The sequence below is a fragment of the Henckelia pumila genome, chromosome 4 (genome assembly GCF_033568475.1).
Source record: "Henckelia pumila isolate YLH828 chromosome 4, ASM3356847v2, whole genome shotgun sequence".
In the NCBI taxonomy this organism is placed as follows: Eukaryota; Viridiplantae; Streptophyta; class Magnoliopsida; order Lamiales; family Gesneriaceae; genus Henckelia; species Henckelia pumila.
Window position 1 is genome coordinate 149,262,961 of NC_133123.1, and position 70,451 is coordinate 149,333,411.

At 35.7% G+C, this 70,451-nt stretch overlaps 4 protein-coding genes and 1 long non-coding RNA gene across 5 annotated transcripts; all 5 read left to right on the forward strand.

The window, feature by feature from the left end:
• Positions 1-10,776: 10,776 nt before the first annotated feature.
• LOC140864124 (protein LPA3) lies at positions 10,777-15,201 on the forward strand. Its single transcript, XM_073268069.1, has 13 exons — positions 10,777-11,241; positions 12,164-12,194; positions 12,417-12,509; positions 12,615-12,677; positions 12,923-13,034; positions 13,249-13,334; positions 13,472-13,530; positions 13,619-13,721; positions 13,814-13,874; positions 14,181-14,263; positions 14,368-14,448; positions 14,601-14,669; positions 14,757-15,201. Exons 1-12 carry the CDS (start codon positions 10,913-10,915, stop codon positions 14,658-14,660), a joined length of 1,161 nt encoding a protein of 386 aa, XP_073124170.1. The 5' UTR covers positions 10,777-10,912; the 3' UTR covers positions 14,661-14,669; positions 14,757-15,201.
• A 1,966-nt stretch (positions 15,202-17,167) lies between these two features.
• LOC140866465 (putative receptor-like protein kinase At1g80870) lies at positions 17,168-19,430 on the forward strand. Its single transcript, XM_073271454.1, has one exon. The coding sequence runs from the start codon at positions 17,285-17,287 to the stop codon at positions 19,340-19,342; it is 2,058 nt and encodes a 685-aa protein (XP_073127555.1). The 5' UTR covers positions 17,168-17,284; the 3' UTR covers positions 19,343-19,430.
• Positions 19,431-20,922: 1,492 nt separating this feature from the next.
• Positions 20,923-23,283, forward strand: LOC140866822 (uncharacterized). The gene is made up of 2 exons (XM_073271876.1): positions 20,923-21,145; positions 22,893-23,283. Exons 1-2 carry the CDS (start codon positions 20,971-20,973, stop codon positions 22,982-22,984), a joined length of 267 nt encoding a protein of 88 aa, XP_073127977.1. The 5' UTR covers positions 20,923-20,970; the 3' UTR covers positions 22,985-23,283.
• Positions 23,284-26,137: 2,854 nt separating this feature from the next.
• LOC140860396 (shikimate O-hydroxycinnamoyltransferase-like) lies at positions 26,138-29,075 on the forward strand. The gene is made up of 2 exons (XM_073263412.1): positions 26,138-26,799; positions 28,132-29,075. Exons 1-2 carry the CDS (start codon positions 26,392-26,394, stop codon positions 29,017-29,019), a joined length of 1,296 nt encoding a protein of 431 aa, XP_073119513.1. The 5' UTR covers positions 26,138-26,391; the 3' UTR covers positions 29,020-29,075.
• A 9,096-nt stretch (positions 29,076-38,171) lies between these two features.
• Positions 38,172-40,856, forward strand: LOC140865625 (uncharacterized). Its single transcript, XR_012144658.1, has 2 exons — positions 38,172-38,443; positions 40,611-40,856. It is a non-coding gene; the product is annotated as an uncharacterized lncRNA (long non-coding RNA).
• Positions 40,857-70,451: the final 29,595 nt, after the last annotated feature.

The following is a 70,451-nucleotide window of genomic DNA, read 5'->3' on the forward strand; positions in this document are numbered from 1 at the left end:
TACCATATGGGTGGTTATCCACCATATGATTCGGTAGTTTACTACCATAGGAGGTGATTTATCACCGCCATCGTATGTTGGTTTATGAGACTGATCAGTCGACACATGAGCGCCACACTTATGGATAGGACCATCTGCAGGTTTCAAAAACATTGCTCAATTATGTTATATATGATGAAGAAATAATATGTTTATGATTATGGTTATAATTCAGTTTATGATTCAGCAGTTTTATTATATGATGAAAATATCTCCATGCATGCTCATGTACATGTATATGTATTAGTAATTATGTGATGCATTATTTTTAACCTTGTTATAAAGGATTAGACATGTTGAGCCCCTAGGCTCACTACACTTATATGGTGCAGGTGAGCATGATGACGTTTATGTAGCTCCTACCGGTGGTGAGGACCTATGAGCTCACTGAGCAGTGGATCCCGTGACCGTCGCAGATTTTAGTTGATGTTTAAGAAACATTTATTTTATTATGCTGAGTTTTTTTTTGAACAAGTTCTTCTTTTTATTATGTTAATTATGGGAATGTTGAATTATCAAACTTAGTATTTTTAATTCTTGCATAAGGATATTTTCAGCAATTAATTAAGTTATTTTTATGTAGTAAAATTATTTCTTTTATGTTTATACATATATGAATGGGCGTAAATGTATAGTATTATTTATAGATTATTTTTTAAAAAAAAAAAAAATTTCCGCATTTATTAGCACTAGGCGTTTCAGTAACTAGTTCTCAGATATCTCTGGACACGCACGAACTTCATCGCTGCTCATTGAAAAAAAACAAGATACAACACATTGTATCTCACTGGTCTAACGATAACATCGCATCCCTCGATGTCATCGCAAAGCGCTAAACAATCGATCTAGATTCTACTCTAACCATCTGAAATCCTCAGACTGATTGCGATCAACCTTGATCCAAATCTCTCTATCGTAGATATCATCTACTCGATCACATTAGTTATCCTGCCAATTTCTGGCATCATAGCACGTACCTTCAGTACTTACCCTGCCTGATGCTGAGAATGTTCCCAAGAACACCAACTAAGTAAACAGGTGACAAAATCTCTGTCTACTAACCCTAATTGTGACAAAATCATTGTACACAATTTCTTGTCTTAATGCACTCTTCGAGGTCGTCGCCTCGAAATATACTACCATCCTACTGAAACTCTCGGATGGACTAACACCATCCTCAGCATTAGTAGTCTATATCGAACGCTTACCACTATCTCGTCACTAGAGATAGTATCGACGAAAACGATTCCAGTTATCCTGTCCTAGATAACGAAAAATCCTTGACTCACTAACTGGGATAACCAAACTGGTTCACCTTGATCCCACACAGAATCTATCAAAACTAGCGGCAATCCCGCTATCTCAACCTCTCAATGACACAACATATCAGGACAAACTGGGACATCAGCGACAACACTCTCTCCAGACTCAGAAACACAAGTCTCAGCTGCTGTCTCATCCCATGAAACAACTAATGCTAACTTGCAAATGCTCATTGAAATCCATAAGCACTTGTCGAATCGCCTCTCAAGAACAACTCTTGAGAAATCTGCTGGAAGCACCCAAGCAAAACACTCCGACTAACAGTCCCCAAAATTTGTCCGCTGACAATCTTGGGACAGTCACTGAATCCTATTTTCGCAAACTGGATCAATCATTGGTAACACCAAGCAATGCTTAGATCAAAATCCGTCCATGGTAATCTCAGCAACGCTATCACGAACTATGATCACAAGAGTCAACCTATGACCACTTTCGTGATCCACAGAATCCAAAAGCCCTGATTCCCGCATTCCTGAGGATTCCTAACGACTGAAGAATTTCCTAAATGCACTTGAATCGCTGTATCTAAGCATACCATACTTCTAGTACTATCCCAAGTACTTTCTGATTCACTATATCCCAATATGCACCAATTGGAATAATCTGATCGATCAAGTCGATCTACTGTAGCTCTCGTTCTGCCTGACGATATCAATCATAATTCAAACAATTACTTATCAATGAAAAACTCTCAGGGATCGATCAATATCAATGATCTCACTTCCACACGTCTGCAAATCCCAAATAATTGGAATCAAAATAATCACACCTGATTCAATTCTCTATCTCTGACAGGGTCATACAACAGCTACAAGCAGTCACTAGTGCCAAGCCTGCACCCGTCTAGACGTACTATCCACTGTCTTTACTCATTCAAGATGATCATTAGGACTTGCCAAACCTAAGATGCAATACAAGTCCGAAAGATTCCAACTAACGCTGAACATGCTCCTGATAATTATATCTCTCGCTAAGACTGCAACAAATCAAGACTGAGGTAACCTACTACGATGTCCCACTTGGAATCACCACCAAGTGTACATTGGCATAAGTCATGCTTCCCTCACGCCTCAGATAGTCCTGTACAATCCTTAACATCAGATATAATCCATTACTGAAGAAAACCATCATTGCTGGAAAATACTAATCTCCGAGTCAATGTGCCAGACAGTTTACAACTCATGTCTTAGATAACACCTATCTCAAGAGAACCCAATCACCGACTAGATCCACTAGTCTAGCAGTATTCCACAGACTAAAACTATCTGCTCAAAGTACACACTCGTCAAAGAAATCCCTCCAAGTATGATCCTAACAGCAGAACTCCAAACCAATATCTCCGATGACAGTCAGACGATATCTAAACCACTGATACCTAACTAGGCATCTAATCCAAGGTCATATCTCGTCGTGACTGTTACCAAGACTCTATACTGAGAAGCCTTCCCACCGCCGATCCTGAAGCACAAAGGCTTCCAGGCAACCTCCGAAGTACAAAGACTCCCAGAGTAACACCGGCATAGGGTCGCGTCCCATCACGTCTAGTCATGGTCATAGTCCACAACTCGGCATATACTCGAACTGGTTCCTGATGAAATCCCATCATCGCAATTCCCAACCTTACGAAGGTCAAATAGACTACCGTTCTAAGGAAACAACCTAGAACAAAGCCCAAAGTTCCTAACCGAACAATATTTACATGCCTCCAGATGAATCACCTCATCACTGGCATTAACCCAATCAAATGACTAATTAGGTCAATCCTAGGAAAACACCTAGACTAACCCCATGTCAATCAGTTACAGGTGGCTTACTCAAAACCCATGAACTAGCATAGTTGATCATTAATCAACTAGGACCAAGCCAAACTTAGGAAAATCACCGCAGTCATTCACAAATTCTTGGATAATTAATACATGTATCATTACTTCAAGTTATGTACAACTTCTTTATTACAATCTCATGTAATACATACAGTATTCAAAATACAACGAAATGTACAACCAATAACTTGAAATGATACAACGGGATTCTGATGATTCATTACAACTGAAATACTGTTTACAACTACAACAATACAGTATTTAAAATCATCGTACTCGTCTTCGTTTCTTAATCATGAAGCCTATAATCGACACATACATCAATGCAAGCATACTCCCGTCCAAGTCTCTCTACATGTCCTCCTGCGAAGAACTCCAGAGAAATGGCACGTGATAGCTAACCAGCTATGCTCTGCGTCAGTGAATGTCAGTCGAACTCCTCTGCTCACGATCTACCATCAGCGTTCTTCTTGTATCCATATCATTCCTTTGAACATGAAGTTTCCCGTTTGCCTACCGAAAGCATCGATACAAGCATACCGGCAAAACCATGTTCCGCATGAGTTTAATTACCTTACGCTCAAAACACGGCATGCCTTAAGCACTCGAGGCATTTCCTGGTGAAGGTTTATCTGACAATCTCTCCAATTATGACTGGAGAATCTTTAGAGTAGTGTCAACATGGTATGGACTGTACAGATGCAAACATCAAGTAAGTTCCCACCAATCCTCTGCCACTGTCTCTGACATCCGGTACTCGATCCAAAGTTAGGATCCACAAGAGTAGAAGTCTCGAAAGCTCGGACACGATCCATTGCTCCTGTCCGCACTTGTTGGAATCCTATAAACCAGATCTTCAGAAATCGTGCCAATGATGATAGTCTACGGGCAACCTAATCGCCATGTCATCATCTCTTTCATGGTCTCATCAATCCTACAAGGATAACTCAAAAAGTTTTAATACTATCTCCCAAGCCTCTTGCATGCAGCCCTGATACCATAAATGTAGCGACCCGACCCGGATCCACTACCTAATTAGAGTTAAGAGCATAATTAAGCATGCATTAAATAAATCGCTGCTGAAAACTTAAATAAAAGTAGACCGGCGAAATACAACCGGTTAAACAAATTCGATTATACAACCCAATCGAATAACTTAAATAAAACCTACAGCTAATCTTGTTGTCTTCAAGGGTCACTGGCCTCTCCAAGCTCCTGGTGCTCAATCCTGCACTTAAACCTGTCCCGTCGAATGGGGTGTCCAGATACACAAAAATACTGGACGTGAGCTCTAAGCTCAATACGCAAATACGGATAAACATACAATATGATGCATGAAAATGACAGGGTATCCATATCAGGGATAACTATATGCAAACTGCTCAGACTGGAGTCTGGGGTATGAGCTCGTCACATCGGGGTAGCTAACCACTGTGTGCGACCACTCACTCCCGAATCTCGGACGCGGACCACAGAGTCCTCTAGGTACCAGTACCTGAAGGTACTCGATATCAAATGTCCAAACAGGGCTGAGTAACCCTAACTGGCTCATCTCAAAAGATGTACAGATGTACAGGCACAAGATGATATGTACATGCCATATATCAATAACAATAACATGCAAACACATAAATGCAACATATAAGCATGCATATCCGCTGGCAATATCAGCCAGTACTTACGTACCTTACTACAGGCAGTCCTAGTAGTCCCACTCTAGGTTCCAAGCCTATCATCAACTCTACAATGCAAATACCCATGCATCATTCATTAAGCTTTAAAAGACTTAACTAAGTTATTGCATACTCCTAAATAATTTAAGGAGACCATAGCTATACCTGCATCCGTCGTCAGCCCGCTGATGCCGACTATCCCGCAACTAGGGGCACACCCCTGCTGCAGCTCCACAGCCTCGAGCACGGCTCTACTGCACGAGCACTGCTCCGCTACTTTGTCAGACACTGTCTGACTACGCTAATATATATTCCTTACTCCAACTCTAAAATAAGAGTATCCAAAGCCCTAAAATAGAGCCACGTGGGCGAAGGAGATGAATTAGGAATTCGTACAAATGATTCTCTGCGACCCCATATTTATAGCACACGATCGGGCCATCCGATCCTAAGTTCGGAGTGTCCGATCTGCTTTGGACCGTCCGATCACCTCATCGGATCGTCCGATCTCTGCCACGCGTCCAACCAATCGCATGCAACCATACACCTATCCAATACACTGTTCAGATGGTCCGAACTGGCTCTTCGGATCGTCCAAACTCAATATTGCGTCATCCGTGACGTCAGCCATCCGATGATACCAACACACGTGTCCCTGCTCAAGTTCGGATTGTCCAATCGGACTTCGGATCATCCGAACTCCCCGGGGCCTCCGATCCTTGGCTCCATTTGCGTTCGGATCCTTCGAACTCAGTTCGGATCGTCCGATCCTCCCGAACCTTTCCCACCATTTTTGAGTGTCCTGGATTCATTTCCGGACTCCATTAATCACTTGGGAATTTCTTTAATTATGCTTTAATTAATCTAAACATGATCGTACGATTAAGTACTCATTAATCATTAATTTTGGATACGGGCTACTACATTCTCTGTTGTTCTTCTGTCAAGATTTGAACATCATCTTCTGTTGTCCTCCCTTTGAAATCTGCAAGATCATCAAACACAACATTAACATATTCTATAATAGTTTTTGTTCTCAAGTTATACAATCTGTAGGCTCGGCTATTTGTTGCATATCCTAGAAACATGCACTTTCACTCTTAGAGTCAAACTTAGCCAGGTGATCTATATCATTCAAGGCATAACATACACAACCAAAGACATGAAAATACTTAAGATTTGGCTTTATTCCTATGAGAATTTAATAAGAAGTCACAATTAAGACATTTTTAAATTAAACCCTATTTGAAATATGGCAGGATGTGTGCAGAGCTTCAGCCCAGAAGTGTTTGACCATGTTCTTTGAACTCAGCATTACACGAGCCATTTCTTGCAAGGTTCTATTATCCCTTTTGGTCACCTCATTTTGTTGAGGAGTCTTTGGTGCAGAAAATTCTTGAGAAATTCCCTTCCTGTCAGGCAGTTCTACAAACATTGAATTATCAAATTCTTTACCATGATTAGTTCTGATTCGACTTACTGTCAAATTATGCAGATTTGAAACTTTTGTGAGCCATTTTTTAAAAGCATCATATGTGTCAGATTTTTCTCGAATGAATCTTATCCAAGCAAATCGTGAAAAATTATCTACAATTACAAACGAGTAACTCTTACCACCCAGAATTTCAACTTCCATAGGACCCATAAAATCCATATGTAGAAGCTCCAAACACCATGTTATCCCATGATGTTGCAACATTGGGTGCACAACACATGTCTATTTTCCCTTTTGACATGAACCACATACAAATGGAATTCCAGAAGCTAGATTAGTCTACCTCTTACAGCTTCATACTTACTCAAGTTCCTTAGAGTTTTGAAATTTGCGTGACCAAGCTTCTGGTGCCATATGTCCAACTCATTCACCTTAGATGTTCTGCAGCTAACATTCTCTCCCAACTAGTAGCAGTTGTCTGAAGATCTAGCGCATGTCATAATACACAAATTCGCATTGTTAAACACTTTGCAAGAGTCTTTATCAAACTTAACAAATAAGTTATCATCACACGGTTGGCTAATGCTAATTAAATTCGCATTCAATCCATCCGCATGAAGAACGTTGTGAAGTTCTGGCAATCCTTTGACTTTCAGAGTTCTTTCACCAACAATTCTTCCCTTGGCTCCTCCTCCATAGGTTACACAACCACATTTTTGTCTTGCATAGTCAGTAAAATAATCCCTTGATCCAGTCATGTGGCGTGAACTGTCACTATCAAAGTACCAGGTACCTACAGAGTCAGTTTTCAATGATGTGTCCTGGTTTATGACAATAGTGACAAGTAAAAATAGGCCTATTAACTTTCCGTTTTTGAGTGCGTACATGCTTTGGTGGAAATGTAGTATTTGAACCTGCTTTGGTTGGGGATGAGCTCCTAATTTCCTTCACAAAGACGGTGGGTTTTGAAGTTGTGTGTGAAGATTCACCAATTTCAAATGAGCTTTCATTGAACCCCAATCAGCTTTATCATCTTTCTCAGCAATCAACAATTCAGAGAGTTTTTTTGAGCTGAAATTGAATTTAGTCAAAGTTTGATTTGCTTTCGGCAATTCATCCTTCAAGGTGCAAAGCTCAATGTCCTTCTTTGTTAGCATTCCTTCCAGTTTTACCAGAGAGTTTTTCAACTCTGAATTCTCTTTTGTCAACGCACAATTTTCTTGGTTACTCTTCACCCAGTCCACATAGAGTTCTTCATACATGCTATGGAAACTTTTCGGAGTACGTATATCCACTTTCTCATTGATTTGTTCATTAGTGTCTTCAACTCATTGAGACATACAAACTTTAAATTTACATTTCTGTAACATTGTTCTGAGATTGCTTTTCCAGCAGCCAATCCATGGGGATTAACTTGAAGATGAGTTCTGATTGGTATGGAAGTAGTTAGTACTGTGTGATTTTCATCATCAGAAGCCTCCTGTTCTTCTTCATCTTCATCATCGCTCAAGGTTGCAGTCATCCATTTACTTAATCTTGTGGGATACTCATTTGCATAGTGTCCATATCCAGTGCATTCATGACATCTAACAAACTCGATGTTTATAGGATTGCTTTTGAATTTGGACACTTGTTTCTCTTGAACTGATGGATATTTTTTATTCTTTATAGGAGCAAGAAGTGTTAGTTGCTTTGGCTTTTGCCCAGCTTCCTTATTAACTCTCATTTTTTTCAAATAAGTATTGAATTTCTTGGTAAGCAGTGAGATGGATTCTTCTCCCAGATCCGATTCACACACATATTTAGTGAATTTTACTAGATCGTCATATGATTCATCTGACACTTGTAGAGCAATGGATTTCCCTTTGCCCTTATTTTGAATGTTATTATTCATTTCGAATAATTGAAAGATGCTAATGAGATCAGTCAACTTCATCTTGGATGTGTCTTTTACTTCTTCCAGGGCCCAGATTTTACCATTTAATCTTTCCGAAAGAGAGCGAACAATTTTGTTCACAAGGGCCTCGTTTGCAATAGGGGCACCTAGGCAGAAAGAATCAGTGGCAATCTGTCGAAGATGATGATCATAGGCTGCGATAGTCTCAGTTTCCTCCATCCTGAGATTTTCAAATTTGGAGTTCAGTAGCCTGATCTTTGTCCGTTTAACACTCTCTGATCCTTCACAATGTTCTTGAAGGGCTTCCCATGCATCTTTGGCAGTTGTGCAATCAGCAATGGTTCCATACATTCTCATGCCAACGATGGAAAATATGGTGTTTATAGCTTTGACATTGAAACTTGAAATAAGATTCTCCTCAGTAGTCCAAGTATTCTCTGGTTTGAGAATGAAATCACCCTCAGGTCCTTCAATCTTTGGAGGTGTCCATCCATAAAGAATGTTTTTCCAAGCTCGCTCATTCATAGCTTTTATTGTGAACCGAATTCTAGATTCCCTGAGGGCATAGTTTGTACCGTCCAAAATAGGTGGTTTGAAGAACGAGTTGACTGTTGCCCGTATCCGTAATTAACGATTAATGTGTAATTAATCGTATGATACCACTTGTAATGTTTATTTACGCAGGTTATGGATAAAAACATATAAATAAGAATGCTCTAATGTCGTCCCTTGATGTCAGCAACATCAAGATGCAACATTTTTAAAAAATTAATAAAATAAATTAAGCAGTTAACTCAAACAATTCATAAATACCGAATAATTATTATTAATTAAACAAAATTACGCAACAAAAATAGAAACACAAAATTTAATATGCATAAGTGCATAGGACAAAGTAATAGTTAATTACAAAACCAATCTAGCAACACTATCAAAATGAGATTCTCAACACTTTGAGAAATCTAACAACACTCTAAATTCAATCCAAGATTGAAACAAAAACTCACGAGTGTAAAATAAGAAAAAACAATTTCGAGACTTATTGAGACGATATCACTCCGACCCTAAACGATCATTAAAACTCTAAAGATTAAAGGACGTATGTAGTGATCATGAACAACACCGAAGATCTTCAAGGAATGACTCGGACCTCTCTCCTTTGCAGCAAACGTCCTTGAAGCTTTTTCTCTTTTCTGCTTAATCTCTCGGTATCTCTTTTTGCCCAACACCCTTCTCTCTTATCTTGATCTCTGAAGATACTAGTTTTAATGATCCTGTAAGTATGGAAACATTAGTCTTAGGAAATAAAATCAATATCGTTTAATTCAGGGCATATAATGATCACAGAAAGGCAAAACACATATTATCAATATCATTTTATAACGAAAGAATCCTAGTCTATTCAAGACTTAGTATTCCTTTAAATTTTAAACGATTTACTTGAAACTAAAAAATTATATATTTATAAATATTTACATTTAAAGAGTATGTACAAGTTTCACAACTAATACATGTATGAGAATTAAATACAATATTGTTTGCGTTGAGAATTTCACTAAAAAACATTTCTATTTAAACCAAAAAAAAAAAGATAATATAACGATTTAAAAATTTTTTCAGCAGTTATAGTTTTTAACTTACGAGTTATTTTGAAACTATAAAATTCTATATTCATAATATTTGCATTTAAAGAGTGTGTAGAAATTTCATAACAAACACATTAAAACTAAATACATTTTTTGCACTGAGAATTTGATGGTGCACAAAAAAACATTTCCATTTAAACCAAAAAAACAAATAATATAACCATTTAGATTTTTCATTCGGCAATTATAGTTTTTAATTTTCAAGTGAGATATTTGAAACTATAAAAATTATATATTTATAAATCTTTACATTTAAAGAGTATATATGTAAAAGTTTCATAACCTATACATTAAAATTAATACACCGCCCAAAATGAAAATTTGATGGTGCACCAAAAACATTTCTACAAATGTAAAATAAAATAATTCTAATTAAGAACTTAAAAACTTTATAAATCAAATCAAATCGAATGTAAATATAATTTGTTCTCGCATAAAAATTTCGAGTTTACTGCGAGAGAAAATATTTTATGCTATTTATAAGACATTTCCCCATTATAGATATTAGTATACTAAGCATATGCATTGCATGTGCACATAATATATTTTTATAGAATTGAATTTATTTATATATTTTCTTCCATTAGGTAATGAGATAATGATAATTAAAAATTAAGATAATGGTATGTTGAAAGAGTTATAAGGTTAAAATTGGAAATCTATTAAAATGACTAAAGTTAGTTTTTCTAATGGGTTTATCTATTATAATATACTAAAGATAGTAAAGATAAGGTGTTCAATTAATCAATATATAAGATCTACTAAAATATAAAAGATTATGAATATTAATAAATATCAACCGTTGAATGTATGTCAAAGCATTGCTAGTAGCAAAATAGCATGTTTTCATTATTGGTTACCATAAACATTTGTAATTTATATTTTTGTGACAGAACTGAAGTAGAAATACATCAGAAGATCTAAAATATGAACCAGAGAAAAATCAAAGGACTTTTAGGGAAGAAAACCATCTCTAAATCCCATTACTATGCATAGAATTAAATCACTCAAAAGTGACAATATCAGCCAACCAATTTGCTGACCGTTATCTTTCCTTCCACAACCCAAAGCCGCCCATGGCTGTAAACTCTTCGGCCGTAGTTTCAACAATGGCGAAAATCCCATCTGTTTTGGCCTCTTCTGTTGTTGATATTTCCCATCAGCATCCCTTCTCGTCTCTATCCTCCGTTAGCGCTCCTTCAATCAAACTAGTCAGCTCAATTCGCTGCCGGAAGAGAATGATAATTAGCTGCGCAGAAGCCGCGAAATCTGCTTCGGGAGTGAGGCCAAAGTCCGGCGTTTCGGTTTACAAGCCCAGATCATACGAAGTTCTTGTATCGGATGCCGCCACTTCACTTTTTTATGCTCTGCAAGACGGAAAAATCCGAGTTGAAATTGATTTCCCGTGCGTATTTCTCTGGACTCCTATGCATTCACTGATGCTTTTTCTGTGTTTTTGTTGATCGGTGGGTTGCCCTATGTTTGTAATTCAGATTTAAAAGCATACCCATTGTATGATTTTAGTTTTGGTTGAATTCTGACTGATTTTACGGCTACACTGTGGTGTGGATTTTAGTGATGCAGTAATGACTTTCATATGCATAACTGTGGTGGATTTGTGTTCTGGTGTTTGTTTTTAGTTCTGATGTTTTGTTGATAGTAAATTTAAAATCTTTGTATGATTTGTCACTTGAATGGAAGATGAATATAGAAATATCGGGTGATTCTATGCGACCTCCTGGTGCATTGGTGTAGCATAGAGTCACCCCTCTTTAACTTCCTAAGAGCTTAAAAGGCATTACCAAGTGATATAAACTAAAGTTGTATAATTTGATTCTGACGTTTTGGTGATAGTAAAGTTAAAATCTTTGTGTGACTTCAGTTGAATCGAAGATGTATATAGAACCATTTGACTTCCGATTAGTATAAAAGGTATTATGAAGTGATAAAAATCTGTATAATCTGAAAATTAAGTACGGTTCACGAGCTTGATTTGAAGTCATCGACTCGTGGATAATGCAAAGATTTGAGTTTACCAATATATGATGGAAGAATTTTACTGCATCGATAATTATTCAGTTCTTTATCGTTGGTAGTTCGTGCTTGGTATTTTCAGTTACTTCCTTGAATATTTAATCCACTTTATCTCGATGAGATCTTTTTGCACATCCTTTGCATTGATAGTTTCAGATTTCTTAATTTGACTGCTTCATTTTAGATTATTGCAAAATCTGTGAGATATTTTATGAGTTTCATTTGTTGTACTGACATTTGCCTGCTCTTTTTTTTCTTTCTTCGGCTTGTCTCCTCGTTGATTACTTTACCAGCCCATTGCCTACCAACATTTCTTCTTATAAGGTATTGTTTTAGGCTTTTAGCTCTCGAGTATTTTCCCTGCACAAAGAAGAAAAGAAAAATACAGTGCCAAAGGTTTCCTTCTCCATTTTTCCATCGTTGTTTTGTTTTTTTTTCAAACGAAAGAAGTTGTCTCTTGATTTTGAAAGGAATATAGTAAAAAAGAGTTTTTGACAAATTATTTATCGGATACATTATTTTTTCTGAAATTTCTGAGGTGTATAGGGATCATCTGATGAGTACAGTGATGCCAACATTCAACTTGCGTTAGCAGTTGTTAAAAAGCTACAACAGAAACAAGAAACGAGAGCTTGCATCGTAAGAAAATATTCTTCAGTTTTGGTTTTCATTTTCCATGAAGATGGTATAATTTCAATTTCAGGACGTGGAAGTCAAATATGCTGTATGCCATGATGCTTTCAGGTATTCCCTGATAAACCAGAAAGGCGTAGGGCAACAGATCTTTTTAAAGCAGCTCTAGACTCGGTAACTTAATTACCTTTTTTTTTCATATACTTTTTTTTTTCTGTTTCTGAATGTGCATCGGAACAAGAAACATTGTCCAGCTCATTTGTCATAACCATATTTTTGTTCTGCCTGCTCGTTTGATGCACTCTACTTGGTTAAAATATATATTGCTCTTCTCAGGTGATGACGAGTTAATATGTCAAAATTCATGCGGAGTTATTTTGTAGAACATTTTTCATTCATTTTGATCATTTGTTTTTCAGATTGATGGAATAACCATTGGATCCTTGGATGATGTTCCTAGTGGTGCAGTCACATCGTTCTTCAAGTCCATAATAGACACATTGGATTTCGATTTTGCAGATGAAAATGAAGGTTGTTTTCTTAAATGGCATCAGGAATCCGAAAAATTGTCATTAACTTAGCAAATCTTCCATGAAGTAAAATACGCAAACAGCTATGACTACATTTAGATTTTAATCATGGGACTTTTAAAACTTTATGTTGAAATGCTCATATTTGACATGAGTTACTTTGCAGTGATTTTGCTTAAAATGCTTTTTTTTAACATTCTGATTACTCACTGCAGATCGTTGGAAGTCCGACAAGCCACCATCACTTTATATGTTCATCAATTCCAGCACTCGTGATCTTTCTAGTGTAGAGAAGTATGTGGTATGTTCCCAAGCCATTTCCATGTTAAATGCAAATAGTTGTTCAATAAATCGATCATTTTTAGACTAGTACAATTATTTATCATCTATGATGTGTATGTGAATTGTGAACTAATTAATGTTTTCTTGATGATGTAGGAAACATTTGCTTCTTCCACCCCTACTCTTCTCTTCAACTTGGAACTTGAAACGCTGCGGTACGCTAAAGTTAAATTCATTCTGATGGATTATCCATTTTATCCTTCTCCGTTCAGTGTCTGTGCTGAATATCATCTCTATGTGCAGTGCTGATCTCGGTATTTTAGGATTTCCTAGCAGGGATTTGCATTATCGTTTTCTTTCTCAATTCTCTTCCATTTTTTATATTCGAATAAGAGAATACTCAAAGGTACTGCCTTGAATTTCAAAATTCTATATGCACTCTTTCTTCTGTTTTTGTAATTTTGGGTGGTACAATTATTTTTTCTTGGCTTTCGAAAGACAGTTGCTGTGGCACCTTATGTGGTGAACTACAGTGGAGCATTATTTCGTCAATATCCCGGTGAGCAATACATATGCTTAGCTTTTAAGTCTGGGTACTTCTCTCTTGTTTTCCACATCTTTCGGGCCTGCTGAAAATTTTATGTTTTGTTTCATTGCATTCATTGGTACCACTAGGTAGACTTGAGATGGAAAAAAAGATATTAATAGATCACTTCATGCAATCCCAGATTGGCCTGATTCTTGAATCTTGTTCCAACAAAATTTAGAGAAGTTTAGGAACCCAGAGCAAAAATCAATGGCCGTAAGCAAATTGGAAAAATCAACTTGAAATGCCATATAATAAGTCATTTATGAACTTGTTCAGGGCCTTGGCAGGTGATGTTGAAGCAAGGAGATGGGTCGTATGTGTGTATAGCAGAAAGTGCAACTCGATTCAGTTTGGGAGAAGTAAATATGCATTAATTCCTTCCTGTTTTTTTTCCACATTATTCTAGTCACTTCATGGCTATGATATACAAACCTGCTAACTTGGGAAATTTTCGACTTGCAAGGCTAAGGAAGAATTACTTAGGGTATTGGGACTGCAGGAGGAGGAAGGAAGCTCGCTCGAGTTCCTTCGACGAGGTTACAAGGTTCTCTCCCCTTATCCAAATATGGTTCTAAATTCTCAGCATCATAGAAATGCAGTTTCATCAGAAAAAGTTTTTGAAATACACATTTTTCAAAAATGCTTCCCACAATCCCACCTAATGCTATGGGCTGGTGAATATAACTGATATTGTAGAGCGCCACTTGGTGGGAAGAAGATGTGGACACCGAACTATCTTCTGCATGGCGTAGTTGAGCTGCTAAGGTAATAAATCAGAACACAAAATCATGAAAATCCCAGAAGAACTAAATAACCAGATCGTTACCATCTTGCTTCTTGATTCTGTTGCAGAACTGGAGTACCATCAACGATCATCACATTCCGTATGCGTTAGACGAACAGATCCACCAGAAGCAAGAGGATCAACATCAAAAGAAGATAAAGGTTGTAAAATTTGCAGCCATCGGGAGCCTCAGGTTAATGGTTTTCAACTCTTTCAACTTAGCAGATGTATAGAGTTTGCAGTTGCAATGCCGGTATAGTGTTTTATTTTCCATCAGATTCATGAGGAACCCAAAAAGGAACTAAAATGTTGTGTGATTTCCACTCGAAGTACACGTTTTAGTTTCCGGTTAAACCTGTGTATTTGAACCTACGAAGAACCTCTGTAAAGCAGTATAAAAATTATTTGGCATGAAAGGAACTAGGATAACAGGACAGTAGTGGACAGTTAACATCAAACATATGTTGTCTTAACTAATCGAATGCATGGCGCTGGACCAAAACTCATAGTTGTAATTGATACCGAGCCTGTTACTAGTTAGTACGTTATAAGCTCGGATTATCATTATTAGTATACCAAAACTTATAGATTTTGGAAGCCATATAATCAAATTATATCAAGCTTATCGTGGATAAGCCATGTTAAATGGCAAAAGGAAAAAGATTCAGATAGTGATGTCTCGTGAAAAAATGTGAGCAAATGAAATATAACGTGTGGATTCACGAAGAAAATTACAAAAACCTCCCCCTACCCACTAGTATAGTTAGTACTAGTGGTGCTCCCATGCTCAACTTCGGTGCCCCTTTTCAGCTCACATGTATGGCCCCTACCCACATTGGGGTATTATTGGCTTATTGCTTGTATGTTTGTGTGCGTGTATATGTATATGCATAAAAACTCCTATTATATTGTTTATTGTTCGATTTTCTGAGATGGATTTTGATCGAATCCATTCCATGAAAAAAATTATTTTTTATGTTAAAAGTAGTATTTTTCATCTGAACCGAGTATATTACACAAAAAAAACATATATTTCTCACGTCATAAGATATGGTGACGAGTTGAATTTTTCAGGTCCATGATTTGTTAAACCATCTTTACTAAATTTTTTTATATACAATTATTAATTTTTTTTTAATTAGAAGAAAGTCTACCGTATTTTCATATTAATAATCCTCTAGAAACTTTGGTGTAAAAAATTCATAAACAGAATCAACATACAAATACAAAATTATAAAAAAATCATCAAATTAGAAAATAACAAATAGTAATAAAATCAAGAAATAACCAATCCAACGGATTTAATCAGTGTGGACGAAAGATAACGATTATGAGTTCGCATGTCATTAAAATAAAAAAAATCTTGATAATTTTAATGATGATGATCTTTCTTATTTTCATTACCATCAATCAAATCATAAACGTTTTAAACCCAAAGAAATATAATGTTTTCGATTGACTACGATCAAAGTTCATTTGATATCAAGATATTAAATTTAAAACTGCAACAAATCTCGAACCACCAAAAACAATGATTGCTGAACACCCAATTCGTTATGAAAACTTTGATAAATTAACATTGACTTTGACATGAAACAAGTAAAAATAAAGAGAAATTCTAAAGGACAGAATGAGGAAAGTGAACCGACACCCCACCCCACCCCTGTAAAGCATTAAAAAATTCCGTCCCATTTTCTTCCCCCCATTCCTGCAAAATGAGGCTCTTTAGTCAAAAGCTCCCCAGGATCCATCTCCTTTTCACAAATTTCTACTCAAATCCCATTTATTTAATAAATAAATTAAACAACAATATCTTAAAGTATAATCCTCCATTATCCTCCCCCGCATAAATAAAAAAGTCCAAATTTTATATATATAATAAAATTATATATTTTGTGAATAGAATTAGATTATACTACTATTGGTTATCGTGGAATCCAAACAAACTCCTCCCAAATTCCACGCCACCACTAATTGAAGTCGTTTCATGCCATTTACTTTTTATTTTGTAAAATTTGGTTGATCACTTTAATTTATTCATGCTTGGCCAAATATTTATTCCAAAATCAAGTTCTTTAATTAAGACAAAAACTTATTAGTAAAATGTCAATCCTTGTCGTGAGCTTTTCATCATAGGAGTTTAATCTTGATTTATCATACACAACTAAAATATGTCAAACTAAGCCAAGAACTATTTTCTCCTATGCTACGATGTAGTATCGTCGTAATTTCTCATACTTGTATTATATAAAGAAATGTCGCGTCACGAATTTCGAACTAAAATAATTAAAATATAGATTTGTCTAATATTTCTTGCAAAGTCGTTTTACTGCTGACTGATAATCTATTTGACATGTTAATCTAAATTTAAGATGAATATATATATAAATAAAAGTATTAAAAATAAAATAGCATCGGTAAAGCGCCAATATCGTAAATCTCAATAAAGACAGGACAAACTTCCCCACCCCCACCAACACGAAAAATAAGGAAAAGAAGATTGTAAAAAAAAAAATAGAAATAAATAACACACAGAGAACAGAGAGAGCCATGTATCATAATCATAACCATTTTTGCTCAATTATTTCAATGAAAAATGACTTCAAGCCAGCCATCACCGCTTGATTCGAGGCCAAAAACAAGCATGGCTTTACTTACAATCACAATATCTCTCTCTCTTTTGATTCTCTTAGTTATTCTGTATCTTCTTTACCGTTTCTGGTACTCTCTGGTGCACAGGTCCCGCACCAGCCCGTATGATTCCGCCGCGCCATTGAACAAGCTTCAAAGATTCACTTACAGAGAGCTCAAGAATGCCACCAACAACTTCAGTGTATCCAATACCATAGGCAGAGGAGGTTCCGGCACTGTTTTCAGAGGCATTTTGAAGGATGGTAAATTGGTGGCGGTGAAACTTCTCGACTCAGATTCATTACAGTGTGAGCAAGAATTCCAGAATGAGTTGAGGATTCTTGGTGGGCTCAAGTCTTCTTTTCTTGTTTGTTTGTTGGGTTTTTGCGTTGACAGCGGGAAGAGACTTGTGGTTTACGAGTACATGCCTAATAAGAGTTTGCAAGAATCTTTATTTGTGGAGTCTGATGATAAAGGGAGTGGTAATGTTAATAATTTGTGCTTGAATTGGGCCAGGAGGTTTTCGATCATTCTTGATGTTGCAAAGGCGTTAGCTTTCTTGCATCTTGAGTGTGAACCAGCTGTGATCCATGGTGATGTGAAGCCTAGCAATGTGTTGCTTGATGCTGATTTCAGAGCTAAGCTTTCGGATTTCGGGTTGTCGAAAACGAAGCTCGAGGAGGAATTTGGCGTCGATTTGTTCAGCCAGGACTTGGGGAAAAGTCAGGAGCTTTCAGAGAACTTCAATGCTGGTGGTGTGGCCGGAGAAAAAGGGATTCATGAGAATGAGGAGGTAGATTTTTCTTTGGCTTTGCAAGCATCTTCTTCTTTGCAAACTAGTGGCAAGATTCATCATAGTGATAACAGAGGTTGTAATATGAAGGGGAAAGAGTTGTTAAGTGATGATAATGGTGGGGAGGATTGTGATAAGTTTATGCCTTGTGATTGTGATCACTTAAGTGACATGGATCATAGCAAAGATTTAACTTCATGTAATGATAATTATAACATTCGTGTGGGTGCGAAACAGTGGGGGAAAGACTGGTGGTGGAGACAAGATGGGAGTGGTGAACTATGCAGCAAAGATTATGTGAATGAATGGATTGGGACTCAAATCTGTTCTTCGCCTAGTGCCGTTTGGGACGAAGAAATGGGGGGATCCAAGGAGCAAGCCCACTTGGATAACTGCAAAAGGAAAGATAAATTCGAAGATGCATTTGGGAACTCTGTGAAAAAACATGGGATTGATCATCAGTGTACTAATGCTGTAATTGAGAATGATGAACTGAAGGGACGTGAAATGTCTCAGCCTGTGTGTACTAAGAAGCATCGGAAGATGCACGAATGGTGGAAAGAAGAGCGTTTAGATGAACTTGATAACACGAACAGTAAGAAATGTTTCAGAGTACCACATTTTGGTTTGGGGAAAAGCTTTCACTTCAGGAGGAAGAGAAAGACTAGACACGAAAACCGCGATCTTGTTAACAAGAATGTGGAGTTCAGTTTCAGGGAAGGATGGAGGAAGAAGAAAGCACGTTCGACGGGGAGCGATATGTGGAGTGGCGATCTTTTCAGTCGAGAGTTAAGTAGCACGACGAGCATGAGAGGGACACTATGTTATGTAGCACCAGAATACAACGGCTCATGTGGATACTTGATGGAGAAAGCTGATATATACAGCCTAGGTGTGCTGATTCTAGTCATTGTATCGGGTAGAAGACCGTTGCACGTGCTTTCGTCCCCAATGAAACCGGAGAAAGCAAACTTAGTTAGCTGGTCTCGACTCTTGGCTCGCACAGGAAGCCTACTAGAACTCGTGGATGAGCGGCTGAAACTGAAAGCTGAGTACAACAAGGAACAGGCGAGCTTGTGTGTTAACTTGGCACTTTCTTGCATACAGAAGATGCCGGAGCTGAGACCGGATATCGGGGACGTTGTGAAGATATTGAACGGTGAAATGGAGCTTTTACCACTTCCATTTGAGTTCTCTCCTTCTCCTACTTCAAGAAGAAGGCTCAGGTGAAATGTAGCTAACTAGTTGTTGGAGCTGACTTGGGATGGATCGTGATTAGCTTTATTTTTGTTTGAATTGTGAATACATTTAGTGTAAATTATCGATGATTTTTTAATCTGCAAATTTTTTTTGTTTTTTTTGGTTACAATGGATCCGAATATTTACTTAAAATTTGACCTAACTAAGATAGTATTTTGTAGAGCTTTTAAGTACTTTTTAGATTTTTCTTAACAAAAATTGTTGTTAAGAAAAAGTCGAAAAGTTTTTATATGTCAAAGTTATATGATTTTTCGAGTTTCACATGTATAAATAATGGTCATAAAGTTTGAAATAATTTATATAAAACATAATCAACTTGCATATGTAAGGTAACATTTGATGATTTAATACTTCTATTGTTCTTTACAAAGCAAATATTATTTGTTTGACATTGCATGATTTTTTTATGCAAAATAGTGTGTTTCGTATCTTTTTTAAAGACGAATGTTTCAATCCAAGATTTTCTACATATTAAAGAACTATATATATCCTGTATCATTAATGAGAAAAAAGGATTTATAACAGATGCAATGAATGACAGCTGACTTTTTTATATATGTTATGTATGTACTACTCAGTCATGACTCATGGCTCACGAGTTGTACTATCACAAATATAACATTTTAAATTACCAAAACAAATTCCACAATAAAACCAAAACTCACCTTTTATTTTATTTTTCGTTAAAATGTTCGAATCTAAATTAAGGGTGCAAACAAAGCTCGTATTTCATGAGCCAGACCCAAAAAACTGACGTTGAGCTTGGGGAATTGCAATCACGGGTTCACATTGGATCTACAAACTTTGCATATGAATGCATTTGAGAGCTCAAATTATAAAGAAAATTGATATATGTACATATACGGTAAACACACTTACATATATTGTTTTTAAAATTATAAAATTATCTCAATGAAAAGATTTTTTTATTAGTGCATTAAGAATATTTTTAAATTTCCAATACAAGGTATAACCGTGTGTACCATGTATATATGTATGTATAGCATAACTCAATTACAAAATGAGTATGTGTCATGTGAAATGATATCATAATTTTATATTCATTTTATATCCATTTAAACGAGTCGACTTGATCCATATTTAGAGTGAAATTTGATATTTTGTTATACAATAATAATTTTTCATAGGTAAGTACAAATAAAATATCTATCTCGTAAAATTTATTTCATGAAACGATTTCATAAGAAGTTTTTATTATAAATTTGGCTCAAGAGTTAGAGCATATTTACTGTGTTGTAGGAAGTCTTTTACCAGCTCTTTATATGGGAATAAAAAATATCTGACAATATTTTTTAAATGATATTGAGTTCTTAAATTCACTTTATCACTATGAAAATATAATGTATGTAATATTTAACTCAAATTAAATTTTCTTTTGGGGAAAAGATTAAATAATATTGGATCAACCATGCTCTTCAAATTTGAGAAGCATGTGGCCCAAATTCAACTTCTAAGTTCTTTACTTTATTGGGCCCTGACGGACCTGGCCCAAATCATTTCCGATGCCGGAGGGGTTTTGAGCTGAAAGTGAAGACTAGTAAGCGCAGAACAAGGGTTTAAAGAGAATAGCAGCAAGAATGAGCGCTGATCCGAAGAAACCCGGCAATGGAGCCGGTGCGGCGGCCGGAGGAGGACGGGGATTTGGCGCTAAGTTAAATCACTATCTATATAGCGGTGAGAAGAAGCATGTGGCGGCAGGCATCGCCATCATTGGAGTCCTCTTTGGTGTTCCATGGTACCTCATGAATCAAGGTTTGTTTTTGCTATCAATGATTGTAATTTCCTATTTGATTCTTTTTTCATCCGATGATTGGGAAATGGCTTTGATTTTTGGATCTATGGCGTGTTGATTGAGTAGTTTATAGCTTCTGTCTGTAATGGCACGCTTATCTTCGATGATGAATTCAATTTTTTCCCAGGTGTTTCATGGCTGATTCTATAGTTCTGAGCAAAAATTGTTTGTTTCTTCGTTAAGAGGTTGATTTTTCTAGTTTTTCTCCTTCATATTATGTTAGGTTTTTAAATTTCTGTGATGGTGCCAGTGCTTGAAGGAACCAAAAGTTTTAGACACGAAAGATTTTTTTGAAATTGCTAATAGTTTTTATAAATAGATATTTTGTGAGAGGAGTGAGTGTAGACTGTTGAAAAACTTGATCCTCAAGTATGGTGTGGTTCAGTTGTCCATTGGAAATGACTGGGATCTCTATTGCATTTGGATTTTTGACAATTTGATTTTGCGGAAGGATATGAGCAATAATCAACTTATCAGGTTAAGGCATTTCAAATTCCATTGAAAAACTTTGGTCATTGGGATATAGATAAAACTGGTTTTTGTTATGCTGGAGAACCGGTGATTATAGAGGATTATCCTTTATGTTTACCAGTAACTCATTTAGTAGCGGAACATGCCTCAAATGCAAAACAATAAGTGCAAAGGAAACTGAGAAAAGCGATAGCCTCATGTATGCTTCTAGGATATAATATGTTTTAGTTTTCTAACTATTTGCAATGTATTCAGTTCACGTTCCAAGAAAAAATGGTTGATTTAACTGTTACAGGGCAAGATTTGCTCAAAATGCTGCAAGTTTGAAAGATCTAGATACAAGAGGAGATAACATCTATGTAGCCTCCATATATTAAGGAAATAAAGTGACATTAGCTTGATCGAGCTATTATACTCGCGGAAATGAATTTTCTGGATTAGTCGGAGCCTCAAGTTAAACTGTTTTGGTGTTGGTGAGAATAGAAGTGTCTGGACAATATAGTGGATTTTTTACCTTCGGTTAGAAATCTTTCCGATCCTCTTTACATATATGATTGAAGATGCCGAGAAGGCTAGGCTTTGTTCATCAGGGTTAATATTTTTACGTTATATTTTTTATTTCTACTGATCCAACTTCTACATTTGAGAAATAAACTTCTTTGATCTCTAGTGTATTTATTTCCGATTAAAAGGACAGCTGAATAACAGAAAATTATAGCTAAACAAAAGTTTCATCATTATTATCTTATTGATATTGAACATCATATTAAAATAAAATAGAAAGATGATTCAAGCTTCTGGGGTGGAAGGACGATATAAAACTCAACATTGAACATTGTCAATCATATTATTGGTCTTGAGGCTTCATCAATTTGTTTGATATTGTCTTTGCTGTAACAAAAAACACAATAAGCTGCCTCTAGGTTTTCGATCACGAGTAAAGAAGCAAACAAAAGATACGAGAGGCATTCCCTAAACAAATTCTTTTACTGTGTTTTACTAAATGAAATATTTGATCATGTAGCTCTTATATCTCATCTAGCATCTCAGATTTAGCTGATTCTCCTTTAAAACACATTTGGAATTGAAACAATAAAAATGGAATACTTGATCATGTAGCTCTAATAAGTAATATCTCATCTCTGTCTATGTCTCTGCCATTTTTTTTTTTTGTTTAAATTCGAAATGTGTTTTAAAGGAGCATCAGCTAAATCTGAGATGCTTATATCCTTATAGGCTCGAAGCATCGATCCCATCAAGATTACATGGAAAAGGCCGATAAAGCTAGGAGCGAAAGGCTTTCTGCTGGTTCATCCACAGCCAGGTGAAAACGAGTGGAATCTCTTCCCAGTTCCTTTTTTGCTGTCTCTTTCGAACGACAACATTCTACACCTTGTTTTTCTCCATTCGTGACACTAATCATGATTACAAACAAGAAACTCGCGAAGACCTTTTGCCATGCTTGTAAGTGATAGATCATGAATGCTATATTTTGACACCCTGATTACAACTTTAGCAGGAAAATAGTTGTTAATGGAACATTGCTTTGTGATTTCAATAAATGTGTAATAGACTAATACTCTTCTGGAGTTGTAAAACTTTATAAATGAATATTTATTTTTTTAGAAAAAAAAAATATTCTTGTTCTCTATATAGCTTAATTGAAATATGGTACACCTAATTCAACATCCGATTAAATAGATTCCTTCCCATGAAGAAAAAGCTATAATTAGCCACTTGGCTGGCGCATGCGCCGTATGTTTCATGATCTCAAGAAATCGCCTCGTACAAGCTGGTGTCGTCTTACCTGTCCAAGATTATCCCATCAAATCGAATATAATAAGCAAAACTAGATTTTCTAAAAAATAATGATGTAGATATTTATTTATTTTTATTATATCATTTGGTTTAAAAAACAATCAAAAAAAATATTTGGAGTATCTAGAGTCCCGTCACCCATTCGGTTCAAAGACTCCAAACTCATTTAAAAGATAAGTCAGCGGAAAATGCTGGGTGATTTCACCACATTCAACATCTTCTGTTGACGGTTGACTATTCTTGGAATTTACCTCGTCATCGATTTATTTTATTTTATTTTTCATTTCCTTTTTCCTTGTACAGAAAAACTTCGTCTATACCAGTATTCTGGTACAATCTGTTTTATTTATAACAAAAAAGAGAAAAGGTAAATGATAAAATACAATTGTAAATAGATATCTACCTAGGGAAAAAATGTGATATTTCGGTACTAGTGTTCGTGTGCATATGTTGTGTGGTTTGATAACCGTGATTTTTTAAAAAGAAAAATTAAATTCGTCTGATTTATAGTCATAAAATTGGAGAATATTGTAAATATTAAAATAAATTACATGAATTTACGAAATTGGTAAATACTAGGATGAGGGTTAGAAAGGTGATGATGACATCACATCACCATTCTCTCCCAACAAAGAGAGACTACGAATCTACCATGATAAATTTTATCCGTCAAAACTGAGTGGAGAAATGAATACCCCCTCTTCTTCTTATGTCATTGCATATCTACTAATTAACCAGACCGGAAATGAATCGTTATTATGAACAATAATTCTTTAAAACAAAAACCTCAATTCTATTAGAGATATACACGTTAGATACAAGAACGACTACACGATAGAGATAAAATGGAACGTGGTTATTATGATTAAAAAAAATAAAAATAAAAATAAAAAAACCACCTCAAGATAAGATCTTTCGGAGTCATCCAAGGGGCGAAACTGCTAGGTGACTATATTCCCGATGTAGACGAGGCATCACCTACGGAACACTAATTTTGGCGTTTCCAATTTCCATCATCCATTCGTACAATTGTAGCCCGTGGAGTAGGACCAAATGTTTCTAGTTGAAAGATGCTATAGTTCCACCAAAGGGTTGGTACAATGAAAACCGCATTAAAGTTGGTGAGAAAAATGAGATATATTTGCAATTTAGTAATTTACACATAAAATCAAATGTCACACACATTTGAGTTGGTGAACTGTGGATATGTTTGGAGTGTAGCACAAACCAATGCCACTCACCGTCTCACCAACTTTCTCAACCAAGTCAAATCTTCCCACTTTTCTAAATTTAGTTTCTGCTTAAAATATTATTTTTTTGTCTCATTATTATTATTATTATTATTATTATTATTATTATTATTATCATTTACTAGTGATTGTCTTTGGGTTATCCTCGAACATTTATACATAACAAAGATTCTTGAAAATGATTCTATTGGAATAAATAAATTGCAATATATAATCTTTGTTTTCCCAAGAACCAGATTTTTTGCGTCATGAACTATAATTAAATTCATTTTGTGATTTATTAATATTGATATAATCATAAATGTTGAGTGTCAACTATATGGAAAGCTTTACACACATATGCATACACATATATATGTATATGTTGAATCTAAATATCTAATGATACCAATAAATATTGATGAAAGTCTTGTCAAATGGTCAATGCTATAGTACGTTGGTTAGGTCTGCATTATCTTTGAAAATATTACTAAATCATATTTTATTGCGCTCATTAAATTCTTTTTTATTAAGTAAAAATGAGTTTGCTAGGTCTCACGGACAATATCATAATTCATAGATTTACGAGAGAAATATTTTTTTGTTCATTAAATTTTTTATATTTTGGTTTTGGTTCATAAAATTTTCAAAATTTGATTTTGGTACACTAATGTCACCCGGAAAATGTTGATGTGTGTCAATATCTAGTTGACACGTGTTCAGTTGGACAAAAATCACTAAAAATTAAAATTTAGTATACCAAAACCAAAATTTAAAAAATTTATGGACCAAAACTAAAACATGGACAACTTAATGAACTAAAAAAAATTATTTTTTCTAGATTTATATTTATAAAAGGAGTTGATCTTATTCATGAACTTCATTTTTTTAATATAAAAAGTAATATTTTTTTAGTAAATCGAATCGGAAGAAAAATTCTTATAACAAAATTGACTCGAGATATTGCTTGAATATTGAACTATTTTAATAATCGAATAGAAGAATTAAGTGAAGAAAATTTATATTTGTATTTTGGAAGACAACAAATATTTATATATCAAAATGTTTAATTATGTTACAAATAATAATTCTCCCAATAATTTTCTAAATGGTGATAAAATTAAATTCATAAATAATATATATAGATATATGGAAAGAAATTTGATCATTAATTAATTAAGTAATTATAACGAGATTGTTTCACAGATCTTTATATATGAGACCAATCAATTATAAAACTCATATTTATAATAAAAAAAATTAATACTTTTTACAAAGAACATAATTTTTTTTTTATATAAATGATTTAAATAAGATATCAATCTAATAAATTTATTGACTCATGAAATTGTATCACCGAATATATTTGTGTAATTAAATATTAATAATAACAAGAGTCTTCTTCGTTAGCCTTAGGCGTGGTAGGTAAACCATTCAGTATTATAAAATAAGCTTCATGTTTCATCATTTCTCCTCCTAATATACTACACCGCCGCCGTTATCCTCCTCCTCCGCCACACACCGCCGGTATCTGAATATCTTTTTTACATTTGAACATCAGCTTCGATTAATTTATTCTGAGGCAAAATATGAATGATTCCCAGCTTCTTTAGAAACATCGATCCATACACAACGTTCCATTCGATCATCGTATACGAAACTTGTTCGCCTTGATTCTGTCGATAAACATGAAGATCGACGTGAAGAATTCGACGTTGGTTGCTCCGGCGGCGGCGACGCCGAGCGTCGGCCTGTGGAACTCCAACGTTGATCTGGTGGTGCCCAACTTCCACACCCCCAGCGTCTACTTTTACCGTCCCACGGGGGCGGCGGATTTCTTCGACGCCACCGTGCTCAAGGCGGCGCTGGGCCGCGCGCTGGTGCCGTTCTACCCCATGGCGGGGAGGCTGAAGAGGGATGAAGATGGCCGGATTGAGATCGACTGCAACGCCGAGGGGGTGCTTTTTGTGGAAGCGGAGTGCGACGGAGCTGTGGATGATTTCGGCGACTTCGCTCCGACGCTGGAGCTCCGCCGCCTCATTCCGGCGGTGGATTATTCTCTCGGGATCTCAAGCTACCCACTTTTGGTGCTGCAGGTGATTTCTTGGTTTAGTGTTCGTCACGTCTGGGATTTATTTTGTTCAAAACAAAACCAAATATAATGGATCAAATTTTAAATTATTCAGATAAAAATTTATAGATTATTAGACAAATAGTATGCAAAATCTATTATTTTTTGTATTAAAAAATTCAATTATTCTTCCTTCCAATTGATCCACTAAAAGGACATGCGCACTTATTACATGCACTCCCCACCTCCACCAAAGAGAACTTAAAAAAAAAATATATATATATATATACATGTATATTTATTTGTTAATAATAATAAATACATTTCAATATAAATTTTTATATAATAAATTGAAATTTTTTTATTTCGTTTAATTGTTATTAAGTTAAATTAGTCAATTCATTAATAATCTCAAAAAAAATTCTAAATAAGGTATCTAAGTATTCATTAATAAAATAAATTATAGTTAAATATATATGTTGACGTCCTTAAATTTATAAAATAAACAAAATAAATAAAGGTAAATTTGTCAAAGAATAGATATTATAATTAAATTGGAATGTTATTGACACTCCTTTACGTGTATTTATTTGTTTCACACTATTTTTTTTTGGAGTAGCTTTATTAAATTATCACTTGTTTTTCGATTTATAATACATGCTAATTAAAGGTGGAATGGTCAACATCCCACCAACAAAATTGACTTTTTCTCCCACGATTTTCCGAATTTGAATTGCATTATTGGGTGATTTATTAATTTTTTTAGTCATAAATAATCTGATCCGTTCAATTAAATTACACACACACACACCCTATTACCGATTTTTGACCTAATCAAGAGAACTTTAATGAATCGTGATTTATAGTTAAAAAAAAGTCAATCATGAATATGTCACACTCATTTTGCTTAATATGGGGAACAATTATTTAGAATTAATTGGCTCGTACGTAGTTTAATTAGATGCGAGTTGATAGAATTGTAGTTGGGGGTTAGAAGGTGTCACATATTAATTCTAACATTTGGCCATGTAAGTACTTGTTCACGTGAAATGTCTATTATAATTATAATTATAATTATAATTATAATAAATGCAAGAGAATAATTCATGTAGAAATCAACAGAGGTTGTAGAATTTATTGTGATAGTGAGTATGCTACTATCTATTCCATAATACCAAATCATAGGTTATTTGAAAACGAAAAAATTCGAGTGGTCATCCAACTTGAACTTTTTTAATCTTTGACAATATTATTAGTGAATTTATCGTATTAATTTCGCAGAACGATGATGTAACATCAATATCAGCAATGTTCGATGTCACGTGAACGACGTAAAGGACTTTCATTTTGTTCACAGGTCACATATTTCAAATGTGGTGGAGTTTCCTTAGGCGTCGGAATGCAGCATCACGCAGCCGATGGATTCTCCGGCCTCCATTTCATCAACACCTGGTCGGACATGGCCCGAGGCCTCGACATCACCGTCGAGCCCTTCATCGACCGGACCCTCCTCCGTGCCCGCGACCCGCCCCGACCCCTGTTCAAGCACATCGAGTATCAGCCCCCTCCATCCATGAAACTGGCGACCAAACCCGATACATCCCCTGAAACAGCCGTTTCCATATTCAAGCTAGCCCGGGATCAGCTCAACGCACTCAAGTCGAAGTCGAAAGAGGAAGGGAACACGGTCACATACAGCTCGTACGAGATGCTGGCAGGTCACATTTGGCGATGCGCGTGCAAGGCTCGCGGGTTGCCTCAAGATCAGGACACAAAGCTGTACATAGCGACGGATGGGCGATCCCGGCTCCGGCCCTCGCTCCCATCAGGCTACTTTGGCAATGTGATCTTCACTGCCACTCCGGTTGCTGTATCAGGGGACCTTGAATCCAAGCCAGTCTGGTACTCTGCTAGTAAAATACACGACGCTTTGGCTCGGATGGACGACGACTACTTGCGGTCGGCCCTCGACTACCTGGAACTGCAGCCTGATTTGAAGGCACTTGTACGTGGTGCGCACACGTTCAGGTGCCCCAATCTTGGGATCACAAGTTGGTCTCGGCTGCCTATCCATGACGCGGATTTCGGATGGGGAAGGCCGATCTTCATGGGGCCGGGAGGGATCGCATACGAAGGTTTAAGCTTCATATTGCCAAGTGCGACGAACGATGGGAGCTTATCCGTTGCCATCTCTTTGCAAACAGAGCATATGAAGGTTTTTGAGAAGCTCTTGTATGACATTTGAGTCCATTTTCATTTGTTGCTATATATATATATATATATATAACTTTTCTTTTGGTATGGATTCGCTTCTGCTGTGAATTCAAACAATAGTTTAAGTATATTAATTTGGTCAAATTCACTGTGACTGATCCGAGAATACAAATGTGTGACATGAATGCAACATGGATATTCCTATTGACATTGTATCAGAAAGCATAGTTTGTTTGTTTGTTGTTTTTTTGAGTTAATCTCACAGCGGTGTGAGATTATGAGATCGTCAAAAACTCTTTACGATCGTTAACTTTTCATATTTTCAAATTTTGTGTTTAAAATTTGAAAATTTGTGGGCAGATTTGAATATATAGAGAGTTTAATAAATCATTTTTTTTTCAAAAATTTTTTTAGTAATCTCGATATTTCACAAATACAATATATGCATATTTAAGTTTTATCCATCTATGAAGCAAAACATTAAGGAAGTCTTTTCATCAAATTTCATGTATACCGTGTCCGTTTCTTGGAAAATCTGATTAGACACTTGAGTCAATTTTGTGTTGTTGCTTCAACAGCGTATTCAAATATAGATATTTATCATTATATATATGGTCCGCTTGATACATGTGATGAGATTAATAATGTTAAGATAATTATATGAATAATAATGTCTTGGATGAGAATATTTAATACTAGTTTAAATAGATGTAGGTGTTTGGTTCGTGTGTTTGTAACTCGGATAAAGATTGTTTAAAATTACAATATTCCATGTTACCCCTTCACCAACTTCAATTTACAACTCTCAACCCATTTCCAGAGAGATGATTCAGATCTACATTACAGCGATACCTCCCTCCTCTTCAAAGAGCGCTGAATCTTGGATGCTTTCACCGGTACGAATCTTGACTATACTAAAAGCTTCTTCGAACTTCGTTTTCAGCTTCCTTCATTTTTCTACAACCTTTGTGGAATACATTTTCAAAATTAAAACTTGCGTATGACATCTTTTTCGATTTTCAACAAATTTTTAAACTCCCACGAAATCGCAATACTCAGCAGTTCAAATGGTTCAAATTTCAGAGCAAAAATAGCGTGTAGTTGTCACAAATAAACTTTCTGTAAAATGGGTAACACAATAATTTCACGAATATGGTTATCAAAATATCACCGTTCAGTAGTTGGATTTCAAACAAAACAACGGCGACATCGATTTCTTCACTACAGGCGCCCATTCTCACATTCACAATCGACGACAAAGGAGAACAAAAGATAAGTAGGGCGAAGGGTAGTTTAGGTAAAGAAATGCCTATCCCAATTACTGTTCAAATCAGGATCACTATACATGCTTTTTCGAGAGGATTTATTTCCCATGTTTTTTGGGTTGAACAGTAGGTTAATAACGGGCTTACGGTTATCAAGAGAATCCCAAACACCGAGTCAAACGTGTGACTATTGCGCTTAATCACACTTAATCCCTCCAACCAAACGCAGAGGGTATATCCTAGCATTGTTATAAGGGTAACATCGAATTAAGCAGACTATCTAACCCTCGTTATTTTCCTAGAATCACGTGTGAACTAAGGTCTCAGTCAATAAGATAATCTACAATAACAAAAATTGGTACAGGAAGTGCCGAAGTGCAAATCCTCGGCAATTTTGACCTTTCGAGTTCAAGATAACACCCATAAGGCTCCATTTGGTATGTGTATTATTAATTTATTTAAAATTTATCTTGTTCAATTTTGCATTTTTCTCGTCATATTATTTATCCATATATTAATTATTAATTTTGCATCAATCAAATCATTAACTATTTATCTTACATCAATCAAATCATTGAATTTAAATTACTATATTATCTCTTATAAATAATATTATTTATATTTTATTTATTGTTAAAAAGACAAATGATAATTTATCATTTTTTATAGAAAATTTAATTAATCAAATCAATAAAATATAATTTATCAATCAAATCAAATACTATATTAACTATAATTTCTTATTTATTACATTAAATTACTTATCTATATATTATTTATTTCATCACTCGAACAATACGGTACCTTGTTGTCCAAACCATGGTGATATATGATAAGAAAATTATTGATAGAACAAGCAATCTTTCGAGTTCATCTCATTTTATAATTGGTTGTAATATACTAATATTCATAGATATTGAGTGTTGTCGATTTTGCTGAGTATTTATTTTTATTTTTATTTTTTCTCTGTATAATATTATTATTTTTCTTTAAATCACGTTATTATTAAGGGAAAATGATCGTTTTGATTTTTTTTATTTTTATTTTATAAGTTTTCAAGTTACAATCTTAGTCAAGTAAGTTTGTTTTTTACTTCATTTTTGCTCTTTTTAATCAGAGTACATACAGACGTGTCATGTCAACAATATCTAGTGTTTTTTCAGCAATTTCCCGTATCATGTCATTAATTTCCGAAATCACATCTTCATTTTGGTAAAATAACATTGAAAAAAATGACCAATTTATTGGATTAAAATTACAATTGAAAATTTATCAAACTAAAAATATAAAATTATAGAAGTTATATGACCAAAATTATAATTTAAAGATATTATATATACCATCTCCAACTCATTAATTACTCTATTTGAATGCAACATTAACTTTAAATTATTGTAAGATAGTGATATTTGAAAGCGATCTAATAATGGTAGATTTTTTGTTAAATCTGCCTGGGAGTTTGTGCGGAATAGAAAGACCGATGTTGGTTGGTTTAAAGGCTGCTGGTCCAATATTTTTAGGCCAACGATTTTTGTATTCTGCTGGCGTTGGTTCTTAAAAAAACTTCATATCGATGATATTCTCATGTCTCGAGGAATCTCTTTAGCCTCGGTTTGTCAGTGTTGTCGAGCTCAAGCGTCATTTAATCATTTATTCTTTTCGAGTACTACAACTCAACATGTCTGGCAATCTTTCTTGAATTTTTTGTGTCCAAAATTTCCAGAATTTTTTTAATTGGAAGGTGGGGTTTGATTGGCGAAGAGAAAGACATATCAGGGAGCTTATGCCTTTTCTGATTATTTGGTTTCTTCGGAAGGCCATAAACGATCACTAGCATAGGAGTGTTTGCATCCATCTGGCAAGAATCATAAGGCATAATAATGAATTTATTATTTCTATTGGTCGCGCTGGTGTGTTGAGGGCTGGTAATTGGCGTGGCAATGAGGATGTGGTTGCTTCGTTGGGGATTGCCCATAGAAACACTCGAACTTCGTTAATTCGAGTGGTTGATGGGTTCTTCTTAGGATGGGGCATTTTAAACTTAATTCGGATGGTTGTTCTAAAGGTGGTGGGGAGTTTGGGATTGGCGGTATTATCAGAGATCATTTAGGTATGCCGATTGTGGCTTATCATGACTCTATTGGATATGTGACTAACATGAGAGAAGAGTTGTGTGCTATTCTAAAGGTCCTTCAGGTTTGCAAGCTTTACAATTTGTTTTCGTTGTGGTTGGAAGTGGATTCTATGACAATTTTAGTCATTATTGATGCTGGCAACACGTGTTGAGAGTTGAGCCACATTCTGACAAAAATTTAGGGGATATTAAATTCTTCGACGGTGAAGAAGTCTCATATATATCTACATGAAAGGTAACGCTGCGGCGGATGAACTTGCTAATCAAGGATTAGCTAAGGGTTCGGCCATTTTATGGCCTAGTGATTTTCATGGAAAGCTTAAGGGAATCTGCAGATTAGATAGAATTGATTTGTCTTATATTAGAGTTAACTCGAATTTTTGTTGTTCCCTCCCTTGTAAGTTGTAATTCTTTTTTTGGTTTTTAATAAACGGGTATGGGCTCCAATTTATCAATTCTATAGTCTAAACTCCACATCAATTCTTGGTTATAATTATTTCTATAATGAAATTGATTAAAATAACTAATTAATTCAAATAAATAATTAAATTTATTTAAACTTAACGAATTAATTAATTTATGTATTAGTTTTATTAGTTAAATAATTAAACTTATTACTTGATTTAATGTAATAATAAAATTTACTATTAAATTCAATACACATTACAATAACATTGAGATAAAACAATTAAATATACTTTTCATAGTTATATAACCAAAATATGATAATTTTATTCAAGTAAATATATAATTATAAAACAAAAATGAATTTACTTTTTATTGAATAAATAAAGTTTTTACTTTTTATTCAAGGACAAGAGGGCCTTAAAGATAAATATAAAATAGTGCTGGGTTGGGCCAAGAAATTAGAAGAGAGGGCCTCAAGGATATCTCCAATATTATATTATTTGTTTTACGTTTTTTTTTATTTTAATAAATTATATGTTTAGTTTTTTTTTTCGAAGCTAAAATAGAATATAACCATCAAACGTTTAAAAAAAAAAAAAAAAAAAAGAAGGTTGGGCCTGGGAGAACATCCGCCTTTCAAAATCAGACAAAGAACCAGTCAGGGGCGGCCCTAAGGTAGGGCGGGCTGGGCGACCGCCCAGGGCCCCACCTTGAGATGGACCCCCGATTATTTTTAAAAAATTAGTATTTAAATTAATATTCAAATAAATTTAATTAATAAATAATGATATAACAAAATAAAAAAATCGTGAATAGGTTTTTATAAGAAAAATCTTGCTCCAAATGAGTTAAATCACCATAAACTATCATGGTTCACTAATTCTGTTCAACTTTTATCTTTTTTCATCATACGGCTCTCCAACCAATTTAATCCATGCACAAAAATTTCTCACAGAACTCCGTTGTATTATAGATAGACATATCGTCAAGTTTTTCTTTACTTATTATTCAATTAAACCATGTTGATTACTCAGATTGCAGGTTATGAAATTGAGTAATTTTACAAAATGTAGAATTTTTCTTTTCATTTTTTTTTCATTTACTAATGGATTGTTGCATCGTTATTTTATTAATTTATTTCACACTAATTTATTATCTTTCTCTTATATACATATATATTTTTTGTTCGTATTTGACATTTTACATTGTTTATGAAATTAGCTAAATAGTTACATTCTTGCACAAATATTCATCATAAGATGTCAAAAAATGATGACTTAGTTTTTTAAAATGCAATAAGATTGAATTTTAAATAATATTAGTTGTTGAATAATTTATTTTAAAAAACTATGTGTAAAATTCTTTCTAATGTGTTTGTTCTTTAATATAATATGTATATATATATATTAAGTGGGTCACATTTTTAACTTCGCCCCGGGCCACATTTTTTTTTCAGGACCGTCCCTGGAACCAGTCGACCTAGCTAAGCTATGAGCCGTTTGATTCGCTAATCTTCGTACAAAAGCAAAAGAACAAGAGTGTAGTTCTGAAGCAAGATAACTACAATCTTATAATATATGTTTAGTTAATTGTGTATCAAATGCATTATGTTTTTTAAATTAAATTTTATTATATACATCACCTGGCGTTAAATATTATGCTTTTTTTTACGCTTAAAATATTATGCTTTTTTTTTTTTCCTTTTAATAACTTATATATATGTGTATGTGTAGTATCTCATAACGTAGAATACGAAATAAATATAATACAAATCTATAAGTTTAATTTTTGCTTTAAAAAAAAAAAAGAGATCCATTAGCTTATACAATACGTTTTTTTTTTAAAAAAATTTTGTTTCTATGATTAATTAAGTCAACTAATCAAATTTTTAACATAAAGTAGCATATAATATTAAAATGACATGGAAAATGAAAGAAAAAGTTGACACATACTAGACTTAAAAAAAAAGATATTTATTACTATACAATACAAGTATACATATATTAATTAATAGATGAGGAGCGCCGATGAGACCTTAGCATAATGGCTAATGCTTAAGGTTGATGTCACGCGACCAATTTGTCTCAGGTCTAATTTTCGTTGGTTGTGAGTAATTTTCTAATTTATTTAGTAGATTTAAAAGTTTATTATAATTTATCTGTTTGAGATAAGCAAGTCTCAAGTGCACATTCGAGTCCCGTCTGTAATACGGTCCGTTACTTTTCATCTTTGCAATTTAGATTAAGAAGATAAGTTGAGACATTTTATCAATCGTTTTACTTTTGACTGCATCTCTTAATAATAAATGTACACAACAATGAAATTAGCCATGTCAAAAAATAATAATAAATAATAATAATAAAACCAAAATAAAATGAAAAAATAGAAGTGGGGAAACGAAGATATAAGAAAAACTATTCTTTCTCCGACCATAAATTGGCGTTACAAGGTTGAGTTTGATATTTTGAGTCACCTCCGATCATGTCACCAGCACTCGAGGTAACTTCCTGCACAAAAGTAAATAATCTCTTTCTGGGAGAACAATTTTTGAACACAAATATGTGTCGACAAAAGACACATGGGAGACATGTATTAAATGCATGTTTACATATTCAAATATGGTTGGCCAGACGGCAAGTATGAAGGATGAATTTCCTTTCTCATGTCTATACCGTGTTCAGACGAGAATCCCCTACTATAAATAGGTGTCTTCCCTTCTGTTGAAGAGTATCCCGAACAATTCTTCTGTTCTCGAGTGTATTTTCTTCTCTCCAGTATATTTTTATAATATTTGTGAGATATGTTTTCTCCTGTATTAAGAGAGTGAGTGTCTCTTTGGAAACACAGAGAGAGGTTGTAATTCTCCAAATATTATAGTGAAATATTTTGGTTTTGTCCGTGGTTTTTACCCTAATAATTTTGGGTGTTTTTTCACGTAAATCTTGGTGTCTATTTATTCTTCAATTTCCATAGTTTCTATCTCGTGATGCCCCACCTGGGACCAACAAGTGGTATCAAAGCCTTGACATAAAATTTTGTAAAATTCTGAGTATGCTATGTGGTTGCAGCTGTGACTGATCTTCCACATCAGAAAAGATTTTTTAAAATTTTATAAGGCAGGATTCCTGTAGTCAAGATGACGGCAAAATACGAAATAGAAAAGTTCAATGGGATTAATTTTTTGCTGTGAAAATTGAAGGTGCAAGCAATTCTAACAAAGGAGCGTTGCTTGGAAGCTATTGGAGATAGACCGACGGAGATCACGGATGATCAAAAGTGGAATGAGATGAATCACAATGATGTTGCCAATTTGCACTTGGCCAGATGAAGTATTGTCAAGTATCTCTGAAATAAAAAGCGCAAAAGTTATTTGAGATACTCTGGCAAAACTGTATGAGGTCAAGTCACTACACAACAAAATTTTCCTAAAGAGAAAGCTTTATACTCTTCGGATGGCGGAATCCTCATCGATGACCGACCATATCAACATATTAAATACTCTATTTTCCCGGATCACGTCTATGAGGCATAAAATAGAGGAAAAAGAACGTGCGGAGCTTCTACTTCAGAGTCTACCGGATTCATACGATCAGCTCATCATCAACATTACCAATAATGTTCTTTCAGATAATTTAAATTTTGACGACGTCTTAAATGCGGTTCTTGGAGAAGAAAGTCGTCGAAGGAACAAGGAAGATAGGTTGGCAACGTCGAAGCAAGTAGAGGCTTTACCGATGACGAGAGGAAGATTGACGGAGCGTGACTCCAGTGGGAGCCACAGATATGGTAGATCCAAGTCAAGAAGTAAGAAGAAGAATATTTACTGCTTTAAATATGGTGGTAAAGGGCACTTCAAGAGAGAGTGTACGAAGAACATCGAAAAGGGATCTCAAGAAAATGTGGTCAGTACTTTAGGAAGTGGTGAAATACTATTCAGCGAAGCAGCAACAGTTGCGGAAGGCAGACACAAATTTTGTGATGCATGGATTATGGATTCAGGAGCGACATGACACATGAAGTCATAGAGAGAATGGTTCGATCAGTATGAAACAGTCTCGGGCGGATCTGTATTCATGGGAAATGATCATGCCTTGGAAATCGCTGGGGTCGGTACTATTAAAATCAAAATGTTTGATGGTACTATTCGCACCATACAGGAGGTACGACATGTGAAGGGCCTGACAAAGAATCTTTTGTCTTTGGGGCAATTGGATGATATTGGGTGCAAAACTCGTATCGAGAAAGAGATCATGAAGATTGTGAAAGGCACGCTTGTGGTTATAAAGGTGGAAAAGGTTGCTGCAAATTTGTATATACTGATGGGAGAAACACACAAAGAGGCGGAACTAGCTGTTGCATCAATTGGTTTGGGAGAAGAATCAGCAGTGTTGTAGTATAAAAAGCTCGGGCATATGTCAAAACGAGGAATGAAGATTGTGACGCCTAAATCCAATCTACTAAATGACATGCATTAAATTAAATAAATATTATGATTATTATTATTTTTCGTTTAATTGATTTAAATTCTTTATTTGAAATTATGTGCTAATAAAATATTTTTATTATTTATTCAAATAATTTTTATTGTACTAACTATTTAATTAATGTTTTTAGTTGTTTAGGTTTATTTATTTAAATGATTTTAATTAATTGTTTAGTTTATTCTTTTAAATGATTTTAAATGTTTAGCTTATTTGTTTAAATATTTTCAAGTGTCCAACTTATTTATTTTAAATAGTCTTACTTTAGCGGTTAGTTATTTTAAATTATTTTAAATGTCTACCTTATTTATTTAGATTCTTTTTAATTGTCCAAATCATTTTAAAGATTTTTTTTTGTTTCGCTTGTGTATTTATTTAAATTGCTTTTAAACGTTAGTCTAGTTTGTTTAAATTATTTTAAATCGCTCTGCTTGATAGTTAAATATTTTACTCGTTGTCGTGACATCGAAATATTTAAAGTGTTTAAATTCTTGAATTTTCAAGCTTGTATTTTATTTAGTGCAATTAAATTCATAAATCCTAGTTGTTGAGTTAAATTAACATTTTCTTTTATTATTATTAGTGTGTAGTATTTTATTTATATATATATATATATATATATATATATATTATATATATACAACTCTCACTCACCCAATTTAGGCCCCGTTTGATTTCAAAAGTCAGGCCAAAAAAGCACTTTTTTAAGTACTTTTCAGTTAACAAGGTGTTTGGTTGATCAAAAAAATGTTTAAATAAGCACTTTTTAAAGTCAAAATTAGAACTGTTTCAAAAGGAAAAAATTGTACCTTTTAAAAGCACTTATTTTAAAAAATCTCTATAAAATTCAAACTGGCTCTTAATATATAACCCTAATCCCAAAATTACACTCATTTCTCACGGCCAAACACACATACATACACTCACGACATTTCTACATTTCTCTCCAAGTCCTCCATCGACTTCACCTTCTTCTTCCTTAAGCCGCCGCGGCTCCTCCATCTGCTTCCTCTCCGGCGGGCCTTCTCCATAGGCGAGCTGTTCGCTGCTGCAGCTCCTCCATCGAGCTCGGTTTCAGCAACTCCAGCTCGTGCAGCCCTTCCCAGCTCACATCGGCGCAGCAACTCTTGTTCCTTTCATTTTTATTTTCTTTTCTTCCGTAGCTAGGCAAGAATATGGTTCCTTCTTGGCCCCAAGTAGATTATTACGTCTTGTGTATGAATTTGTGTGTATGCATTTCGTATTTTCAGAAAATTCGTTAGTGCCCTGTTTCGATTATGCCCTGTTATTTTCGAAAATGCTATGTTTTATGCTTGTAAATATCGAACCATGTATGTTGTTTGAATGGGGTTATGCATTTTCATTGTGTTTCGAAAACATTCAGTGTTGTGCCCTGTTTCTTGTGGGATTTCGGCCATGGTGATTTCTCTGCCATGTTCTTATTACGATTAATGTTGAGGATTTAAAATGAGTTATGAGTTTGAGATGGTGATTTCATTGTTGTCTAAGTTGAAATTTCATAAATGCATTTTTTCATTTATTTGGTCGAAAATGGGGTGATATTGTTGTGTTGCTTGGATTGGTGATTTAGAGCTACCATGGATGATATGTAGTTCACATGGTAGCAACTAGGATGACTTGAAGTTAGCTTGGGGATGGAGTTGTAGATCTTTCGAATTTGAAAAAGTAGGGCTCGGTTTTGTGGTTTAGAGGCTGCCATTTTTGGAGCTGAATTCCAGCAGGTTATGGGCAGGTTTTAGGTGCTTATGAAGAAACTAGAGGCTGATCTTGATTCCTAGTCTAGTGGTTTGGGGGACTTGGGAGTGTCATGGTTAAGTTTTTGGTTAAGTGCAAGAGGTGGGCGTGAGCAGAAATTTCTGGAAAGTTTGAGCTGTCCGGGAATATATGGCTAAGGTTGGGTTAAGATCATAATTTGGCTATGGGCTCGGGTCTGGAATTGTTTTAGGATGTTGGGATTACGTTGGTGAAAGCGGGAATTAATTCGGTTAAGTTTCGGTTTAGTTCTAGGCATTCGAAAAGAGAGGTGCAGATTTTTATTTAAAAACAGGGCTGCTGCCCGAAATTCGTTTTTTTGTAAAATGATTGCTTAGGAAATAAATTCCGAGGATGATTTTTCTACCTAGTTATAAGTGTCATGGAGTCGTGGTTTCAAGCGGAATTCTTTTTGAATAAGAATCGAGTAAGTTATAAATTTTACGGGCAAACCGCTCTCATTTTGTCTTAAGTACAAATTTATGGATTTAGTGTTCCCATCTTTTGGTTTAGTTCCTAAATCACCATCCCAATCATCCATGTGTGAGTCATATGCATGATTATCAATATATATTTACATTTACGTCATATTTACATATGCATGCTAAGTTCATGTTCAAGAATGAAAGAAAATATTTTTTGGAACAAAGTGAGATGATTGTGACTATAGAAAGTATGGGTTTGGACGGGCTGGGAGACGTTCTGGCTTCCCTTACCAAATTTATGGGTTTGTACGGGTTGGGAGAAATCCTAGCTTCCCTTACCAAGTATGGGTTTGGACGGGTCGGGAGAAATCCTAGCTTCCCTTACCAAGTATGGGCAAGACGGGTTGAAAGAAATCCTGAAAAGAGGCTAAGGTTGGGTTAAGATCAGAATTTGGCTATGGGCTCAGGTCTGGAATTGTTTTAGGATGTTGGGATTACGTTGGTGAAAGCGAGAATTAATTCGGTTAAGTTTCGGTTTAGTTCTAGGCATTCGAAAAGAGAGGTGCAGATTTTTCTTTAAAAACAGGGCTGCTGCCCGGAATTCGTTTTTTTGTAAAATGATTGCTTAGGAAATAAATTCCGAGGATGATTTTGGACGGGCTGGGAGACGTTCTGGCTTCCCTTACCAAATTTATGGGTTTGTACGGGTTGGGAGAAATCCTAGCTTCCCTTACCAAGTATGGGTTTGGACGGGTCGGGAGAAATCCTAGCTTCCCTTACCAAGTATGGGCAAGACGGGTTGGAAGAAATCCTGACTTCCTTGCGGCATAGTGCAATGCAGCCTTGATCATGATCGAAATCACAGAGTCACAATTCAAGGATCTAAGTTCAAAGTATTTATGTCTATGTTTCAGTACACTTTATGCAGTTACATTGATTTTTATGACTTAGCCATGCATATGTTATATTTATGTTCATTCATTTTAGAAGTCTATTTTGTTTAAAGTAAGGGCACAAAACAAAGGTATTTTTAGTATATGCTACTTTAAATCTGCTTGTGCTTGTATTTACGTAGTACTCGTTATCCCTTCATATTCTTGCTGAGTTTTTAGACTCACTACACTTATTGTTTTCAGGTGAGAAGTATTTCATTTAGATCGAGGGGCAAGACTATCGAGTGGACAACGATTCGGGCACGGCACATCCCTCCGACCTATGCTCGTTTTCCGCATAGTTACTAGAATTTATATGTTATGAAGCATTTATTTGCTTATTTGTCAAATGTATATGAAATGCTTAGTTAGGATTGTTTTGGGCATGTAAACATTAGATTTTTAAACACTTTTAGATATTTGTTATGTCGAATCTCTTTCTTGGGTTCTTGTTATTGTCTCGGTCTAGTTTACTTGTGTCGTTGGTTGTTTATTTCTTCTATTTTATTTTATTTGCTGTCTGAGACAGGCGGGTTTTCACTTAAACAAATAGGTCATGCCGAAATTTTTATAAAATTTTCTGAAAAATCCGCATTTTATTTAATTATTACTTATGTTGAGTCAGGGTCATTTCTAAGATTCTCTCAGAACGGAAGCTGTTGCCGGGGATTACAAAAGTGACTCTACCCTTTTGTGAGCATTGTGCTACCAGTAAAAAACACAGATTAAAGTTTGGCACATCTACTGCCAAGAGCAAAGGAGTATTGGAGCTGATTCATTCTGATGTTTGGCAAGCACCGGTGGTGTCCCTAGGAGAAGCGAGATTTATTTTGTCTCGTTTATTGATGATTTCTCTATGAGATATTGGGTGTATCCAATCAAGAAAAAATTAGATGTTTTCGAAGTCTTCAAAGTTTTCAAAGCGCGGGTTGAACGTGATTTTGACAAGAAAATCAAGTGTTTGAGGACGGACAATGGAGAAGAATATACCAGTGATGAATTTGATGAATTTTGTCAGCACGATGGCATCAAAAGACACTTGACGACGGCTTACACTGCCACTCAGCCAAGTCATTTTGGGCAGAAACTGTAACGCCCCGATTTTATTTTATTTGAATTTATTTGAGATAATCGGAGATTACAGAGTTCAAGAGCCGACTTGATTTTGATCAGGGTCCTTTTTGAAAATTTCGGATTTTTCAGTGACTAAAATGCAAATTTGAGTTTTGTTAGATATTTAAGCATAAGTTGACCCATTCCTTCACTCCATCTCTTCCCCCATCGCCTCTCCCTCTATTGAAGACTCCCCAACGTGTCTTCAAGCTTTTGGATTTCAGTCCGAGCTTGATCCGTCCGTTAGAAATTATTTCTGAAGGCACTTTAACGATCACGACTGCGAGAGCTTCGTTCTATAGTAAGTTTTCTTCGATCGGACACTTTCTATTTTTGGGATGTTGTTAGAATCGATTAAGTTTCGAGTATGTTGTTCTTGGCAGAGTTCTTATCGTTTATTCTCTGTTGGTTTTGAAATAGAGCGTCGTTCGGAATTGCTATGATTTTTGAAAGATTATTCGAGAATATGAGTTTTGAGATTTGTTGGAATCAGATTGTTTTAGTTGATTGTTGGTTGATTTGAGTTTATTGGATTGATATTATGATGTCTGGGATTTCGGTTTGATTAGAATATAGACGTTATGCCGCCGGTTTGAAATTGAGATTTTTGAACCGTTTTGAGTTGATCGTCGTTGTTGATCTTCTCTTGCCTCTGTACAGATTCGTTCGAAGGCCGTTGAGTTTCGAGGTTGCAGGATTGCATCGCTTTGAAGATTTTAGCCGGTATAGTATCGATTTCTTATTATCGATTGAGGTAGTTTGATTGAATCTTGTTTGAGGAATCGTTGTTGTTTCCAGGTTTGGAGCATCGACGTTTGAGAAAAGGTATAAGATGACTTAGACTGGAATGAAACGAGTGACTCGAATCCGACTTGATTCGAGTGTTCCGAAGAAATCACATACTTGCATGTTAATTGAATTACTTGAATTTATTGAACGAGTTATGTTTTGCATTGCATTCATCTTGAGCCAAGAATCCTTGATTTCAGTGGGCAGGACGGCCCTTTTATGTTAGAAGTTTTGGGGGCTTTTAAGTGAGTGGCCTAGGCATAGAGGTTCGCCTAGTGCTAGCATACTCCTTATAGTCGCACCAAAGTCTAGAGGATGGAGATACGTAGCACCACCTCGATCGGGAGAGTCGGTGAGTTGTTTACGTGATCTCATCCTCGGGATCCCAAAAGCAAAAACAGCAATTTCTTAATTATCCGGATTTGATAATCCCAGAGTTTTAAAGACATGCATTTCATTTGATTTCTCTTGGAATTGTATGGTTGATATTTGAATATCTGGAAGTTGATGTATTTCATTTTGATATGCTTATCTGATATTGCATGCTAGTCTCTTTTACTGGGAATATTATTCTCACCGGATTATCCGGCTGTTGTCTTGTCTTTGTATGTGTGTTTGGTAACAGATGGGGCAGGATCGAGTCAGAGATCGCATGGCTAGGTGGTCGAGTTGATAGAGTGAGACCTTGGTGTGTAGAAGTCGATTTTTGTAATCGAACTTAGATTATTTCAAACTCGATTTGTATTTTGGATGGTAAACTTAGATAGAAAGCATATTCTATTAATTTGGATTGGATGTATAACTCTAGAACTACTTTGTATTTGTAATATGCATGTTGGAAGTGTTGATGCATGTTTTAGATTGAAGATTTGAATGAGATTTGAATGGTAGCAAGCTTGCCCTGTTTCTGATTTTTTTTGGGCAGAGGGCTCGCTCGATCCCACGAGTTCGTAGGATCGAGCGCATCCCTTAATTCTGTTGAGGCAGCAACTTTGCAAAAATGGACGTTACTCCGACGCCGATGGAAGCCTTGTTGATGAGGTTCCAGACCTTTCAACCCCCTGCCCTGAGGAGTACAGAGAATGCGGTGGAATGTGTAAATTGGTTAGAAGAAATCGACCAGTTATTTGATTCTCTGGAATACAACGATGACCGTAGAATTCGTATAGTTATGTACCAACTGCAAGGGACTGCCAAAAGTTGGTGGATTTCTAGGAAGAAGGCATTAGAGAATCAAGGTTTGGTTGCTTTGTGGAGTTTGTTTAAAACTGAATTTCTTAGGCAGATTCCGTTCCAAAAATCGACCATGCACAGAGGAAGTACCACTAGGGGTCTTTTGCAACCGAGAGGACAGTCATTCAAGAAGTATGGGAGTAGTTCTTCTAGCTCCAGCGGATCAAAACAGTCTGGTTCCGGACATAGCTCAGGATCTTCCGATTTATCTTGCAATAATTGTGGAGGTCAACACCTCAGCGAGCATAGTCTCGGAATTTCTGGATGCTGCAATATCTGCCATCTACCAGGACACTTTGTTAGGAGATATCCTCAACGTTATACCAGTGGATCTCAGTCGGGGAGTTCTTTTAGACCAATGGTTCAACAGGAGAGACAAGCTCGTGTGGTTCACTCATTTCAGCCGCCGCACCAGAATCGACTTAGAGGCTCTTCGATCATGAATTAAACTCCGATTCATCAGACGTTGAATCTTGCTCTCAACGAGGATCCGCAGACTTGTGTTGCACCCGATGATGACACAGCAGGTAACCGTTGAGTATGATTTTATACTCTTATTCTGATAGTTCTGTTACGCTCCTTATTTCTTAACTGAGGATATTACTAGGATGCATCCTCTGCCTTTTTAGTTTTTGCATTCCGTAGTTTCTTTTGTTCAAATTGAGAAAAGAAATGGCTTTCGGGAGAGTCATTTCAGAATCTCCAAAGTTAGAATTGATGGGAATTGGTCGGGATGGAGCAGCAGTGCACTTTAGTTATCATATTCTTTTTATCTGTTTAGTTGCTTTATCCAGTACGGGGCAACCGTGTTTGAGTTTTGGAAGGTTGTCAGATTTTGATCCGAGTCAATAGACGAGTGGAAATCCTCCGGTAAGAATTTTTGATTCAGGATTCTTTGCTACTGTCTGTTGTACTACCGTTTGAATTGTTAACTAGTCTTCAGTGTTATAGATCCTTTGAACTGAATCTATCAGAAGTATTATATGAATTTAGAATTCTTATTGATCTTATCGTGTCTGTACCGGAGAGTTGTAGATTATGAATTATATAACAGATTCTTTGAGAGATTCTTATCATCGTGGAGCCTATTTCTCAGCTATCTCCAGAGAATGCACTTTTGTCTAAACTGAATCTTATGAGATCAGTTTGTTTAACTGAAAGATTTATTCTTATTTTATCTACTACAATTATTCTCTTTGACCGATGATTTCTTCACTTCTGGTTGGAGTGTAGATCCGTTCTTATTTTATCAACTATCTGTTTATGATTGACTAATGGAGTAAATCTGCTACCGTACTCCGTACATAATGACTTTTAGTCAGGATCAGAGAATTGATATTTTGTCAGAGGTTGTCAGATGTCTTGCTTGCCGAAGCCCGTCAGTTTAGATAGAGATCCTCGTTGCACTCATTCTTTCGGCAAAGACTTCGAAGAGGCTTTTGTTGTTTTGATTACAACTTATTCAGTTCAATACCATCAAAACGACGGACAACCAGATCAGATGAGTCAAACTTCAGAGGCACTTTTCAAGAGTTGTACGAGAAGAAGGAAGATCCCCGTTAATTGAAGATGATCTCTGTGTCACATGAGATTGAAACCAGGGATGATTCGAATTACGACTAAGTAGAGGAGGATTATTCTGGCAAGAATGAGTCGACTTTTGATTGACGAACTTGAGGGAGTATTTGGAGAGACAGAGTTCGTGTTGGAACCATGTTTGATTTCGAGGACGAAATCTTTTCTAAGAGGGGGAGAATTGTAACGCCCCGATTTTATCTTATTTTACTTTATTTGAGATAATCGGAGATTACAGAGTTCAAGAGCCGACTTGATTTTGATTAGGGTCCTTTTTGCAAATTTTGGATTTTTCAGGGACTAAAATGCAAATTTGAGTTTTGTTAGATATTTAAGCATAAGTTGACCCATTCCTTCACTCCATCTCCTCCCCCATCGCCTCTCCCTCCATTGAAGATTCCCCAACGTGTCTTCAAGCTTTTGGATTTCAGTCCGAGCTCGATCCGTCTGTTAGAAATTATTTCTGAAGGCAGTTTAGCGATCACGGTCGCGAGAGCTTTGTTCTATAGTAAGTTTTTCTTCGATCGGACACTTTCTATTTTTCGAATGTTGTTAGAATCGATTAAGTTTCGAGTATGTTGTTCTTGGAAGAGTTCTTATCGTTTATCCTCTGTCGGTTTTGAAATAGAGCGTCGTTCGGAATTGTTATGATTTTTGGAATATTATTCGAGAATTTGGGTTTTGAGATTTGTTGGAATCAGATTGTTTTAGTTGATTGTTGGTTGATTTAAGTTTATTGGATTGATATTATGTTGTCTGCGATTTCGGTTTGATTAAAATATAGCCGTTATGCCGCCGGTTTGAAATTGAGATTTTTGAACCGTTTTGAGTTGATCGTCGCTGTTGATCTTCTCTTGCCTCTGTACAGATTCGTTCGAAGGCCGTTGAGTTTCGAGGTTGCAGGAGTGCATCGCTTTGAATATTTTAGCCGGTATAGTATCGATTTCTTATTATCGATTGAGGTAGTTTGATTGAATCTTGTTTGAGGAATCGTTGTTGTTTCCAGGTTTGGAGCATCAACGTTTGAAAAAAGATATAAGATGACTTATACTGGAATGGAACGAGTGACTCGAATCCGACTTGATTCGAGTGTTCCGAAGAAATCACATACTTGCATGTTAATTGAATTACTTGAATTTATTGAATGAGTTATGTTTTGCATTGCATTCATCTTGAGCCAAGAATCCTTGATTTCAGCGGGCAGGACGACCCTTTTATGTTAGACGTTTTGGGGGCTTTTAAGCGAGTGGCCTAGGCGTAGAGGTTCGCCTAGTGCTAGCATACTCCTTATAGTCGCACCAAAGTTTAGAGGATGGAGATACGTAGCACCACCTCGATCGGGAGAGTCGGTGAGTTGTTAACGTGATCTCATCCTCGGGATCCTAAAAGCAAAAGCAGCAATTTCTTGATTATCCGGACTTGATAATCCCAGAGTTTTAAAGACATGCATTTCATTTGATTTTTCTTGGAATTGCATGGTTGATATTGAATATTTGGAAGCTGATGTATTTCATTTTGAGATGCTTATCTGATATTGCATGCTAGTAACTTTTACTGGGAATATTATTCTCACCGAATTATCCGGCTGTTGTCTTGTCTTTGTATGTGTTCTTGGCGACAGGTGGGGCAGGACCGAGTCAGAGATCGCATGGCTAGGTGGTCGAGTTGATAGAGTGAGGCCTTGGTGTGTAGAAGTCGATTTTTGTAATCGAACTTAGATTATTTCAAACTCGATTTGTATTTTGGATGGTAAACTTAGATAGAAAGCATGTTCTATTAGTTTGGATTGGATGTATAACTCTAGAACTACCTTGTATTGTAATATGCATGTTGGAAGTGCTGATGCATGTTTTAGATTGAAGATATGAATGGGATTTGAATGGTAGCAAGCTTGCCCTGTTTCTGATTTTTTTTTGGGCAGAGGGCGCGATCGATCCCACGATTTCGTAGGATCGAGCCCAACCCTTAATTCTGTTGAGGCAGCAACTTTGCAAAAATTGGTGCGCTCGATCCTACGAGTTCGTAGGATTGAGCGCGGCACTATTCATCTGGAAACACTATTCAAAAAAAAAATTCTTTTATTTCTTTTTCTTTTGGCTTTTGATTAATGATGTTTAATTATTGATTATTTGATATTAGCCAATTAGAACTGACGTCCTCACAGAAACAGTCAAAACCGCTTCTTATATCATCAAGCGTTCCCCTTCAGTGACGATTGATTTGAAGACTCCGATGGAGGTGTGGACTGGCAAGCCAGCTGATTATTCTCGGTTACATACATTTGGTTTGGTGTACGTTATGTACAATGAACAACAAAGATCGAAGTTGGATTCCAAATCTAGAAAGTGTATCTTTTTGGGCTATGCTGATGGAGTAAATGGGTTTTGCTTGTGGGATCCTATTGTCGACAAACTTATCATCAGAAGAGATGTTATCTTCGAGGAAGATAAAGTGAAGGGAGACAAAGGCACAATGAATTCAGAAACTACTATCATTCAGGTGGAAAATAAGACAGACGAAGATCAAGTTTCTTGTGAAGCAGTACCAGACCACGAGGTACAAGAACTAGTTGAGTCAAAAGTTTTCAAAGTAAGACAGTCAACTCGAGAGAGAAGACCACCAAGTTGGCTTTCAGATTATGTCATTGAAAGCAACATTGCATATTGTCTATTAACAGAGGATGGTGAGCCATCGATTTTCCATGAGGCTACTCAAAGCTCGGATGTATCCCTGTGAATAACAGCGATGCAGGAAGAATTGGAAGCATTGGACATGAACAAAACTTTGGATCTTGTTACACTACCACGAGGAAGGAAATCTATCAGTAACAGATGAGTCTATAAGATCATGCATGATGGCAATAACCAAGTTGAGCGGTATCGTGTGAGATTGGTTGTCAAAGGGTACACTCAGAAAGAAGGTATTGACTTCAATGAGATATTTTCTCTTGTGGTTCGACTTTCAACAGTCAGAGTAGTATTGGCATTGTGTGCGGTGTTTGACCTACATCTAGAACAGCTAAATGTGAAAACGGCATTTCTTCATGGCGATCTTGAAGAAGAAATCTATATGCTCCAGCCATAAGGTTTTGCAGAAAAGGAAAAAGAGAACTTGGTTTGCAGGTTGAACAAATCTCTGTACGGTCTCAAACAGGCGCCGAGGTGTTGGTACAAGAGATTTGATTCCTATATCATGAGCCTTGGGTACAGCAGACTCAGTGTAGACCCTTGTACGTATTTCAAGAGGTCTTGTAATGATGATTATATCATTTTGCTGTTGTACGTGGACGACATGTTGGTAGCAGGCCCCAACAAAGATTGGGTCCAAGAATTGAAGGCACAGTTGACTAGGGAATTTGATATGAAGAACTTGGGACCAGCAAACAAGATTCTAGGGATGCAAGTTCATCGAGACAGAAGCAATATGAAGATTTGGCTTTCCTAGAAAAATTATTTGAAGAAAGTCTTGCAGCGCTTCAACATGAAATATAGTAAGCCAGTTTCAACCCTTATTCCTATTAACTTCAAGTTATCTTCTGAGATGTGTCCTAGCAGTGAAGCAGAGAAGATGGAGATGTCTCGAGTACCGTATGCATCAGCAATGGGAAGTTTGATGTTCGCCATGATTTGTACAAGACCAGACATTGCACAAGCAGTGGGAGCAGTCAGTCGGTATATGGCGAATCCTGGACAAGAGCATTGGAGCACGGTTAAGAGGATCATTAGATACATTAAGGGTACCTCGAATGCTGCATTATGTTTTGGAGGATCAGATTTTACACTCAGGGGTTATGTAGATTCAGACCATGCGGGTGATCCGGATAAGAGAAAATCTAATACTGGATATGTGTTTACAGTTGGAGGAGGTGCAGTAAGCTGGGTTTCAAAACTGCAAACGATTGTGGCATTATCTACAACGAAGGCAGAATACATGGCAGCTACTCAAGCTTGCAAGAAGGCAATATGGATTAAAAGGTTATTGGAGGAGCTTGAGCACAAACAAAAAAAGATTTCTCTGTTTTGTGACAGTCAGAGTGCCTTGCACATTGCAAGAAATACAGCCTTACATTCCAGGACTAAACATATTGGAGTTCAATTTCACTTAGTACGAGAAGTAGTAGAGGAAGGAAGTGTGGATATGCAGAAGATCCATACGAAAGATAACTGTAGTAGCCCGCAACCAAAATCAGTAATTAAGGAATTAATCATAATTACTTGGAAAGAGTTCGGAAGCTCCGAAGGTGAGTTCGGAAGCTCCGAACAGGATCGGAAGCTCCGATGCAGGATCGGAAGCTCCGATGGTATTACGTCAGGCATGACGTGTGGTTGGATCGGAAGCTCCGATCACCCCTATCCGAAGTCAACAAATGATATTTTGACACGTGGCAGATCAGGATCTTCGGAAGCTCCGATGGCAGGATCGGACGTTCCGATCGAGGTTCGGAAGTTCCGATCGAGAATCGGAGGCTCCGATCGTTGTCTATAAATAGAAGGCCAAGAATTCATTTTCAATTGCCAATTCCGGATTTCCTCTCTATTCTAGTCATATTCGAGTTGTTCTAGCCTTCCTAGGCTCGACCCGGGAGTCGTCGAGGCGTTCGATAGTCGTAGCGAAGTTGTGCCCAAGTTCTGGAGGCCTCGACATCAAAGGGCTAACGACGAACGAAGGTATAGCTTTTGCTTCCTATAAATATTTAGAAGTATGCAATAGCTTAGTTAAGGCTTTTAGAGCGCTATAATAATAGTAGTATCATTTGGCAGTGTAGCGCGGATTATAGGCATGAACCTAGGGCTGATAGCACTTGACTAGTATTTGAGGTACGGAAGTACTGTTCGAGATATCCTGTCTGAGTATGCATGTATTATGTGACTGCATGGTTTATATGTCATTGATTTATGCTGCATTCATTTGCATACTGAGCTATCTCCTTCGAGATGTCTGTTAGTAGGGTTTTTCCCTATCCTGTTAGTGGTTGGACTTCCATCGATTTGGGTCCGGTATATCCACTGGTATTATGGTATGGGAGCCACCTCCTGAAGCGACGGCACAACGTGCTACATACCAGGGCCCGGTCGGTCTCTGTTATCTGATCCTTGACCTCGAGTTTATAGGGGGTTCACTTTGCATGCATGTATACTCATACTCTCGTATTGAGAGTTTTATGCTCACGTCTCGTACTCTGTGTTCTGGACACCCTATTCCATGGGGCAGGTTTGCGATTGGACGAGGCGGGTAGATCCAAGAGGGGCTAGGCATGTAACACCCGGTATTTTTAAATACGTAAATCCGCATGCATAATTAGGATATTTAATTATTTAAATTTTAGATTTATGGGTTAAATAATTATGTGAATTATTTGTGCATGATTTAATTTATTTTTAAGCATTTAACCCATAATTAGTGATTTTTATGATTTTTAGTATTTTAATTATTTTATCGCGTAGACGGGACCGTGGACGGACGAAATGACAACTTTCTAGCCAATTAATTTCATGAGACTTTTTAGAGCCCTAAAATATTATTTTGAGTTTTATTATCTCAAAATTTTTAGTATTTAATTTTATTTAATTTTAGGAGTCCATTTTTATTCAAAATAAGCCAAAATATTGACTTTTTAGTATTTTTAAAATTCCCTAAATTTATAATTTCGGGATTTTGTATATGATTAACTTAAATTATTAGATTTTAGTTTTTATTTAGAGTTTTAAAATTTTAGGTTTTATATTTAAAACTTTTAATTATCCTAAAACCTATTTTAATTAAAAATAAAACTCTAACCTAATCTACCCCAAACCCACCGATCCCTCACGCTCTCAGCCGCCACCCCCACTATTCATCATCTTCCTCAACCGAGCAACCCTAAGGAAGAACACCATAGCCACGTTTTTGAAGGTCCAAAGCAAGTCGTCGTCGTCCCGTCGTCCCGGAATCGTCTCATGCCCGTTTTTTTCTTCATTTTCGATGAAAGGCATGATTTTCTTCCAAATTTTTCGTACCTATCAGATATTATATTGTGTGGATTGTGTATGCATCAAAAACTTTCAAGTTTTTCAGAAGATGGTTCGGTTGTTTCAGTTTATGCGTAAGGTTCTTTGTTTTCCTTCTTCATGATCACGTTTTCAGGTCCACCATGGATGGTATGGCTGCTGGTCAGAGTCCTAGGTAGGGTGAGGAGGGTCTGGACCGAATGGCTCGAGGGGCTCGAGCCAAACGAGCCAGGAAACCATCTAGAGTCGATCGGGTCCCAAGGAGCCGCAGTCTAGGGTTTCGGGATTAAGGGCTTCGGGTTCGACGAGCAGGCTGCATGGGGGCTGGGGCTGGGTCAAGTCAGGTCCACCCAGACGTGGGCTACGTCTGGGCGGCGGTGCTCTGGTCAGGGGCGGCCGGAGCAGGCCGGCAGCAGCCATGGAGTGGCTGCTGCTCACGGCCGCAGCCGAGAAGGGGCTAGGGATCGGGTTCTAGGGTTTTAGGTGTGGTCCGGGTCAGGTCAGTAGGGTAGTGGGTCGGGTTAAGTGGGTTCGGGTCCGGGTTTGGTGGGCCGGGCTCGAGTATTTTTATTTTTAAAATATTTTATGAATTAATGAGTTTTTGGACCAATTAATTTGAAATAAAATTATTTGGACTCCCAAATAATTTTATTTGGGCTTTTAAAATTTTAATTAAGTTAGTCCATTAATTTTATGGGCTTTTGAGCCCATGAAAGTTATTGGGTCAGTCTTTGAGTTTTTGGGCCCATTGGGCCAGTTTAAGTGGTTATTGGGCCTAGAATGTTTTATGGGCTTTAAATTATTTTAATTGGGCTTAGAACAATTTTATTGGGCTTAAGTATGTTATTGGGCCAGATTTAAGTAATTGGGCTTGAGTGTTAGGGCCAGCAGTCTAGGACCATCCATGAGAAAATTGCATGTGTCCTGATTATATATTTAATTATTTTTATGCATTGAAGTTATTTTAATATTTATATGTTAGTAAGAAATTTAAATTAAATATATATGAAGGACACACATTTTAATTAAGTACATGCATTCATGAAATAATTTTATGCATAATTAAATGTTTAAGGTTGAGCAATAATAAAATATTTTATGTTGGAAGTTGAAGTAGTGTGACAATTTAAGGGGGATTCGTCCCCATATGTGAACTATTGAAGGGCAGTTTACTGCCAATTTAAGAGGTGATTCGTCACTGCCACGTACGTTGGTTTCCACGCTGATCAGTATTTAATGTATGATTTAAGGTTACACTACGGATACAACCATGCGATGTTAGAAAATAAATTGCTCAACAATGTTTATGTATTATGTTATTTAAGTTAAGTTATGTTATGTTATGAAATTTTCAAGCATGCTCATTCATGTATATGTATGTATTAGTATTTAATTGTTTTAAATTATTTTAAACCCTTGTTATGTTAGCATGTTGGGCCTCTAGGCTCACTACACTGGTATGGTGCAGGTGAGTACGTTGAGGATGAGGTTGTACCCACCGGAGGCGAGGATGTATGAGCGGGCATGCAGTGACCCCGTGACCGTGATAGATGTCTGAGTCACATGCATGTTTTTGATTATGTCAGCACGTTACACATTTCATATTATTTTTCAGTGGTTGTGAGTTTTGAATATTTTATTGAATATTGTCAGTGCATGCAAACTTTAATCATTTTTCTTATGCAGTATTTTTAATTAAATGTTTGACTCAGATATTTATTTTATTTAAAGAATGCAATTTTTATTTAAGTTATTTATTTATTTATTTATTTTTAAATCTTTTTATTCTGTGCATATATGTATGGGCATATATGTACATATTTTATTTAGTAAGAAAAAAAAAAATTTCCGCATATTTATTTATTAATTATAGAGTTAGGGTCGTTTCAGTTGGTATCAGAGCACGGTCCTTGGGGGGGTCATTACTGCTATGCGAGCTCAGAAATCTACGCTACCGGTCTGTAAGTTTTAAGTGTTTATAGCATGATTTAATTTTTAGAATTTAAGTTAGCATTAATTTGAAACAACTTAGTTATGCATGGCGATTTACGTAAAGAAATATGTGGTGGTGCAGAATGCCTCCGAGACCAGTTAACAGACGTGGGGGACCTCCACCTCCACCTCCGCAGAACCCTATTGCAGCATTGGAGCAGGCCAATGCAAATATGATGGCAGGGATTACTACTCTGTTAGAGCAGCAGGCTACTCGTCCCAGGTTGTCCCATGAGGAGGACGTTGCTGAGAGGTTCCAGAAGAAGGGACCCAAGGAGTTTGTTGGTACCACCGATCCTTTGGTGGCGGAGGGATGGATTCGCTCTCTGGAGTCCATCTTTGCTTATATGGGGATCACAGACACCGACAAGGTGAACTGTGCGACGTACATGCTGAGAGGTGATGCAGCGCTCTGGTGGGAGGGTGCAGTCAGGGGAGTTCACCTTCCTACACTGACATGGGCAGAGTTTAGGCGTATCTTCTACGCCAAGTACTTCACTGAGGATGTGCGCAGTCGCATGATCCGAGAGTTTATGAGTCTCCGTCAGGGGGACAAGACAGTGGTTGAGTATGTGAGACAGTTCGAGAGGGGCTGTCACTTTGTGCCTCTGATTTCAGATAGTCCACCAGAGAAGTTAAGGCAGTTTGTGGAGGGTTTGAAGGCGGATATCAAGCATGATGTTCGCATGGCAGACGTCCTTACTTATGAGTCTGCAGTCAGTAGAGCCTTGCGTTCCGAGGAGGGTCGGAGAGAGATTCAGAGAGAGCAGCAAGGGAAGAGGCAGTTTCAGGCTGGGTATCAGCGACCTGCGAAGAAGCAATTTACAGGGCCGGCTAAGGGCCCGAATCCACAGCAGAAGCCACAGCAGTAGAGGCCGCAGCAGCAGAGGGGCGGGGCCCCTAATGCCATAGCATATCCTACTTGCCCGAAGTGCCAGAAGATGCATTCGGGACCTTGTCTATTGGGAGCAGGTGTTTGCTACCACTGTAGGGAGCCAGGGCATCAGATAGCTAACTGCCCGAGGAAGAAGAACACCGCTGGTAGGGTGTTTGTGATGCAGGCCGAGGAGGTAGATCCAGACACCTCCTTGATCACCGGTATATCTTATCCCTAGCATTTTAATAATTTTCCTTTGGTTAAAAATTTAGTCTTTAATTTGGAATTATTGTTATTTGGGTTATTTAACTGCATGTTAGAATAGGAAGCATGTTTTACTTGTGATTAGAATTAAGAAGTAGTAGTGACTCGTTGGGGAAAATTTAGTAGTGGTATGAATCTGTTGGGAATTTTTTGCGTGCAGGGAGAATTCTAGTTGGAGGAAACTCCACGTTTGCGTTGCTAGATTCAGGGGCTACGCATTCGTTTATCTCCCTGGAGTTTATCAGGCGGGTAGGCATCACACCTGAGAGTAGTGACAGTGGGTATGATGTTTCTATGCCGTCAGGGCAGATTATTTCTACTTCGAAGGTTATTCGAGGACTGGAGTTGGAGCTGCAGGGACACTCCATTCGAGCAGATGTGGTGGTTTTGCCATTGAGTGGATTCGATTTGATTTTGGGCATGGACTGGTTGACAGTCAATGGAGCTTCGATTGATTTTCGTCGGAGATCAGTGTCAGTGAGACCTACAGTAGGTGACCCGTTCACTTTTCATGCATCTCAGAGCAGTGATATGCCTCATGTGATATCTCTTATTCAGGCGAGGAAGTTGTTGAGACGGGGTTTCCAGGGGTTTCTAGCGAGTATCGTCACGACTTCAGAGCCATCTAGCAGAGCATTATCAGAGATAGAGGTGGTTCGTGACTTTCCGGATGTCTTTCCGGAGGATGTTGCAGGAATTCCACCAGTGAGGGATGTGGAGTTCGGCATCGACTTAGTGCCAGACACCGTGCCTATCTCTAAGGCACCGTACAGACTTGCTCCTACCGAGATGAAAGAGTTGAAGGAGCAGATTCAGGAGTTGTTAGAGAAAGGCTTTGTTCGTCCTAGCTTTTCTCCATGGGGAGCTCCGGTGTTATTTGTGAAGAAGAAGGATGGCAGTATGAGACTGTGTATTGATTACCGAGAGCTCAACAGGGTCACAGTGAAGAACAAGTATCCACTGCCAATGATAGAGGATTTATTTGACCAGTTGCAGGGAGCTTCGGTGTTCTCCAAGATCGACCTGCGATCTGGTTATCATCAGTTGCGTGTTAGAGATGCAGATGTGTCCAAGACTGCTTTCAGGACACGATATGGGCATTACGAGTTCTTAGTGATGCCATTTGGGATGACCAATGCTCCAGCGGTTTTCATGGATCTCATGAACCGAGTCTTTCAGCCGTATCTAGATCAGTTCATCATAGTCTTTATTGATGATATTTTGATCTATTCTAGGAGCATCGAGGAGCATAGACAGCATCTTCAGACAGCCTTGCAGACTTTGAGGGAGCATCGGTTGTATGCCAAGTTCAGCAAGTGCGAGTTTTGGCTTGAGCAGGTGGCATTTCTTGGCCACATTATTTCGAGAGATGGGATTGCAGTTGATCAGTCTAAGGTTGAGGCAGTGCAGAATTGGGGTATTCCGAAGAATGCTTCGGAGATTCGCAGTTTCTTGGGCTTGGCAGGATATTATAGGAAGTTCATCAAGGGTTTTTCCTCTATTGCAGTACCCTTGACTTCCTTGACCAAGAAGAATGCGAAGTTTATCTGGAGTTCAGACTGTCAGAGGAGCTTCGATCAGCTGAAGGAAGCACTCACTACTGCACCAGTGTTAGCGATGACAGTACCACACGAGGAGTTAGTGGTGTACATCGACGCGTCTAAACTAGGTTTAGGCGCAGTGCTTATGCAGTGTGGTAAGGTTATTGCGTATGCGTCGAGGCAGCTGAAGATTCATGAGCAGAATTATCCGACGCATGACTTGGAGTTGGCAGCAGTGGTTTTCGCTTTGAAAATCTGGAGGCACTATCTGTATGGAGAGAAGTGCAAGATTTTCACAGACCACAAGAGTCTCAAGTACTTCTTCACACAGAAGGAGTTGAACATGAGACAGCGCAGATGGTTGGAGTTGGTGAAGGACTATGACTGTGACATTAGCTACCATCCGGGTAAAGCTAATGTAGTGGCCGATGCTTTGAGTCGGAAGTCGTCAGTGGTATCATGTTTGACCGTACAGTTACCACTACAGAGCGAGATTCAGAGATTTGGCTTGGAGTGTTATCCGAGTGGTCATACACCGAGCTTGTCAGTATTGACGGTGCAGCCAGTTCTATGAGATCGGATTAGGGAGGGACAGTCTACTGATGAGGAGTTGCAGCGATGGAGACAGAGAGATGAGGCTAGAGGTAACCTCTTGTATACAGTGGAGGATGGTATCGTTCAGTACCGTGGTAGGATGTGGGTACCGAACGTCGATCAGTTGAGAGCTGAGATTTTAGCAGAGGCTCACACATCTCCGTACTCCATTCACCCCGAAAGTACGAAGATGTACAAAGATTTGCAGCTATTGTATTGGTGGCCCGGGATGAAGAGTGACATCGGGAGAGTGGTGTCAGAGTGCTTGACTTGTCAGCAAGTCAAGGCAGAGCATCAGCGTCCAGCAGGACTTCTTAGACCTCTTCCTATTCCGGAATGGAAATGGGATAACATTACGATGGACTTTGTGGTTGGCTTACCGAGGAGTGCCAGAGGTTGCACAACGATTTGGGTGATTGTAGATAGACTCACCAAGTCAGCTCATTTCTTGCCGGTGAGGACTACTTATACTTTGACACAGTATGCAGAGCTTTACATCAGAGAGATTGTTAGACTGCATGGCATACCAGTGTCTATTGTGTCAGACAGAGATCCGAGATTCACATCTGCGTTTTGGAAGAGTCTGCACACAGCTTTGGGGACGAGGCTTTTGTTCAGTACAGCATTTCATCCCCAGACAGATGGTCAGTCTGAGAGGGTGATCCAGGTTCTCGAGGATCTTCTGAGAGCTTGTGTCATTGATTTTCAGGGCTCTTGGGAGACTAGACTGCCATTAGTGGAGTTTACCTATAACAACAGTTTCCAGTCGTCTATAGGTATGGCTCCTTATGCAGCATTGTATGGGAGGAGATGCAGATCTCCTGTGCATTGGGATGAGGTTGGTGAGCGGATTTTACTGGGTCCTGAGATTGTGCAGCAGACAGCTGACATAGTGACTCAGATTCGAGATCGGATGAGGACTGCTCAGAGTCGGCAGAAGAGTTATGCAGATGCCAGACGACGAGATTTGGAGTTCACTGTAGGTGATCACGTATTCCTGAAGGTGTCACCGATGAAGGGAGTAGTGCGTTTTGGCCGGAGAGGCAAGCTTAATCCGAGGTATATAGGGCCATTCGAGATCTTGGAGAGAGTTGGCACGTTGGCCTACCGTTTAGCTCTACCTCCCGGGCTAGCGGCAGTGCACAACGTTTTCCATGTATCCATGCTTCGGAGGTATGTCTCCAACCCGTCGCATGTGTTGGATTTCGAGCCCTTACAGTTTCCACCAGATCTAGTGTATGAGGAGAGGCCAGTGCGGATCTTGGCAAGGGAGGAGCGGAGGCTTAGGACGCGGGTCATACCGATGGTCAGAGTCCAGTGGCTGAATCACTCAGAGGAGGAAGCTACTTGGGAGACCGAGGCAGACATAAGGACACGCTACCCGGAGTTGTTCGGGTAAGTACTTTAATTTCGAGGACGAAATTCAATTTAAGGGGGGGAGAATTGTAACACCCGGTATTTTTAAATACGTAAATCCGCATGCATAATTAGGATATTTAATTATTTAAATTTTAGATTTATGGGTTAAATAATTATGTGAATTATTTGTGCATGATTTAATTTATTTTTAAGCATTTAACCCATAATTAGTGATTTTTATGATTTTTAGTATTTTAATTATTTTATCGCGTAGACGGGACCGTGGACGGAAGAGATGACAACTTTCTAGCCAATTAATTTCATGAGCCTTTTTAGAGCCCTAAAATATTATTTTGAGTTTTATTATCTCAAAATTTTTAGTATTTAATTTTATTTAATTTTAGGAGTCCATTTTTATTCAAAATAAGCCAAAATATTGACTTTTTAGTATTTTTAAAATTCCCTAAATTTATAATTTCGAGATTTTGTATATGATTAACTTAAATTATCAGATTTTAGTTTTTATTTAGAGTTTTAAAATTTTAGGTTTTATATTTAAAACTTTTAATTATCCTAAAACCTATTTTAATTAAAAATAAAACTCTAACCTAATCTACCCCAAACCCACCGATCCCTCACGCTCTCAGCCGCCACCCCCACTATTCATCATCTTCCTCAACCGAGCAACCCTAAGGAAGAACACCATAGCCACGTTTTTGAAGGTCCAAAGCAAGTCGTCGTCGTCCCGTCGTCCCGGAATCGTCTCACGCCCGTTTTTCTCTTCATTTTCGGTGAAAGGCATGATTTTCTTCCAACTTTTTCGTACCTATCAGATATTATATTGTGTGGATTGTGTATGCATCAAAAACTTTCAAGTTTTTCAGAAGATGGTTCGGTTGTTTCAGTTTATGCGTAAGGTTCTTTGTTTTCCTTCTTCATGATCACGTATTCAGGTCCACCATGGATGGTATGGCTGCTGGTCAGAGTCCTAGGTAGGGTGAGGAGGGTCTGGACCGAATGGCTCGAGGGGCTCGAGCCAAACGAGCCAGGAAACCATCTAGAGTCGATCGGGTCCCAAGGAGCCGCAGTCTAGGGTTTCGGGATTAAGGGCTTCGGGTTCGACGAGCAGGCTGCATGGGGGTTGGGGCTGGGGCTGGTCAGGTCCGCCCAAACGTGGGCTACGTCTGGGCGGCGGCGCTCCGGCCAGGGGCGGCCGGAGCAGGCCGGCAGCAGCCATGGAGTGGCTGCTGCTCACGGCCGCAGCCGAGAAGGGGCTAGGGATCGGGTTCTAGGGTTTTAGGTGTGGTCCGGGTCGGGTCAGTGGTCCGGGTCGGGTCAGTAGGGTAGTGGGTCGGGTTAAGTGGGTTCGGGTCTGGGTTTGGTGGGCCGGGCTTGAGTCTTTTTATTTTTAAAATATTTTATGAATTAATGGGTTTTTGGACCAATTAATTTGAAATAAAATTATTTGGACTCCCAAATAATTTTATTTGGGCTTTTAAAATTTTAATTAAGTTAGTCCATTAATTTTATGGGCTTTTGAGCCCATGAAAGTTATTGGGCCAGTCTTTGGGTTTTTGGGCCCATTGGGCCAGTTTAAGTGGTTATTGGGCCTAGAATGTTTTATGGGCTTTAAATTATTTTAATTGGGCTTAGAACAATTTTATTGGGCTTAAGTATGTTATTGGGCCAGATTTAAGTAATTGGGCTTGAGTGTTAGGGCCAGCAGTCCAGGATCATCCATGAAAAAATTGCATGTGTCCTGATTATATATTTAATTATTTTTATGCATTGAAGTTATTTTAATATTTATATGTTAGTAAGAAATTTAAATTAAATATATATGAAGGACACACATTTTAATTAAGTACATGCATTCATGAAATAATTTTATGCATAATTAAATGTTTAAGGTTGAGCAATAATAAAATATTTTATGTTGGAAGTTGAAGTAGTGTGACAATTTAAGGGGGATTCGTCCCCATATGTGAACTATTGAAGGGCAGTTTACTGCCAATTTAAGAGGTGATTCGTCACCGCCACGTACGTTGGTTTCCACGTTGATCAGTATTTAATGTATGATTTAATGTTACACTACGGATACAACCATGCGATGTTAGAAAATAAATTGCTCAACAATGTTTATGTATTATGTTATTTAAGTTAAGTTATGTTATGTTATGAAATTTTCAAGCATGCTCATTCATGTATATGTATGTATTAGTATTTAATTGTTTTAAATTATTTTAAACCCTTGTTATGTTAGCATGTTGGGCCTCTAGGCTCACTACACTGGTATGGTGCAGGTGAGTACGTTGAGGATGAGGTTTTACCCACCGGAGGCGAGGATGTATGAGCGGGCATGCAGTGACCCCGTGACCGTGATAGATGTCTGAGTCACATGCATGTTTTTTATTATGTCAGCACGTTACACATTTTATATTATTTTTCAGTGGTTGTGAGTTTTGAATATTTTATTGAATATTTTCAGTGCATGCAAACTTTAATCATTTTTCTTATGCAGTATTTTTAATTAAATGTTTGACTCAGATATTTATTTTATTTAAAGAATGCAATTTTTATTTAAGTTATTTATTTATTTATTTATTTTTAAATCTTTTTATTCTGTGCATATATGTATGGGCATATATGTACATATTTTATTTAGTAAGAAAAAAAAAAATTTCCGCATATTTATTTATTAATTATAGAGTTAGGGTCGTTTCAAGGCAGTGGTTGGCCAGCTGGAGCTTCGTCTAGGTTTTATTTCTGTTGTTTTGGGTTGATACAGCTATTCGATTTGGTTGTATAATATTTGGATAAATTACAGATTCTTTTCCTTGGGATTGTATATGTTTATGGTTTCCGCAGTTTTTTTCTGATATCTGTTTAATTAAGTTAATTGCATGCATAAGTTCTGTTTAGTATGTGATCCAGGTAAGGGTCACTACAATAACATAGCTGATATTTTGACCAAGTCAGTGAACATGGAGAAGTTCGAGTGGTGTAGATCCTCAAGTGGCCTAGCAGAAATGTAAGCAGCGGGAATGACAAGATTGAAAGGATGTGTGGAGATGTGCTTGATTCTCAATCAAATCTCCAAGTGGGAGAAATGTCGGCAAAAGACACATGGGAGACATGCATTAAATGCATGTTTACATATTCAAATATGGTTGGCAAAAAATGGACGGCAAGTATGAAGGAAATTCACAATGAATTTCCTTTCTCATGTCTGTACTGTGTTCAGACGAGAATCCCCTACTATAAATAGGTGCCTCCCCTTCAGTTGAAGAGTATCCCAGAGCTCGAGCAATTCTTCTGTTCTCGAGTGTATTTTTTTCTCTCCAGTATATTTCTATAATATTTGTGAGATAAGTTTTTTCCTGTATTAAGAGAGTGAGTGTCTCTTTGAAAACACAGAGAGAGGTTGTAATTCTCCAAATATTATAGTGGTCTTGCCCGTGATTTTTACCCTAATAATTTTTGGGGTTTTTCCACGTAAATCTTTGTGTCTATTTATTCTTCAATTTTCATAGTTTCTATCTCGTGATGACATACCTGGGACCAACAATATGCTGTTTTAGAAAGGAAAAAATGCAATTGAGAGGGAGATATCTATTATTATAATTGTAATACAACATTTTTTATACAATCAAAAAAAAAATCTATCTATTAATACAAAATATGAGTATCACGATCTATTAATTTAATCGTAATACAACATTTTTAATACACACAATAATAATAATACTGCATTGTAAATTAATAATAATTATTATAATTACTAAATATATATTTCATTACGATTATTATTATTTAGCCATTATTAGTATTTTTTATTTTTGTAAGCAAGTAGTGCACAAAAAAATTCATTATAGTACATGTTTTGGACAAATAATGTATAAAAATTTCATTACGCAAGTAGTGCATATAAATATTTTATTTTTATTATTATTATTATTATTATTATTATTATTATTATTATTATTATTATTAATTCGTCATCATCATCAAAGTTGTAGATGTGTTTTATTTTTATGTAAGAATGGATAGTGTGTCGATACTCTTATATGTAGGTGGCCGGTAATGTTGTTATAAGACATAATACAGTACAATATATTGGTATTGCGGTGAGAGCAATATGAGTATCATATTAATTTGTATGAATTGAGGGAAATTGTGTACAAATTGCTGAATATCGACCTCTCAAAATTTAAATTGAAGTCAACTAAATATTCTTACACGGACAAGTCGCGTTGTGTAGAAGTACATCTTCACATCGATGATGACAAAAATTTATAGTTTATGTTGGATGTGAAAGAAAATTGTACGCACACAATAAAATGTAATAAATATACCTGTAAATATATAAATGACTATGCTATTTCTTGTTTTTCTATTGTAGAAGCGGCACACAATCGGTGATAAAGATATACTAGTACATCGCTTGCCCAACTATAACTCTCAACCCCACGAATATCTTGCAGAAAGTGTAGGTACAATAATTTGACAGCACACCCTGCGGAATCAGGTAGCACACAACTAGCAATAATCATCAAAGCAACACATCGAAAATATTGTGTTACTTCTATATCTGTAATATTCTCATCAGTTACTGTTTGTGTGCAAGCAAATGCAAACTCATTAACTTTAAATATTGGCTCTGAAATCTATCTGAAGTGACACAAAACTTAACCAATCAAAATAAAATCTGTCATATAGGTAACTTGACAGATACATCAGTTCCAATGACAATGATAGGGTCATCGTCCCCATTGAGACCCCAAATCAACGCAGCATCTTGTAGCGTCATTGTTTCCTCGCCAACTCCTAGGTGGAAAGTATGGGTTCTGACACCATCTGACACCATCTTTCGACTAGAACAATTATCAAATGATTATCATAAATATAATCATCACAACAGAGGATGTCGTAAAGCCTTACTTTGTGCAAACATTACCAAACACGATTAGTCATCCAAATTATCTGGTGCAATCAAACTAGATATATGTGTTTGCTGTTAATAAAGAACATTAGTATCTGTAGGTCCAATTTATAATAACATCTTATAAATAATAAAATAATTAATTTATTAGAATCAAACCAGTACTATTATTAACAATAACAATATCTAGCTATTAATATATAAAGCACAGTTTTTGCTAAATTTGGAAACTTCCGACCAAAAATTGATAGTTAAAAAAGAAAATATAGCAAATTCCAAGAACAACATTAATTTTTGACTTTGGCTATATTCGAGCTAATAATTCGGAAGTTCCTAATAACTAAATTTAATAAATAAAAATTATATAATTAATATCAACGGTTGTCTGAAGGTAGTTAACTTGTGTCCCTTTCCAATGTTTTTTTAGAATTAAACAAGTCTGAATCGAAATTATTCATTCTCTTTATACACGTAATAAAGATTTGCTACAAATAATTATACAACCAATAATTATGAATGGTAATTGCATAAGAATTTAGAAATATACGACAAAGATTGAAAGACAATCTTTAAAAGGCAAATAAATTAAGTACATATTTAGTATTTATAAATTTAAGTACATATATAATATTTAAAAGTTCTAAAATATACAAGTACTATAAATAATCATACATTCAATAATTATTTATTGAATTGCCTAAGGAAAATTTTAAAGTTTATTCACAATACAATCATAAATGTTTTTTAAAGTTTCAATACATTGAAGCATATAATAAACACACAACCCAACATCTACCATATTTACACAACCCAACCATATTTGCACAACTCAAGCATATTTATACAACTCAACCATAAATTAAGTACATATATAATGATACTTATTTAAAAGTTGGAAAATATACAAGTACTATAAATAATAATCTTATTATGTATTTTAGAGTTTCAAAAACTTCATTAACATTATTCATACATTCAATAAGTATTTATTGAAATCGCGTAAAAATTTTAAAAGATCTTACCTGAAAATTGAAATATAATTGACTAAGGAATTATTTACAAGATAGTTATTAATTTTTTTAGACTTTCAATACATTGAAGTAGAGAATAAACACAACCACACGTCTATCATATTTACACAACTCAACCATATTTTCACAAACAAAGCATATTTACTGTGACGTCCGGGGCTGAGGAGGCGTGGAGTGATCGTCGGTGCCAAGAAGTTGCACGGACAATGAACGGCTCTTGATAGGCTTCTGGTTATGAGAGTTTAAAAGATTTCATATGTACTACTCATATCAAGAAGGTGCATCTTCTTTTCGGGAGCTCATCACATAAGAACTCCAAAGTTAAGTGTGCTTGACTTGGGACAATTATAGGATGGGTGACCCCCTGAGAAGTTTTCCAAGGTGCGTGTGAGTGAGGATATAAGCACGCTGGAAAGAATCGTCTTGATACAGTAGGTCTTTACAAATAGTATCAGAGCCGACCTATTTTAGTATGGTATGGTTTGGGGACGAAACAAGCGGAAGCTGGTGGGCATGTGATGCCAGGGGCTGAGGAGGCGGGGAGTCATGATCGCCGGTGCTAAGAGGTTGCACAGACAATGAGCGGCTCCTGGTAGGTTTCTAGCGGAGGAAGACACTAATGAACCGATTTCGTGCCGGAATGAGAGGAATTCTGAAACTGTGTATGAATGGGACTGCATAGTTGAGGAGGGTTTAAAAGATTTCATATGTACTACTCATATTAAGAAGGTGCATCTTCTTTTCGGGAGCTCATCACATAAGAACTCCAAATTTAAGCGTGATTGACTTGGGAAAATTATAGGATGTTTGATTCTCTGGAAAGCTTCTCAGGATGCGTGTGAGTGAGGACATAAGTACGCTGAAAAGAATCTTCTTAATACAATGGATCATTACATTTACATAACCCAAGAATATTTATACCACACATGCCCGAGCAAATATCTATTATATTTATGGTTTATTGGGCCATTAATTCACATGGAATTGTGTTAAATTCAAATTGGTTTGCGATAATTTTTAGAATGTGATTGAGAGAAAGGACTCAATCCACATGGATTGAACTACTAAATTTTAATTTGTGAAGACATGGCAAATAATTATCTTATTTAAATAAAATTTGATCATGTTTTTAAATTGAAATAATTTTAATATGATTAAATGCTTTCAATCTTTATAATTTTATTATTTAATGATGGTATTTCCTAATGAGTTAGGGTCAATTTTTATGGACTTCTTTTGAAAAAAAAAAAACCATTTTTAGTCATGATCGGTTGTATGTCGCTTTAAGGTTTAAAAATTTTGATATGCAATAGTATAGTAACAACAAAATTTCGACGACCAATGTCGTATTTAAGGGGGTTTTTTCAGAATATGTGAAATAAAAATTTTGTTTGTTGATTGTATGATTTATAATTTTTTTATTTGTATTTTAATATCTATACAATTTTTCATATTAATATTTTTTTTAAATAATAACATCCGGTGCATCGCACGAGTGAAATACTAATTAAATAGTAATAATACAATTAAGATTATTGGTTACTTAAATTTTTGTTCTATAGAATATTAATTATGTCGATGAAGAAAAAATAACAATACGAATAATAATTTGATACTTAATCAAATATAATAATAATGATAATGATAATATTAATATTTCTTACTAATTCGTAAAAAAAATAAAAATATATATTTCATTTTAATCTTATTAAACTACATTTTGATGATAAAATATTAAGAATCATAATAATAAAATTTGATGCTAATTAAAAAAATAAGAATAAAAATAATAATTATTATTATAATAAAATGAATTAGATTATTTGTTTCATATAATAAAAAAAACAAATATTAAAATGCTAATAATAAAATTGATACTTGTCCATAAAAAAATAAATAATTTGCTTACTAGACTAGTTGAGTTTCATGTAAAAAACTAATAATAATAATAATAATAATAATAATAATAATAATAATAATAATAATAATAATAATAATAATAATAATAATAATAATAATAATAATAATTACAACAATAACAATGACAATAAAATTTACAGAATTACCTAAATAATTCCAATCACTTTTGTTATACTAGTTTATTATATTTAATTTTTAATACACAAATTAAATATAATAACATCTTTAAAAATTACAAATCATAAATTTTATATTTCTAACATAATAAACATGAATAATAATTATAATATATTTAAATATTTACTAACTTAATAATACTTATACTAATACTAATACTAAGGCTCCGTTTGGTAGGATTATTATTAATCCATGTATAATTTATCTTGTCTAATCCTACGTTCTTCTCGCCATATTATTTATCCTTCTCTTAAGTATTTATCTTACATCAATCAAATCATTAATTATTTATCTTACATCAATCAAATCATAGAATTTAAATTACTATATTACCCCTTATAAATAATATTATTCATATTTTATTTATTATTAAAAAGGACAAAATTGTAATTTTTTATTTTTATATAAAATTCAACTAATCAAATCAAATAAACTATAATATATCAATCAAATCAATTACTATATTAACTATCATTTCTTATTTATTTTTTATTACACTACATTACTTATCTATATATTATTTATGGGTTAATTGTCAATCACTCCCTAAACCACTTTATAACTTATTTATAAATCCCTACATAAATAAAACTTACTTTCAACTCCCTGGAGAGAGAAACTTTTGTTTCTAAATACCAATTTTACCCTTATCTCTTAAAATTAAAATTAAAAAAAATAAAAAAAATGAGAGAATGGATAATAAAAACAAAACTAATCCAAATAGTATATATATAAAAATTCAAATTAAAATCAAAAGAACATAAACCATATCATATACATGCTTATGTTGATACCGGAGCAAGTATGTGTTTAGGAAGCAAACATATACTTCCAAATCATTATTGGAAGAAATATGATAAATGATTAAAAGTTCGAATAGGAGATGGATCAATAATCATGCTTAATACAGTAGCAGAAAAATTAAAAATAGAAATAGATGAAACAAAATTTGTAATACCCATTATATATCAAATAGAATCAGGAATGGACATTATAATAGGAAATAACTTTTTAAGAGAATATCTTCCCTTTACACAATTTGAAGATCACATAACTTTAAACAAATGATCATCAATGATTTACATTCCCAAAATACGAACAACATTTCGCGTAGGAAATGAAGGATTTACAAAGAATTTTCATAAACAAAATACAAATCCAATAGAACTAAAAATAGAAAATATTTTAACGATTAATCCTGAAAAAAAAATCATGAGAAAATTTCATGATATTTGTTCTGAAAATCCTCAGGACAAAATTAAGAAAAGAAAACAATTCATTGCTTCAATAAAACTCAAAGACCCTAATATCACAATCCGTGAAGCACCAAGAAGATGTAACATGGATGATGTAAAAATATTTGAAAAAGAAGTTCAAGAATTATTAAAACTTAAGATAATCATCCCTTGTAAAAGTCCACACTCTTCACCAGCCTTTTATGTCAGTAAGAAAGATACTGATAAGAAAAAAATGGTAATTGATTATCGAAAGATGAATAAAACAACAATTATGGATGGATATTATATCCCAAATAAGAATGATTTACTATCTTATATAGGAGAAATGAAATATTTTTTCAGTTTAGATTGTAAATCAGGATTCTGGAAAATTCAAATAGAATCACAAACATAATTACTTACAGCATTCAGTTGTCCAAAAGGACAGTATCAATGGACTGTATTACCTTTCGGACTTAAACAAGCACCATGTATCTTTCAAAGATATATGGATGAATCTTTTAAATCATATATAGATTTTTGCTGTGTTTATATAGATGACATATTAATTTATTCAAAAACACTAAATCAACATTATAAAGATCTCATGACAGTATTAGATATTTGTCATAAAGATGGAATTATACTTTCTGAAAAGAAAGCACAATTATTCAAAACAAAAATAAATTATTTAGGATTACAAATAGAAGATGGAAAACATTGTTTACAACCGCATATACTTAAGAAGATTCATGATTTTCCTAGTGAAATCAAGGATAAAGATCAATTAAGAAGATTTTTAAGATTATTAACTTATTCTGAAAATTACATTAAGAAACTTGCATAAATCAGAAAACCTCTTCAGGTAAAACTTAAACAGGACTATAAGTGGAAATGGTCGAAAGAAGATACTAATTACATAGACACTATTAAAAAGAAAATAATTAGTAACCTTTCTGAATTATATTTTTCTTCAAATAAAGATATAAGAATAATTGAAACAGACGCTTCAGATGAATATTGGGGAGCATGTTTAAAAGCTTATACTGGAGAAAGAAATTTAGAAGAACTTACTAAAACAGCTACTAGAAATAATGAAGAATTATGCAACTATACATCATGAACTTTTCAAGGTGCACAATTAAATTATCATTCGAATGAAAAAGAATTATTAGCTTTAATATTCACAATTAAAACTTATAAAATTTATCTTATTTCTAAACCGTTTTTAGTAAGAACAGATAATATGAATTTAACATATTTCAAAACAAGGAAAATATCAAGAAATGCAGGGAGAAATGCAGCAAGGCTAATTAGATGGCAATTGAAATTGAACCATTATCAGTTCGAGATCCAACATTTCAAAGGAACGGATAATTCATTACCGACGCATTAACCAAAGAACTTCATCCAAACTATACTATCCGTAGTAACGAAATAACAAGGAGATCCTAAGTGATCCAGAAAATGACTGTGAGTCATCCGAACATGCCTCAGAAAGCATGGGGAATATAAATTGATGAAATGAGATTTATATTCAGAAACATGAATTATTTTATGACTTTCAGTCATCCGAACATGACTCAGAAATCATGGGAAATATAAATTAATGAAATAAGATTTATATTCAGAAACATAAATTACTCTTTGAGTAAAATAATCAATTTAAGATTGATTCAATTCTTTCAAAAGAATTTATAAATGCAATGATACGCATAATAAAACTATCCGAATTACTCACGAAAAGAGTTATTTTACTAACCATTATATATATAAATATGTTTTCTTATGCAGAGTATAATCAAGATGGAGCAACTAAGTCAATTAAAAGAACAATTGATTGAATTGCAGGAAAAAATTCAAATTCTTCAACTAAAAGAAAGGAATTTGAGTAGAAAAATTCAAAGGACAGAAGAAAAGATGATAACTTCATCAGCATCATCCTCACCAAGAACACCAATCAAAATGGCAACTCCATTTGACAAAATAATGGAGATAAAAGAGATAAAAGCTTATACTGGAGAAAGAAATTTAGAAGAACTTACTAAAACAGCTACTAGAAATAATGAAGAATTATGCAACTATACATCATGAACTTTTCAAGGTGCACAATTAAATTATCATTCGAATGAAAAAGAATTATTAGCTTTAATATTCACAATTAAAACTTATAAAATTTATCTTATTTCTAAACCGTTTTTAGTAAGAACAGATAATATGAATTTAACATATTTCAAAACAAGGAAAATATCAAGAAATGCAGGGAGAAATGCAGCAAGGCTAATTAGATGGCAATTGAAATTGAACCATTATCAGTTCGAGATCCAACATTTCAAAGGAACGGATAATTCATTACCGACGCATTAACCAAAGAACTTCATCCAAACTATACTATCCGTAGTAACGAAATAACAAAGGAGATCCTAAGTGATCCAGAAAATGACTGTGAGTCATCCGAACATGCCTCAGAAAGCATGGGGAATATAAATTGATGAAATGAGATTTATATTCAGAAACATGAATTATTTTATGACTTTCAGTCATCCGAACATGACTCAGAAATCATGGGGAATATAAATTAATGAAATAAGATTTATATTCAGAAACATAAATTACTCTTTGAGTAAAATAATCAATTTAAGATTGATTCAATTCTTTCAAAAGAATTTATAAATGCAATGATACGCATAATAAAACTATCCGAATTACTCACGAAAAGAGTTATTTTACTAACCATTATATATATAAATATGTTTTCTTATGCAGAGTATAATCAAGATGGAGCAACTAAGTCAATTAAAAGAACAATTGATTGAATTGCAGGAAAAAATTCAAATTCTTCAACTAAAAGAAAGGAATTTGAGTAGAAAAATTCAAAGGACAGAAGAAAAGATGATAACTTCATCAGCATCATCCTCACCAAGAACACCAATCAAAATGGCAACTCCATTTGACAAAATAATGGAGATAAAAGAGAAACAGTCAGCGGTCACAGCCAACACTGACAAAGAAAAAGAAAAGAAAAAAGAACCAGTGGACACAGCCAGCACCGAGAAAAATAAAAAAGAAGAAAGGACGTTTAAAAGTGCCTTTGAAAAGAAAGAAAGAAAGATGGTCAATCTGCGACCACAAAAACCAATTTTTGAAAAAACAAATTTTCCAGAAAAACTCAAGACTGAATTCTTTGAAACACTAAACTATTTGAGAATAGCCAAACCATCTGCAGAATCTTGGCTACAAACTTGTGACACACAGAGCATATCAAGAGCAAGAACACTGCAAGGTGCTCCAGCGCATGAAGTCGCAAGATTCTTTTCAAATGGATTATTAAGTGGATTGGAAGTCAGTCCCAACAATCAAGAAATATAACTATTTCCATATCAGTTGAGAAATAGTATCATCCAGTTCAAGAAAGCAGTCTTTAAGGACGATCC

Coding starts and splice junctions, on each gene's coding strand:
- LOC140864124 (XM_073268069.1), top strand. CDS start 10,913: ATGGCTGTAAACTCTTCGGCCGTAGTTTCAACAATGGCGAAAATCCCA. Junction 13,335..13,471: donor CTAGTGTAGAGAAGTATGTG/GTATGTTCCCAA, acceptor TTGATGATGTAG/GAAACATTTGCTTCTTCCAC. Junction 14,264..14,367: donor CTCGATTCAGTTTGGGAGAA/GTAAATATGCAT, acceptor TCGACTTGCAAG/GCTAAGGAAGAATTACTTAG.
- LOC140866465 (XM_073271454.1), top strand. CDS start 17,285: ATGACTTCAAGCCAGCCATCACCGCTTGATTCGAGGCCAAAAACAAGC.
- LOC140866822 (XM_073271876.1), top strand. CDS start 20,971: ATGAGCGCTGATCCGAAGAAACCCGGCAATGGAGCCGGTGCGGCGGCC. Junction 21,146..22,892: donor ATGGTACCTCATGAATCAAG/GTTTGTTTTTGC, acceptor ATATCCTTATAG/GCTCGAAGCATCGATCCCAT.
- LOC140860396 (XM_073263412.1), top strand. CDS start 26,392: ATGAAGATCGACGTGAAGAATTCGACGTTGGTTGCTCCGGCGGCGGCG. Junction 26,800..28,131: donor ACCCACTTTTGGTGCTGCAG/GTGATTTCTTGG, acceptor TTTTGTTCACAG/GTCACATATTTCAAATGTGG.